This window comes from Lathyrus oleraceus, chromosome 5 (genome assembly GCF_024323335.1).
Source record: "Lathyrus oleraceus cultivar Zhongwan6 chromosome 5, CAAS_Psat_ZW6_1.0, whole genome shotgun sequence".
NCBI lineage: Eukaryota > Viridiplantae > Streptophyta > Magnoliopsida > Fabales > Fabaceae > Lathyrus > Lathyrus oleraceus.
Genome location: NC_066583.1, coordinates 374,977,177 through 375,049,265, shown reverse-complemented (window position 1 = coordinate 375,049,265; position 72,089 = coordinate 374,977,177). Strand labels below are relative to the sequence as shown.

The 72,089-nt window shown below is 35.3% G+C and overlaps 1 protein-coding gene and 1 non-coding gene across 2 annotated transcripts; both read right to left on the bottom strand.

Moving 5' to 3' along the window:
* Nucleotides 1-19,462: 19,462 nt before the first annotated feature.
* On the bottom strand, nucleotides 19,463-21,762 carry LOC127084868 (small ubiquitin-related modifier 1). Its single transcript, XM_051025382.1, has 3 exons — nucleotides 21,516-21,762; nucleotides 19,856-20,005; nucleotides 19,463-19,767 (listed from the first exon to the last, which is right to left on the bottom strand). The coding sequence occupies exons 1-3, from the start codon at nucleotides 21,600-21,602 to the stop codon at nucleotides 19,702-19,704; spliced, it is 303 nt and encodes a 100-aa protein (XP_050881339.1). The 5' UTR covers nucleotides 21,603-21,762; the 3' UTR covers nucleotides 19,463-19,701.
* On the bottom strand, nucleotides 20,661-20,805 carry LOC127090002 (small nucleolar RNA snoR135). Its single transcript, XR_007791546.1, has one exon. It is a non-coding gene; the product is annotated as a small nucleolar RNA snoR135 (small nucleolar RNA).
* Nucleotides 21,763-72,089: the final 50,327 nt, after the last annotated feature.

The following is a 72,089-nucleotide window of genomic DNA, read 5'->3' as shown; positions in this document are numbered from 1 at the left end:
AATCTACCACTCCTGGTGAATCGCCCGATTCCACCAACATTGCCCACTGCGGGACCTTCGACTTCAAGCTCAGGCTTCTGACCCTCTTCTACTTTCAGTGGCAGTTCCACCCTATGATCGTGGGTCTATACATTCCCCCCATAATGCCACGGAATTGCCCTTTCACTGGTGAAAGGTAGAGGACCAGGGGTTGTGATGGTCATAGTAGATCGTCGCACTGGTGGCACGGGTTGCGCTTCTGGCGCACGGATCTGATTAGTTGGGTAGAAAATAGTGATAGTAGCAACATCATAGTCATACTCAGAAATCTCATTCATTGAAATGCAAGCATCCGAAACATCGGAATCAAGTTCAATTACATCAGAATCATCCACATTGGAAAAAATAACCACATCATCACGGATTACAGAATCAGTAGGAACAACATCTGCGAATTCATCAGTAGCGTCTTCAAACCCTTCTTCCAATCTCCTAAACATGGGGTCCATGCCAAAGTCTTCCTGAAGCAAGGGGAACTGATCATCCTGACCATCCTGAATGGGTTGTTGACCGGAGGTGACATGTAGGATTGGGATAGGCCCCGGTCCATTGGGTCCATTAGCCTCTCCAGCTGGAGGATCAGCCAACGTCTCCGGTTGAGTAATAGGGGGATCCTTCTGCATCAATAATCTAAGCTCCTGCTGTCCTTGAGCCACCCCTTGAACCAAATCCATGAATTGATTCATGCGAATCTTCATCTCGGCGAGCTCTGCCTGTAGGCTTTCCATTACTCTCTGTTGGTTCCTCCGGGTACCGTATCGGTGAATGCCTGAGTCAGCTATCCTGCTAGTGGGACACCAAACAAACTGAGAACACTGTGGCGGTACCTGTTATGCAAGACATGCGGATGACTATGCAAATGCAATGACATGTTTATCAATTCCAAAAGTATTCTACCCCCTTGATTCCAGTCTCACATTTGATAAGCAGTGTAAAAAGAAAACCCCGACTAGAATCAAGAAGAAGATTTAAACCTCCTTGAAAAGGATAAACATGTGTTAAATGATATGAATGCAAATGATGTGATGATGTGAATGCAATGCAGTGGCATGTCAATCAGGATTGCTGTATCTGCTTGAACATCTGTCAGGTTGCACTGTCTGGAGAGAAATCAAGAGCACACCGAACAAAGGTCATGGGATGGATCATGTTATCCTTAATATCAACCACCCATTTTGGTGGATTATGGTTTACACCTTATCAATACCCGAGTTTCATTGATATTAAGGATACCTGATTGGATCAACCATGAATCAAGGGTTTGTCGCAAGTCACGAGCATGGAGTTTAGGTTAAGAACCACCCAAAAGGAGTGTACTAAGGTTTAAACCTGCCAAACATGTTCTACAAAAAGGTTCCCATAGTCATAATCCCATCTTTCGGATATTATTAGAGGAACGACTACTCGTATTCCAACAATATTCTCAAGAGAGACTCTTATGAGTGTAATATCGCGTAACAATCGTATCAAATCTTACATTTGAACGACTTTCGCACTACGTCCTACGAATAGGCCAAGATGGGTTAGGTAAACTAAGGTCCTTGGCTTCTTAGGTCTATATTGGAACAAGTAATGTCTAACCACAACTTACTTATGTGACATTATTGATCTCAACATGACCTCCACCAAGTGAATGGGCTTCCAAGTCAACTCGCTAAGGAATACTCCACACAAGTTGACAGGACTATGCCATTCTCCTATCTTAAGTGCACTCGAGTTCGGGTATAGAACTCATCTCACAAAGATCACCAAGCAGCCAGCCAACAGAAACAGATACAACAATGACATGTACACAATGTAATAAGGTAAAGCAGGTAAATAAATAACTGTACAAAAGCATGAACACCCAATAAACAAACAAACTACAAAAGCTAGGAGGGACTCGCTTAGGGAAGATGGACCAGCAAGAGGTCAACTTCTTAAAGTCCCCAGTGGAGTCGCCAGCTGTCGCAACCTGAAAAATACAGTGTGCGAAAAAAACAACTGGCGAAAGAGAATGACAGGAGAGTCGCCACCGTGCGTTATTCATCCCAAAGGAGGGAAAGGAAACGCTCGAAGTAAACCTGAAAAAAGGAAAGGACAAGACGGGGTCTCGCAACCAAATCTTGGGTTCGGGAGTCGGTTATGCGAAGGGAAGGTATTAGCACCCCTACGCATCCATAGTACTCTACGGGATCCACTTTTGTAGTTTTTGTCTAAAGGGTGTGGGTTTACCTAACGTGTTTATTTACTAAAAAGGTTAAGAGAAATGACTCGCGCGGATGTCGCATCCACTGCATACGTATCTCATCTGAATATGAGAATCAGAGTCTTCGTAGCTCGGCTGACCTATGAGTTGGGGGGATGTGTGCTCGCTAAGACATCGCGTCTTATGCCTACGTATCTCATCTGGAATGAGAATCAGAGCAAGCCGTAGTTCGGCTAACTACGGGGTTATGGATTGGGTTTTGGACGAACAACGTTACTACGCAATCTACCGGATGCTCGACCTTTGGAGACTTACTCGCCTGTAGTAGAAGGAGTAAACGTGTTGCTTTGGGTTTTAGGGTTTGGGATGCTCGAGGGCAAAAAGGCAGTCCTTGACGAAGGAACCGCGCTACCTGCAGGGATATGAATACAAAACACAAAACATGTATCTCAAAGTAAAATGCCACCAAGGGGCTCAAACATTGCCTCCTATCGAGGTCTTCCAGCTAAGAAAGCGATAAAGTATGAGAAAGGGAAAAAATTACCACACGGATAAAGATCCGAAGCTATAGCAGTTAAAGGGGCAAGAAACCCTGAAATGTCTCCAGCTGATTGGAGAGCTTGATTGAGTTGCGCCCGTGAGGTTTACAAGTTGAGTTCCTTTCAGGGTTTGGAGGTTGCTCTGAACTCTGTTGGCTTTTCTCTCACTATCTTTTCCTCAGGGTTTTGCTTCTCTTCCTTCTTTCTCCAGTGAATCTCCCAGTGTAACTCCAAGTGTGTTTTCCTCTACTGAAACTTCAGTATTTATAGACTGATTTTCGTGGGTAATGGGCTCAAATGAGGGAGACCCAAGTCCAAAATAATTTGTTATATTTTATTTATTTATTTTATTTATTTATTTAATTAATTAATTAATTAATTAAAATTTTTTTTTTTTTTTTTTTTTCTTTTTTTTCTTTTTTTTTTCGTTTTTTTTTTTTTTTTCGTTTTTTTTTTTTTTTTTTTTTTTTTAGGAAAGTTGAAGGGTAAATTTTGGGGTATTACACCGAGGAAGTAATTTAGCTCCCCCATCATGCTCATTTCGAATTCTCCCTGCATCAACTTAGAGAACTCCTTGACCAAATTAATGTTAGTAGATCCAAAGATAATGTCATATACATAGACTTGAACTAAGATGGAGTGTTTCCCTTAACGTTTAATAAAAAGGGTAGTATCAACCTTCCCTCTTGAGAATCCTTGCTCTAGTAGGAATTTGCTAAGAAGCTCATACCATGCCCTAGGGGCTTGTCTGAGGTCGTACAAAGCCCGCTTGAGCTTATAAACATAGTTTGGATGCTCATGGTTTTCAAATCTGGGAGGTTGAGATACATAGACCTCTTCATTTATGTGACCGTTAAGGAAACCACTCTTGGCATCCATTTGAAATAACTTGAAATTTTTAGAACAAGCATAGGCAAGAAAAAAGCGTATAGCCTCGAGTCGGGAAACCGGAGCATAAGTTTCCTCATAGTCTATGCCTTCCTCTTGGTTATACCCTTGAGCAACAAGGTGAGCCTTGTTGCGAGTTATGACTCCGTTTTCGTCTAACTTCTTCCTAAACACCCATTTAGTATCGATTACTCGATGGTCTCGCGGAGGGGGAACAAGATCTCATACCTCATTTCTTTTAAATTGATTAAGTTCCTATTGCATAGCTAGAAATCAATTTTCATCGAGTAATGGGTCTTTGGAGTTTTTAGGCTCATTTTGAGAGACGAAAGCAAAGTGATAACAAAAGTTACTTATCTTAGACCGTGTTGTAACTCCCTATGAGATATCTCCTAGAATATTATCAATGGGATGATCCTTGGAAGATTTCCATTCCAAAGGAAGGTCATTGTTATTGATGGAATGATCCTCCTCTTTCTTTTCGGAATTAAGATCCGGTTCCTCCTCAGCTTTTTTCGGATGGGTGTCAACACGGTGTTCATCTTGATCTTTTATTATGTCTTCCGAAGGAACACCTGCACCATTAACAAAACTACTTTCTCCGACAGTTTTCAGATAAGACTCATCAAAGGAAACATGCACGGATTTTTCAACAATAACTAACCTTTTGTTGTATACTCTATATGCTTTACTAGATTGAGAGTATCCTAGAAAGATACCTTCATCAGCTTTTGAGTCAAATTTACCAAGGTTTTATTTACCATTTTTTAACACAAAACACTTACACCCAAAGATATGAATATGTGAAAAATTTGGCTTCCTTCCATTTAGCAATTCATAAGGGGTTTTGTTTAGAATATGACGAATGAGTATCCTATTCAGTACATAACATGTTGTGTTTATGGCATCGACCCAAAAATATTTAGGAAGGTTGTTTTCATTGATCATTGTTCTTCCAAGTTCTTCTAAAATTTGGTTTTTACGTTCCACAACTCCATTTTATTGTGGAGTTCTTGGAGCAGAAAAATTATGATTAATGTCGTTTGTTTCACAAAATTGCTCAAAGAGGTGGTTTTCAAATTCACCTCCGTGATCACTTCGAATGGTAACTATGCTAGTGTTCAATTTGTTTTGAGACATCTTGGCAAATTTTTCAAACGCATAAAAAGTGTCGTTTTTACTTGCTAAGAAGATAGTCCAACAAAATCTAGAGTAGTCATCCATTATGACAAAACCATAGTAGTTTCCACCTAGACTTTTAATTCTAGATGGCCCAAAGAGGTCTATATGGAGAAGTTCAAGAGGTCTCGTTATGGAAACAACATTTTTAGATTTAAACGAGATCCTTGTTTGCTTTCCCATTTGGCACGCATCACATAGGTGATCTTTAGAAAATTTGATTTTGGGAAGACCAACTACTAGATCTTTTGAGACGACTTTGTTAAGCAAGTCAAAGTTGACATTCACTAATCGCCTATGCCAAAGCCACGAGTCTTCACTCATGGAGACGAGACATTTAGCGCTTCCCGAGGATACTTAATTCAAGTTGAGCATGTATACATTGTTTTCCCTCCAGCCCTTAAGCACATCGTTCTTATTTTCATTATGTTCAATCATGCAACAGTCTTTTGAAAATGAGACTTTATATCCTTTGTCACATAATTGGATAATGCTAATGAGATTATGCTTAAGGCCTTCAACTAATAGGACGTGTGAGATAGTAGTAGAGGAGGGATTACCTACACTACGTTTTCCGAGTATAGCTCCCTTGTTATTGTCACCGTAGGTCACAAACCCTTTCTTCTTAGCCACAAAGTCAAAGAATAAGGAAGAGTCACATGTCATGTGCCTTGAGCATCCACTATCGAGAATCCATGTTCTCTCAGTATCCTCAAGACATTCCACCTACAAATTTAAACAAGGAAAGGAGGCACCCAATTTTCATTGGGTCCTAGTGTGTGAGTGAAACTTTGGTTGCATTTGGGCAACCATTGAAAAATGCCTTTAGGAACTAGAAATCTCCTAAATCGACATTTAGCAATAGTATGTCCCTTTTTGCAACAATATAGACAATTTAAGTTCGGATGAAAGTTGTTTTTGCTAGCTTGATCCTTAACCACATAAGTGTATTTTTTATAAGGATTATTCATATTGCTTCTAAAGTGTGATTGATCAATAGCAAAGGTAACTTTGGGTTGTAAAGCCTTGTCTAATTTAGCTTGGAGAATTTTAAGCTCTCTTTGCCAAATATGACAGGTTTCACATCCACCCCATCTAAACCAAAATCCCTTATCGTCCTCTGTTTTTCCTTTAGTAGCCTCTATCATAGATTTCTTGAGGGTTTCTAATTCCTTTTCGGAATCAGAAATCTTCTTTTCTAAATGGTTGAAAATTTTCTTATTAGAGGCCAAGCGTTTAAAAGCTTCCTTGGCCTCATTGTGTAGAGTACTAAAGGCATTTTGCAAATCAGCATAAGACATTTTATCAGTATGATCATATTTGGAATGACTTACATTCTTTTTCTTCCTTTGATGAGTTGTGAGACAAAGATTGAAAATTTCTTCTTCATCACTTGAGTTGTCATTGCTTGAGGGCTCGCTATCGCTCTCCCATGCGATGTATGCTCTTCTAGGTTTGCTTGGTTTGTTATGGCATTTGTCTTTTCCTTTGTCTTTCTTCAATAAGGGACGCTCCGGCTTATAGTGACCGGTATATCCACAATTGAAGCGTGATCCTTTTGACTTGTTTGTCTTGCTTTCCTCTCGATTCAGAAATTTTGATTGCCTTCTATAATTTACAAGATTTTTGTCTGAATGTTGGACTTCATTTTTTCTAAGGTATCGATTGTACCTCCTAACGAACAGTCCCATGTCATCATTCGAATCTTTTTCGTCATCACTTAACTCACTTTCACACACATCATTGGTGGATGACTTGTATCTTGAAGCCTTTAACGCAATAGACTTCCTTTCGGTGTTCTTGTCTTTCTCCTTCTTCTCCTTCTTTTGATTCTTCTCATGTTTCTCAAGATTCATGAGCTCTTGCTCATGCTCTTGAAGCTTGCCAAACAATGTCGTCATGTCCAATGTTCTTAGATCATTGGCTTCCTTAATTGCGGTAACTTTTGGTAGCCAATCCCTATTAAGACATCTTAAGATTTTATTAGTAGCGACATCATTAGGGGTATTTCTAGCAAGAGCAATTAACCGATTGATTAGATGAGAAAATCTCTTTTGCATATCAGCAATGGTTTCACAATCTTCCATATGAAAAAGTTCAAATTCTTAAGTTAGGGTGTTGATTCTAGCTAGTTTGACATCATTGGTTCCCTCATGGGTAATTTGCAATGAGTCCCACATAGCTTTAGCACTAGTACAATGGGAAACCCTATAGTACTCATCAACACCTAAAGCGGCAATGAGCATATTTCTAGCTTTCCAATCGTAGTTGTACTTGTTCTCATCTTCTTTGTTCCATTGTGCTTCTAGTTTAGGTACAACAAAGCCATCCGCATTGGTCATGGTTATTTCCATAGGACCATCTTGGATGACTTTCCATACTTCCCTATCAATAGAGTTGATATGGATACGCATACAATCTTTCCAATAACTATAGTTTTCACCGGTAAAAATAGGCGCCCTATTGTACGCCCCTTTAGGATCGTTACTCATTTTCTAAAAAGTTATATGTGAAGCACTAGATAAATTGGCGCTCGTGATACCACTTGTTAGACGATAGTACCGATTTAGAAGGGAGGTTCAATAGATCAGTTTTGAAATTAAGCATTTTTTTAAATGTTTTCAACGGTTGCGGAAGCACCCTATATTGAAATCGTCTAAACGATCTCGTTAATGGAAAGATTAGATATACGTGAACCGAATGGAATTACTTAAGATAGAGAAAATCAACCCCTATCTAAAACAATCAATTAACTACTATGATCCTTGATATTGTCACCTCTAATGATGCTCAACACAATAAGAGATCAAGGAAAATATTACTAAGTTTGTGCGAAATTAATTTTGTCGAACACTTGGTGTGCACTTCACTCCAAGTATCAATTTCACTTAAGTTGAATGTGCAGAATTTTACTCAAATAATTTATCGAATAGTTGATATGCGCACCAATCAAGCGATATTGATTTCATGATCAATTTCATACACAAATTAATTAATGCAGAATTTAAAGAGTTAAGGGATAGAGAGAACAAGACCGGATTTGTTGAGGCAGTTCCCCTATCGTCCTCGCTTAGGGTACAACTGCCCTCAATTCTAAATCTAGAATTGAGATGTTTTTATTAACACGTTGCAAAGTCAATACAAGAGAACAAATGATCATTGGTGATCAACTTCTAGAGTTGTTGCAGATCCTATTTTATTCTCTCCCCTTGATTCGAGTTGAACCAAGTTCTTCAAGCACTTCGAACAAACCTCTGTTTACCGTTACCTTATTGGACGAACACCTCGTTCTCCAAAACTTCAGCCCGGCTGATTTCGAATGCAAGTTGCTTGAACCCTAAGCTTTCTTCACAATCCTCCATTTACCGCTATTTGTTTGACCAAACCTTCCGTTCTTCAAACTTTTCACTCGACTTGATCTGTGAAGCAAAGGTTAGTGCAAAAACCCCTAATTCTTGGAGGACAAAACCTCAAGGGTTTTATTCAAGAAAAACTCACACAAATTCTCAACCCAAACTAAGATAATCCAATCTTATTTGGACGTTATCACAGCTACAATGCACAATGCTCAACAAAGATTATTATGTGTGATTATTGAGAAATGCAATGAAGAATGAAGATGATGAGCACTTTGGTGTATATCTTTCACTTTTCTTGTTCAAATGTTGAAGAAGATACATTTGAATATTTATATGATGTATGGACAAATAACTAACATAACAGAAAAATTTCACAAAGTTACACAGCAGAAAATTAAGTGAAACATGCGACAAGTTGACTCAAACAGGGGATGAGTCGACTCAACCAGAGTTTATTACATGGTTGAGTCGACTTGTACGAACCCGTGGTAATATGATTGGGAAATGAGTCAACCTAAAGAGTGCATGAGTCGACTCATTCAGCTTTTCCAGGAATGAGTCGACCTGTTCGGACCCGAAGGTTTTGCTTCGAGTCATGAGTCGACTCGCAGAGGTTAAACTTCCAAAAATGAGTTTTCCAACATATTATGACCAATTTAAGCCTATCTCTTATAACCCTGGGATGTTTACTATGACTAAGTGCATGATTCACATATAAGATATGCTCCTATATGATTGAACACACGGAACCTATATTTTGAACATGTTAAAGGATGAATGCTTTCTATGCTATGATGATATTATTCAAAGACACGATGTGGGCGAATAGAGAGGTTTGACATCATTAAAATAAGGACTATGCATATTTTCCCTCACAGATTCATGCTTCTTAGGTCGAAGTTTTCCAGCTAACACGATCATTTGACTCAGAGCTTGAGTATTGGCCAATAGCCTACAGCATTTGAAAGATCGTGGGCTTGAACTCAAACTGAGTCGCAATGATCTCTGGTCTGATAATACCGTTAATCATGGAACTAGGGTTAAAAACAACAAATACCATGATAAAAGATAATAATTGCGCCAAAAACATTTTGTCTATTTTTTATGTGCAAGTATATACAGTCAAAATTAGTAGCAAGTGTTAAAAGTAAGAGTATCAATTCCATAAATATTTTATAACTTAAGTTGATTTTCAATCCAAGAAATTTTGAAAAGAACATGAGAAAAGATAATAATGAGAATAATAATAATAATTGATGGTTGTAACTAGATCAGAAATAAGAAGTTACAACTAGGAAGTAAAGGTTTTTAACAGAGAGTAACAACATGTTGGGCAATGATCGATTCAATGATTTCATCTAATGTTTGAATATGATATACTATGTCGTGACAGATAAGACAAGAATGTGACCTAGTGGTGTATATCTAAAATGTCAAATTATATGTGTTAATTCATCATGGAGCAGATTCATATGCCTCACAATATCATTTATGCATTCTTTTATAAGTTATGCTTTCCTCTGTGGCTATATCTTTTTATCTCTATAGTAACTAAAGTGGCAAATTAGTCCTACTTAATTTTTTAAACCATATTTGTTATGGTTTCCATTTATTAGAGGAATTTTCAACACTATAAATTGTTATCTATTTCTAATATAGCAGCAAAGCATATAACAAAATAAGTCATTGATTCTATATCATAACACATAAAAGATTATGTTCTCATTAAATTTCACATTAACCAACATAAGGAGTTTTAGCTCATAGTGAGCAAAGTAAATACAAGATAATAGGTTCCTAAGTTAAAATGTTTTTATACAGTAAATAAAAAATCAAACCTAAGAGTGATACTTCAACTACTTGTAGCTTTCAACGGGTAAGAGACGTCTTGTGTCACATCTAATTATGCAATATTCCTTCAAAAATGATGGTACTGATGGTGCGTCAGACTCTGGTTCTTCCTTTCGTCTTCATTACTAACTTTCTCTCTCTAAATTTCTAAACCTTTTTCTCATCCCAACGCATATTAATTTATAGACACTCCTCAACTTTGGTGTTATCTCCAAACTTGGATCTTGGGCCTCTGGATTATCTATTGGTTTCGGACAAATGAATATGACATGTTCCCTTGTCTGCTAGTACTCGTAATATTGTAGTACATATTGCATTAGGGAGACAACATGTTTTAGAGAAGGTCTGCAATATTGTCGGGTGGCTCGTGGTAGCGCATAAAAGCATCTTTTCAGAATATTTTCTTTCAGCGTTCATCCTTATCCTCTTAACTTTACAGCTCAACCTTCATTATTTTGCTCTCAATTTTTCCATGCCATCCCTAACATTGCCATTCAAACCTTCTACTATTATATTATGGCTCTAGGCATTACTGAGTCTTGGTCTTAGATCTTTGGCGTGACAAAAGTTGTCACCAAGATTACTAATGCACATTAATAAACACATAAAAACTATATTAAATATTTAGTATGCTCATCAAATATAAAAACACATGTAAATAATCCTAACTAAGCATAACTTTGCTAGATATTAAAGGGTTAAATATCTCACAATAAATGAGTTATCAAAAGCATTGCTTCATCTATGGTCAAGTAGAAACTTCGTGTCTCTAGTAGAATTTATAAAAAAATAAACTACAATGTCGATAAAAAAAACGGAGGCATTAGAACTTTCGAACGACTTGTGCATAAAGTTGTATGGAAAAATGGATGGATCCCAAAACGAAGTGAACATATTTTATCTTAAACAATATATCCTTGTGATTAAGGAATAAAAAGTTACCACTTTAAACTTGGGCAGACCATTCATCCAATAAGCAATGGTGGCAATGAACGTAGAAGACGATAACTGAACCATGAAAAAGTAACATGAAAAGGTTTGCTTCAACCTCTTTAAAAAGACCGTAAGGAAATCACAAGTCAAACATCATAAAGGTAAAATTGGTAGGCCACCAGATACGCCTAATTGATTTGAAAACAGATTTCAAGCTAATAACATTAAAAGAACTTTATTAAGAGGCAACCAAAAATTTATTTTCATTATATTTTATTTTATTTTTACTACTTTTCTTTGTTTTGGTATTCTATTTGAGTTTGCTAATTTTATGCATGTTTTTCTTTTGTTAAATTAGCAAGGTAGGCAAATCTGTGAATTTTTTTTAAAATAACCATTTAAAAAAATCTTAAATAACCATATTTTTAAAATATATATAAAACTAACCATTTTTTAAATAAAATAAATTCACCCTCTAAAGGATGTGCCATTGCCTATGGTGCGTGCACTCAAATTTTTGCCTTAGGCGCCATTGCATGTGGCGCATGCTTATGTGTAATGCCAATGAGAGTGGCGCATGCATACAAGCTTTATGAGTATGCGTCATTGCTTATAGCTCTTATGTTGTATTTTAGCGTGCCACAAACAATGGGCCATGCTCTTAAAATTTGCATGCATGCACCACTGTCATTGGCATTACACATAAGCATGTGCCACAAGCAATGATGCCTAAGGCAAAAACTTGAGTGTATGCGTCATAGGAAGTGGAACATCCTCTAGGAGATAAATTTATTTTTGTTTAAAAAGTGGTTAGTATGGTATATATTTTGAAAAGGTAGTTATTTGAGGAATTTTATAAAAAAAATGGTCACTTTAAAAAAAAATCCAAATTTGTTCACCGGAAAATATTTAAAAAATAGCTTGATTAAAATATATAAATATTTGTGGCAAGCAAAGATTAAGCAAAAAGTGAAGTAATTCATTTTACTCAAATTTTGAGAATCGTGAACAACTCTAATTGTTGGAAGAGAGGAAGACACATGGAAGAATTATCATAATCGCAAAGGAAGCAACCTAGTGGAGTTATTGTTATCAAAAAAATTCAAAAAAAAAATGATTTCTTTACATGGTCAATCATTTAAATTCTTAATAAACATGGTTTGAATAAATTTACATTAACTTTATAATTAGTTCGTTGGAAATTCTCCAATTCCCGTTCAAGAAATTCACCACAACTTGATGAATTCCAAACCAAATCTTAATGAACAAGAATCAATCTTTTGATTGAATACTCCTCTTGTTCTCCACTCTTCACTTGAGTGAATCAACACACTTTGGTTGCAATATTTTATTGCATAATTGATAATGAAATAAGAAAAGAAAATTGAATTTGGGAAGAGAGGAATTAGGGTTTATAGAAAGAATAAGCGAGAAGAAGAACTTGTTTCAATAGAGTTTCTCTATGCTCTCAAAATTTGCAATTTGCAACTACTTACTTACAAGTTACAATCAATAATAAGGTTGTTCTCTATTTATAGGTTGAGTTTTCTTGCACACCAAGCAAACCCTAAATAACTCAGTTAAACAAAATAAATAAAGTTAAGTGAACATTTCGAGAGCTAATCTAATTCGGCACACATAGGCATTTCGACAACTTCTTTGCCTCTGTCAAGCAACCTGCTTCGATACAAGGAATTACAAATCAACACACCACCTAATTCATTGTGCCTAAGCTATCTACACTCATCATAGATCTTAACTTCTTGAATACTTTGACATGTACTCCTTTCGTCATGATATTTGCAATATGATTCTCAATTTTGCAATGTTCCAAGTTTGGCCTCCCATCTGCCACTTGCTCTCGAAGATAATGGATTCTCATTTTGATGTGCTTTCTTCGTCCATACACTATTATATTATTCTCCAAATTGATAGTAGATATGTTGTCAATCTTCATGGTAATCGCTCCATGATTCTTCCCTATAATCTCTTTAATCAAGTTCACCATCCATGTTGCTTGACATGCACAAAGAGAAGCATCTATGTATTTTGCTTCACACGATGACAGTGTTACTATTGTTTCCTTTCTTGAACTCCAAGCAACTGGTGCACCACCTAGCATAAACACATAACCAACTGTAGATTTTCGATCCTTAGCATCACTACACTAACTTGAGTCAATGTATCCCATTAACTTTCATTATTTTCCATCATCAACTGTAGGAAAGAAAAGACCATAGTCGAGAGTTCCTTTAAAATACCTTAGTCATGATTCAACTCAGTTATTCGTGCTTTCTAGGATTTATGTCCCTGAATTTTTATCAGGAAATGTGTACCTAGACAATTGTGTATTACAAATTTGGTCCTCGTAAGTATAATGTTTATGTTGATCTCTATTTATATTCATGCGTTCTTCTACTTTAACATAAAGATTTGATCTTGAAAGTACATCAATGAGTTATGCGTTGAAAAAAAACTTCAAAATAAGTATTGCATCTTAGATTCGGCGCACATTGGTCTTACTTGCGGTTCGACATGAAACAATATCCTTTTTTACTTAAAAGATAAGTTGAAAGGGAACATCAAAGATTATTATTTGACCCCATTTTACCGCAAGTAAGTATATATTAATTTGTGTTTTCATTATAAATCAATTTTATACATATTAATTATTCTGAATGTTTATGTAATGAACATTGGTAACTAATTGTTATATGTCCCAAGAAAAAAACTATAGTTGTGTTTTGCTCATTGCACTCTGAACTGCCTGAAGTAGTGGTTAACACTTTGAATGGGTAAGTGTATTATTTTTAACTTTAAAGTTGAATAATTTTTATTCATGTTTAATTTTAATCGACATGTGTAGAGCGGTGGAGGAGTATAATTCATTCAAACATAATTTACTTGGTAAAAAGCCAATCTATGTTTCCCCAAAAGCAAGTATATTACTTGTGCTTTTTGACATTCGAATCATTTGTGTGTATCAGTGTGATATAAATATATGAAAATTATTTGGAGTGGTGAAAGCAACCCGACAGTCATTCATGTGGATACTATGTTATGAGATATATGCTCTATATTGTCTCCACAGGCATTACAACTGGATGGATGAAGCATGAGGTATTAACTTAATCCATATCTTTTAAAGTTCATGTTGTTGTTGTTAGCTTATCATAATTTAATTTTTATTCTAATTATAGGAGTTTAACAACAAAACACCATACTCAAAAGAAGATATGGATGATATCTGATCACATTGGACCAAAGTCTTTTTATCTTGTTATGATTATCTAAAACAATAATTTTTTCTTGGTTGTAAATGTGTAAATTTTATTAATTTGTTTTGTGCAAATATGTAAATGCGTGTATTTTGTCTTGATGATCAGAACAATGTAAATTTCTAACATTGGTTTAAATGATATGATATATTCTAATTTTAAAGCTCGTTGGCGTGGATCAATCAAATACCTTGGCTCAGACAAAAATTGTGGCATTGTAATCGGCCTAAACCATGTCATATAATGTTAAGTTGATCTAGTACCATGTGTGACTGGTTTGTTTAAGATGTGTTGTCGTCGATTCCTCCAATGACGAAACATCTCTTTTGTGAAATCTCTCCAATCAGAATAATCTCATTGGCCATCGACTCTTTGTTGATGTCAATCTCCCAAACACATCGGAGGTTCTGGAATTTGTTGTTGCATGCCAAACTGCAGTTTTACACGGTCACTCTAGTGCATCTCCATAGTAGTAAACCGAATGATTAGTGTTTTTGATGTCCAAACTGCAACATCATCATGGTTAACCTGATGATCAAAACCCAAATACGGCCTCCAGATAAATTGTATAATAATTTGACACGATTAAAGGATATGTAATTGGATAATTTTTTTAAATCGAAAGTAGAGTTGTTTAGTAGTAATACATCGTCTAGTCCAATGTGGTCTAAAAGATTGTGATAGACTACTACAGCGTGTTTGGGACACCTATTGTAGTCCATCCCCTTAACTGACCACCTAGATCGAAAAGATTGAAAATATATTAGTTACAGTTAGTTGTAGTATAAATTCTAATAAATTAGAAGATTTAATATAAACTTACTTTGTCGCATAGGGTAATGTGAATGGCTTCTCGTTGACCAGGGCGAGTGATGGCAGTCTTGACCAACCCCATGCTTGTAGCAAATAGGCGCAAGAATAAAACGTACAAGTATTTTTTGGCATTTTTACACAATGAACTATATAGATGGTACAAAACAGTTGAACCCCAACTATATGTGCCTACTCTATTTATGTTTCGTAACAACGGCAAATTCCAAATATTTACCGTATTACCAGTACTTTCAGGAAATAAAAAATTACCAAATAGAATCATAATATAACATCGAGCTTGAATTATATTTTCATACTCAGTAGACTCTTCGTTTAATGTTAAACTTGAATAATACTATTTAAGATATTTTAAATTAATACCTTGACTCCTAGGTTGACCTGAAGTCTGTCTTGTAGTTGTGTCTTCACACAAAGGGGCACCAACAATTCCTTGCATATAGAGTTATCTTGGTTAACTCTACCATTTACGACCTTACCATCGATTGGTAGACCTGACAACATATAGATGTCCTCAAGTATGACGGTACACTCACCGAAAAGAAGGTGAAACGTGTGGGTCTCTAGTCTCCATATTTCTAACAAAGCAAGAATAAATTTGTAGTCAACTGAGTATGAGACTATGTTGAGTAGATTACCAAAACCGCATCCTCGAAGATATGGTTCAATCAAAGGATCGTGTTGTACATATTCATGTACACGACACCGAAATCTCTTTGGATCCTAATAAAAGATAATTAAGAAATAAGTAAGAATAAGTACTAAATAATAGAGACATTTTGTTAGGAAATAAGAATAAGTAATAACATAAAAATGTCGCTATATTATTGATTATTCCTCGATGTTCATCACTCATGGTCAATAGAGAATGAGACAACATTATTGGGTACAGATGAACCTTCGTTAGATATATTTTACAATCCTTATGTGCAAATTCAAGGATCATTGAAAGAAGGATACAAATTTCACACAAAAGAAGATTATGTTAGAACCATTAAAAAGTATCACATGGAATTATCAGTTGATTATAGGGTTGATCGAACTAATGCAACGGGGTATAAGATTTATTGTCGAAATGAGCTCTGCCTGTTTCGGTTGTCAGCTACTTATCGGAAGAGGAGTGATTCTTAGGAGATAGGGTCTATGGGTCCAGTTCACAAATGCTTAATCACGAACCCAATGCAAGACCATCGCAAACTCATCTCTCAATTAATATACGATGTCTGTCATTAGTGATAATCCATTGTTAAAGGTGAGTACAATAATCTCCCATATTGTTACACAATACAACTATACTCTATCATATAGGAAGGCATGGATAACTAGGACTAAGGCAGTTGAAAAAGTGTTTGGCAATGGGGAGGAGTCATACAAAGAACTTCCAAAATACTTGGTGACTCTTAAACATTACGCTCCATGGACTATTGTCAATTTGGAAACGTTTTCGGCGTATACTCTAGACGAGACTTGTGCTAGTGGTAATGGCATATTCCACCGACTCTTCTAGGCGTATCAACCATGCATCAAAGGTTTTGCTTTTTGTAAACCTATTATACAAATTGATCGCACATGGTTGTACGGGAAATATAAAGGAACGATATTGATGGCAGTGGCACAAGATGGCAACAACAACATTTTTCTAATAGCCTTTGCACTAGTTGAAGGGAAGATTGTTGGGGGATGGAGTTTTTTCTTAAAAAATCTTTGATTGCACGTTGCTCATCAACCTAACTTATGTTTGATCTCAGACATACACCCATCACTAGTGAGTGCCAATAAAAACATTGATAATGGCTGGCAGGATCCTCCTTCAACGCATGTCTCCTGCATTAGACATATCGCTCAAAATTTCATGCGGGAGATCAAAGACAAAATGTTACGGAAGAAGGTTGTCAACGCAGAGTATGCATTAACAAAACCTTCTTTCAAAGACTACCGCGAAGACATCAGATTGTCAAACACAGATGCAGTAAGGTGGATCGACAATATTCCATTGGAGAAGTGGACTAGGGCATACGACAACGGTCAATGATGGGGGCCCATGACAACAAATCTTGTGGAATCAATGAACTGTGTCTTCAAAGGCATTTGAAACCTACCTATAACCGCTTTAGTGCAAGCAACCTATTTCAGGCTAGGGGCGTTGTTTGAGATCAGGCGTTCCAAATGGAGTTCAGTGTTACAATTTGGGTTGTTGTTCAGTGATGCTTCAATGAAATTCATTAAAGAGGAAGCTGTCAAAGTTAACACACATATGGTCACGGTGTTTGACCGTACTAAAGGTTGGTACAATGTTGCGGAGTCAATGGATCACAATGAAGGCATGTTAAGGGGACACTATCGAGTGGAACTAGATAGAGGTTGGTGCGACTGCAGAAAGTTCCAAGCCTTTCGTATGCCCTACTCCCATGGCATAGCGGCATGTTCAAAGGTTTGACGGGATCCTTCCAACTTACTATATGACGTTCACAAAGTCATAAGCCTTTGCAGTATTTACAAAATTAGCTTTTCAGTGGTAGCAAAAGAGGATTATTGGTCTGCATATCAAGGGGACATTCTCTGACACAATGAAATAATGCGAAGAAAGAAAAAGGGTCGCCCAAACAGCACCTGTATTCGAACCGAAATGTATACGGCGAACAAAATGGTTAGATTATGTAGTAAATATCGTCAACCCGGTCATAATCGTACTAATTGTCCCAGTGTTAGAACAAGCCCAATAAGATAATTTTAATTGTAACTCTTTTTCTTTATATTAAAAACAATATTTATTTCATATGATAAGTAAAACAAATACAATAATTAAACAAAAATACAAAAAACTACAAATAAAATACCATCACAAACATATACAACACATAAACAACATAATTATGCGATTACAACCATCACAATTTTGTGAGAAGTATACATCATCCTGTGAATGTCTCTGTCAGTTTTAATATCCACCCAGAAACGAACTTCTCCATTTTGGTTGAACGTCGTATCAATCCATTGAATTCTTCAGATCCTTTCATCATTTGCAATGTCCTCCATCTAACCAACGGTTCAACGTCCTGTAAGATGTTCGAACGTATCTACATTCCAAAGTCAGATATCATCGGAGGTTGCACTACTGAAAAGATTAAATCGATATTTCTCTTGTGAATATAAGGACACAAGTATGAATATGCAGACATTTTAGAGAAAATTAAAGGAGATTGAAGGAAAATGGAAGGAGAGGGTAAGAAGTTGTGTGAAAAATTATGGGAAGGAGATATTGTATTTAAAATAAATGAGTGGTGGAGCAGTAGCCACATGCATTGACGCTCACATAGAACCATTATGCATGTGTCATTGCATGGGACGCCCTCACATGGCCTACACATGTAGGTTCCATTGCATGTGGCACCTTCACATGCATGCGCCATTACATGTGGCGCCCATGAATACAAATTTCCAATGGATGCATCCAGGCCATTTGCGCCTATGTTCAGTGAAAAATAAATGTGTCAGTCCAACTGACACATGCTTCATAAAAGATGGTTATTCCGATAAATATTTTGAAAAATAAATTATTTTAAAATTTTAATTGAAAAAGTGATTATTTTAAATAAAAAAATCGAGAAAAAGAAAACTTGAAAAAGTAAAAGAAATATTAAATTCGTATTAAAGGTGATAGAAAAAAAATTAGACAATATCAATAAACAACCAAGAAAAAGAAAAAAAAAAGAAAAAAATTGTCAAGAAAGCCAAAATCACCAAAATAGAAGTTGTAGGATCGATAAAAGCGAGTTTTATTATTGCTAATCACATTGTTGTTCTTTTTCTAAAAAGGCGTTTTGAATCCAAAAGAAAAACAATGAACTCTTGTACTCAAACCACATTACAACCTATGAAAAGTCCTTATTGATTCATGACACTTCCATATTTCATGAAATTGTTAGATATATTTCAAAACTAGATTGTAATATAGACTTGCTTGATTTGAGTTGAACACCACCTACGTGAGTGTATACCCTTGCTAGATTTTTGATTTCATTTGGATTTCTTCGTTAAAGAAAGTTATAAAAGAAACTAAGACGACTAGTGATATATTAGAGGCAAAGTGTAAGCTTCCAACTTAGAGAAACAAACTTAGATGTTCTTTTGATATTCTAATTCTTGTAAAGCTACATCAACCATGATAGACACTAATTATAGATGTTTTGTAATAGTACATGAACAATTTGTCTTGTCTTTTTTCATAGCTAATGTTGTAGGGATCCTTTATTAGAATGTGATAAAAGAAATCATGATACAATAGATGCATATGATTTATTCCAATTCACATACATGATTATTATCAAGTGTTATCCCTTAAAGCCTGAAAACCCAATACATGCTTCAGAGTAGAGATATATCAACACACATAAATTTATTGAACAAGCTCAAGAGAAATGAGTATAGCTTTCACAGGTAGAAATGTTATAATCCCACTCATAATCATATTAACAAAGGAAGCATTGCACTTACAAAGTTCAGCCACAACAGCTGTATCATATGATAGTAGCTAATAGAAGACGCATAATATGCATAACCTAGCTCTAAGTTAAACTAATTCTAATCATAATATAGCAGAAACATCGATGTTTCTTTCAGACAACAGAACCTCCTGTCTGATGAAGCATGGCATCAATTTCATCCCCATCTTCCATTTCAAGCTGCAACAACATATATTTTAAGGTCATAAAAATCATTTTATTTTGGTATAATTGTAAGCGTTGAAGTAGTCATGTTGTAAACACAAACCTCGTCTGGAGTCTGCTCGGCACGGAGGCGACGCCCATCAAAGAGAAAGGCAATGGAGTTGAAGTCCACAGACTGACGATCGCAGTAAGCATTCATAAGCTTTTTAAGTTGTGTGCTTCTCTTGATCCTAAAGAACACTTCATTCCCATCCTACAGAATACATAACTTTAATGTTAATTTTGTGTCTCAATAACTAAACCATGTCAAAACTTTAATTTTTGAAAGTATCTCAATAACATTTATATTGGATCCCAAAGCCAAACAGAGTATGCAGTATCCACCTCGATAGAAAATTCAGTTAGCTATCAAAAAACACAACTTTTGAACAAAAAAATATGAAAGTCTGATCTATATGGAAAACAAACGCAGCCTATAAGATACAGAAAACAATAGGAAAAAATGAAATCAAACAAGGAATGATAACTTGACAAGTGAAGAATAAATGACAGGTTACATCGGCTGTGGGGTTCAGGGATTTTCCAATGTATAAAACATAATAACTTTTGCTGTGTAAGCCATACAGAAAGTCACCGATATGGCAATGGTAACAAAATTGCAAAAGCATATTGGTTTTCAATGCAGTTGATTAACTTATGCTGTGTAAGCCATCGGAAAGTCATCGATATGGCAATGGTAGCAAAATTGCAAAAGCATATTGGTTTTCATTGCGGTTGATTCAAATGTGCCATACCAGCTGTGTCTAAATTCGAGTTGCAGACATGAAGGGATGCACCAAACAATGAAGCATTCAATCATAAATGCAAATCCCAATTCATGTGTAGTTTAAAATGAGAGAAAAGAAGAGAGATGTAGAGAAAATGATTGTTGTGATTTTCAACCATAAAAGATGAAACACAACTGCCCATTCTCTCAAATTGATATTGCAAGGGAACACTTTCGGAAGAATGCATTGATCATAGCACAACACCGATACACACTATCCCTGCTCTCAAACGAAACATCATCTACTTGTTCCAAAAAAAAAAAAAAGAATATATAAATCACAATATAATAGTAATCAAGATAAGACAAATAAAATCTAACATAAATGCAACAAAAATAAAGAAAAAAGAACAAAACCCCATTGCATTGTTTCAAAGGCTTCTCAACAAAATCAATAAATTGTTCCCCGAACAAGTCCATGCTTAATGTTCTAAAAACTCGGTAGCACCAACACCTCTAAAATTCTGAAACCAATGCAGATACTTGTGATTACTTTTAGTATATTTGTTTATTCAAATTATTACAAGTGTCAACGAGTCGTTTGCTTCATATTTAAAGACAGTCCAATACACATAGCATCATGATTTCAACAAAATCTACACTTGAGATACAAAATTTCCCGGTGTAACATGCATAAGAAAGAAGAACTAGTGCAGTTCTGATTCTCCTCTTTTTCAAGATATATTGAAACAAGCTTAATAGCATAATTAAAAAATAATCATTAATTAAAACAAAATTAACAAAAAAAAATAGAAACAATTAATTAAAATCTCCAAACATTTAAAACCGATACAATCAAAACCAACTATCATCAAATTCATCATTCAATCAAACTAAGAACAGAGAAACACGCATGCATCAAAAAACAATCATAAACATCAGAAGAAAATTTTAAAAATTTACAAAACCCTAGAAATTGAAGGAAGCAACGACGAACCTGACCCTTGACTTTAAGGTTGATGTGTGCGCCGCCCTGATCAGTGGGCTTCTTGTCTTCCTCGTTGTTGGCCACACCTGACGACATCTTCAGAATCTCTGACTGAACAAAGGGGTTTTCCGTCACCGCCGACAATTGCTAAATGTGTGCTTGGGAACGCTGATGGGTTTCTTATAGAAAGGATAAATCGACGGTTTTGATTCTCGCGCTTTGGGTGGTTCAATTGTTTCTGGGCTTGAAAATTACAGAATTGCTTTGGGCCAGGCCCGATATTTTTTTTAAAATAAGGGAACTTATTAACGCACCAAGTTTCTACCGTAATAGTTGTATCCACTAAGACAATGTATGTAGTGTCAATGTGTGTGCAATCATTTTGCTTTAATCGTTTTAGCAGTTTAATAAAAGTTTGTTATTATCTCTTCTCTCTTATTTCATCTTCATCTTCTTCATCTTGCACCAACAATTTGCATCTAGAGTTTCGATTCAAATCCATAGGGAAACACATGGAAACACGAGTGAACGGTAAGGCGTTGTGTGATTGATTTCGTTTCTTGAGTTCGTGTTAAAATTTTGATTGGAATTGTAATAGAATCACATTTTTTTATTCTGCGCGATTAGGAAACACTAGTGTTTGGTGAGATCTTAGTCTATTGCATACGGTTGAAGATGAAACTAAACAGTAATCTGAGTACTAAGATTCCAGTGTTCGATGGAAAGAACTGGAATCGTTGGATGATTGAGATGTGTGTGTTGATCGGCGCTCAAGATGTTCTTGATCTCGTCAACAACGGTTACTTTCAGGTTGCACTTCCGGCAAATGCAACGAATGCGCATAGAAATGCTCAGTGTGATCCGGAGAAGAAGGATCATTAGACGTTGTTCTACATCCATCAGAGTGTCGATGTAAACGTGTTTGAGAAAATCGTTGATTCGAAGACGGCGAAGGCTGCATGGGACACACTGGTACGGTGTTATGACGGTGATGCATTAGTGAAGAAGGTAAACCTTTTCAGTCTTTACGTAAGCAGTATGAGAATCTCGGTATGAAGAACAATGAGAAGGTACCTAACTACATCTTTAGAGTGATTCTGGTCACAAATGAGATGAAGTCGTGTGGAGAAACTCTCTCTGAAGAAAGCATAATTGAGAAGGTACTTAGATCTCTTACTCCTCAATTTGATTACATTGTTGTAACAATTGAACATTCTAAGGATATGAGCACCATGAGAATATAAGAGTTGCAAAGAAGTCTAGAGGCACAAGAGTTACATTTGACTGAAAGAACCTCTGAGAGAGAGAGATAGTAGACTCTGAAAGCTTCTTTTGTCAAGAAGGAACAGAAACGGTCTTGGTCAGAGAACAAGAAAAGACATGGTTGGTCTCATAAGTCATAAGTCTCCAATTCCGATGAGAAGAAACATTAGAAGGGAAGGAAGAAGATTGACAAAAGAATGGTTCAATGCTACTATTGTAATAGGTTTGGACATTTTGCTAAGGACTATTGGTCAAACAAGGAAAGGAACTCAGAAGAAGCAAACATACCTAGAAGAGATTATGATGATCAACTTATGTTATTGATGGCTTATGAATCTGATGATGATAAACTTGTGTGATTGATTATCTCTGATTCTAAAGAAGACTCTGAATATGAGTTAGAGTCAAAAGATGACTCTAAATTTGAATTCAAGTTTGATTCTGAATATGAGTCAGAATCAGAAGATGAGTCAGAATATAAAGGTTCTGAAGAAGAGTCAGAATCTGAAGGTTCTGAAGATGAGTCAGAGTCAGAAGGTGACTCTGAAGATGAAGAAGACTCTGAAGGCGAGTCTGATTTTGAACGTGAATCTTATTCTGATCCAAATTCTGATAATGATCTAGAATTTGAAGGTAATCCAATTTTGGAGGATGGTCAAGCATCTAATATTATTCCAGAATCAGAAGGAGATTTTGAACAAGTTCATAGGCCACAAAGAATCAGACACATACCAATAAGATTTGCAGAGTTTGACATGTTGCAAGATATTGAAGTAAACTCTGAGGGAGAAGTAGTTCAATGTGCCATGTTAGTATGCTCTGAACCAGTGAGTATTGAAGAAGCTCTCAAGAAGAAAGTGTGGCTGAAGGCCATGAAAGAATAACGCGGGCTTCTGAAGAGATTCGAGTTGTTGAATTGTAAGGCTGTTGTCACACCTGCATAAACAAATCACAAATTAGATTCTGATTCTGAAGGTGATGATATAGATGCCACAACTTTTTAGCTGTTGATTGTTTTGGACAGAATGCTTCAAATATCTTGGATGTGTATTCGCCACCTCCATCTGTTCGCAACACCTTGATTTTATTTTCACTATGATTTTCGAAAAGCATCTTAAATCTCTTAAATATTTTGAATACTTTGCCCTTTTTCTTGATCACATAGATCCACAGATTTTGTCTAAACCCATCGACAAACGAAACAAAATACATGTTCGGCCTATGGTATGCTCCTCAAAAGGACGACATACGTCTGAATGTACAACTTCGAGTATGTAGAAGGATCTCATTGGCATAGTCGAAATGAAAGATTTCCTGGACTGCTTTCTGACTAGATAACCTTCATAGAGTTTGTCGGGTATCTCAAGAATTGGTTATACTAGTTACCATATCTTGAGCGATCAGTTGATTGAGCGACCTAAAATTCAGATGGCCAAACCTCAGATGTCACAACCAAATATTTTTGTGGTCGACATCTGTATTTAGACATTTTACCTCAGTCGAACTTATCATGGTCTTAAATGTTCTATTCATTGACAAAGGAGATTTCAAGACCAAGTTATTCCGGATGTCGAAAAAATCTAAGGCTCCATCACTTAGCAGATTGAACTTCATTCCAAGAACATAGAGTACATCTTTGATCAAGAATTTTGCTCCATTACTCCTTTGAATAACTATGTTGTTAGTACATTCAGCTTGTAACGAGCTATTATCAGCAAGTTTGACTTTCCTCTTCTTCGACTCGTCAAAATCTACTAACCATACTTTTCTAACAATCATGTGATTCGAGCAGCCTGGGTCGAGGAACCAGATCTTGGATTCGACATGATCATCTGCAACTGCAACCATAACCACCATATCATCAAAATCATATGAATCTTGACGTGCAAGGTTCGCTCTTTCGTCCTTGCCTTTTGTCGATCCCTTGTCTTTCCTGTACCAACAATTCTTGGCCAAGTGACCTCACTTTTCAAAGTTATATCACAACATACCTTTTTTCTCTTCTTTTTCTTTCTGATAGGAATTTCCTTCTCCTCTTTTCGAGGATTCAGAAGCTCTATCATCGACCTTATTCTTGAGAGGATTCGATAAAGACTTTTTGCCCCGAGTATTGTAAATTTTGCCTTTGAACTTGTTGGAACCACCATTCTTCTTCCATGACTGATCATGTAGTGCTTGTATCGAGTCTTGAACTCCTTTCCTTTCGACAATCCTAATCTCATGCACCTCCAGCGAACCAACCAAATCTTCCAATTTTAGGGTTTCAAGATTGTTGGATTCTTGAATAGTTATGATAATATGATCAAAGAGAGAGGTCAACGTACGCATTACCTTATCAATTATCATCTTATCAGTTAGTGTTTCACCACAATCCTTCATGATATGGACGAGTTTCTGCACTTTCGACACATAACTTGTAAATTTTCGTCTTCTCCCATCGATAATAATTCATATTATCGTTGCAAAGTTTGCAACTTGACAACCTTGACTTTATCGTCTCCTTCGTTGTACTTGACAAGAATATCCCATGCCTCCTTCCTCGATTCAGCATGAGCAATTCTGTCTAAATTAGCCACATCAACCGCCGATTGGATGTAAAACGCCGCCTTGCAATCCTTCTTTTTTGCATTCTTGTGAGTGATTCACTGTGTGAACACCATTAGCAACCACTTCTAGGGTTTCATGAAAGCCAAATATATATTGCATCTGTAGCCAATTCTTTTCGTCAAGAGTTGGAAGGGAGTTTGGTAAATTTCTGTTACCATTCATCTTTGCAGTGATTGATCAACAACAACCCACGATCCCGGAAACACAATCTCTGACGTGTAATTCTTAAAAACATGATCAAGAATCTAATCGGCTCTCTAGATACCAATGTGTTAGTGCTTGAGGCACTTTCAGTGAGGAGAGAAATAGAGAATAAGGAAATAAGGATTGTATTATTAAATTGAATTATGAAACTGAATTACAAAGTGTCTATTTATATACACATAAGTGACTTGACTACTAAGTAAAATAACAAATTAAGTAATAAACCATAAACCCTAATTATCTTTGGACTTGGGCCGCATAACTCAACTTGGTTTATATCTAATATCTCAACAGTAAGGTTAGCACTCCAACGCACAAGTTGGTAAAAGAATGAAGAGTAAATAAGAGTAATGGTTTAAAGGGTACCGCAGATTTCATGTGGGGTGCTTTATATTTTAGGGTCTTTATGGACATCCATTGCTTCCCAATGTTGAATGTGGGAGGCCGTTCAGTGATGTCTAGCACTAAGCATAAGTCCATAATATGGATCCAGGGTTGCATTGTTTTGTACCTATGGCCTTTGGTGGAATGACTTGACACTTATGATTGGGACTTCCTTTTTGTCTATGTGGCCAGCCCAGAATAAAAGTAATATTTGTATTTGAAAGTAGGTTCTTGGAAGAAGATAAATTTTCTTCACATAGTATGGTTTTGAGAGGGGGAAACAATGTTTGTCAGGGATCTATGTGTATCTTCTTAATAGTAGTATTGGTTCACTGAATTTTCCAAGTAATATTGGTTGGATATGGCAGTATATCAATGTTCATTTTATAGTTATTCAACATTCGTACTTTTTAAAGAGATATGAATTTTCTATTTAGTTTTTTACCATGTTTTTAGGAGGCCGTTGAAAGTGTTATTGATTGATCACAGTTAAAGTCTTGACATGGTTATAATGTATAACCTTATTAGCCTTTGTTACTGTCATAAGTCAATTTTTTGAAAGCTGGATTCAACATGGTATATTATATGCTTATTTTAGGAATTTTTATTTTATATGATGGGTATGAAGCTTCCTTCACAATTCTAATGAAATCTCAATTGGAGGCGCTTATGGGTTTTTACTGTTATCAATATTGTTTGGCCATTAGTGGTAAAGTTTTTATGTTCAATGGGTGTCTCATTCGGGCAGAGGATACTCCAAGTGAGGTTTGTGTTTGATGACATTTGTTCATTGTTTCACTTTGATGTTTTTTAATGGAAAAAGTTATGGATTTTACAGTTGTTTGGTTCAATTTGAAGAATAAGGTTGTGAAATTTTTTGACAAGCTAGACTTCATCGAGGTAAGAAACAAAACACATAATTCAATGAACAAGTTATATATCTAAACCACGTTAGTAGTGGGAAAAGCTAGATCTTGTGCTTCTGTTATAGATCAAGCAACAAGAGTTTCTTTTTTACCTGAATAGATTATTTTTGGGTCACAAGAAATGCATGATCATAACAGTATGATTATGATGGTGATGGGTTGGCTATTAGTAATAAAGTTTGGTGTAGTCAAAATTAGGTTGTGCGTGAAAATATTTTGCCACCAACTTGTTTTTTAGCTTAACATAATTGTAGTTGAATTAAACATGATTTCGAATAACTTCGTGTAGGCCTAAAAGAGGTCAGCTTGTCAATCATCCATCCCGTAGATGACATGAAAGGGACTTGGGCACACTAGAGAGGTATCAGGTGGCAAGCAAGTGATCTCGCCTGACCCAATACTTATCGGTCATGGGTCATTTGAAAATGTATCAAGACACGTATTGAGGAGTTACTGAAGTCATAACAAGTATTGGGGTTTAACTACACTCCCTATTATGGGGGATATATAGTCAATGTTAGGGGATGCATGGCCGAGTTGATAGGTACATGAACGGGTCCCTGTAGCAACCACCAAATCTATAAATACCCCATCCATACAATTGAGGCACTTTTTTTTACATATCGGAACTAAAAAGACCCTCTTACGCATCTTATCGCAGGGTATCCCCTATTGTATTTACCACAAGTCAAAACATAATTAACCTTAAATTTGAATTTTATAAGCCATCCAAATATTTGTCCCAATTTATTTCAAAATAACACATCTCTTTTTAGAATCACCAACATGCAATAAAATGTATTTCTATTTTGGTTCCCATCAACCCATTAACAACATATTACTGTTAGTAATAATTATATTGGTTTTGTATTTGTTTACATTATTTGTTTATGACTTGAAATGTGCATTTTATGTAGCTGCATATGCTGGATAACAATGAAATATATGTGGTTTCCTATGATCAGATTGCACACATGGAACTAAAAATAAAGTGTCAAGTTTGATCACTACTCTCATATCTAGACTTTTGCTCTTGTGTTTGTACTTTGATAACAATAACAAAGTCGAATTGTTCATGCTTATTTTATGATAGATGACTGTTAATGTTAATGATAATGACTCAAAGCTTTTGCCTGATTTAGAAACTAAGGCTTTCATAAACATTAAAATTAACGAAGTTACACGTGGATGTAAATGTGTGTTAAGTGAAGTGCAGACCTCAAGGACCGCTATGTTGAATTCTATTACAAATCGTTGCTATAAAAAAGAACAACTAAAGGTGGAAATGTATAGGCTATAAACCATGTATCATGAATTTCATTCACTCTTTTCAAAAACACCATTGGTTATGTCATTCTTTCGACTTAGTGCATAATTGTAAGTAATTTAAGGGATATGCTTGATGAAGAGAAAGTTGTTACATTTTCATTTCTATATTTGATCATAAAATGTGCAGTTGAATAAAGAATCATAGAAAATAGTTAACTGAGGTGTAGAGAATACATTATTAGATCTTCAAAAATGAACCATTTGTCCTGCTGGAAGATATGATGATTAATATTATCCTTGATTCTAAATATAGAATACTATTAATTAAAATAAACCACTAAATTGCAATGTTGATGTAGATTATACCACAACTATGATAATATGTGGTGGCTTATTTAGAGATAATCAGGAAGATTTTTTGGGTGGATTTGCTGAACCGATTGGTATCAACTCGCCTTCTTTGCAAATATTTTTGGAATGCTTAGAGAAATTGAATTCACTCTTCACCTTCGTTACCTTAACTTGTGGCTGAAAACTGATTCTTCTCCTGTGGTTTTCAGCATTAAAAAATCACTCATTAGTTCTTTGGAGTCTAAGAAACAGGTGGTCCAATTGTTTAGGTTATATAAGAACATGAATCTTATTGTAACACACATTTATAAAGAATGCAATGAATGTGTATACTCTCTTGCCAAAGTTGGTATTTTCTTAATTGATTTTATTATTGGGGATTTCTTAATTCATCCTATATATTATTATGGCCCCACATGAAAAATACAAAAATACCTCCAGTTTTCGGAGATAATCTTCGGGCGCATCTTATGCATAGACAACTCATTCGTTTTTTAGTTACGTCCTAATTTTATAACTAAATTTAATTCAAAAATATATTTTCAGAGTTTTTTCAAAAATGTATTTCCGAAAAAAAAATTGTTTCTTCCACATGCAGCATTGTAATACTGCAATACACTCTGCATTGATATTTGAACAATATATATTACATTCGCGAAAACACCTTATTATTACTATTACGCAACAAAATATAAATAAAAATAAGATGAAATATAAAAAGTTAATATATTTAACAAAAGGATTTAATTGATATACACTGACAGTGTAAAAGGATTTTACACCGTTAGTTAATCATATCTGTTGGATATTTAAATAAGTTTGACTTTCATTTTAAAAACCTATAAAGTAATACAAACGGGTGATGGTGATGAATCAACAGTATAAATCTTTTTACACTGACAGTATATAGTAATTAATCCCTTAACAAAATTGATGACATAAATAAACTCATTCTATTTTTGAAATTTTCTTGCCCCTGAAATCAAAATTTGTTGAGCAAAATCAACCGTCAACGAAAAGTCTTGTGAAAGTGATGATATTACGAGAGTAACTATATCTTCTGAGAATACATTTCCGATTTTTTTTGAAAATGCATTTCCATAATAAATTAAGTTATAAAAATGAGGCGTATTTCAAAAATGAATGATCTCTAAAATTTGAAAGACATTTTTAAATTTTTACATTATCTTAGTAATATATATGGTATATTAAAAAATCTCCTTATTATTGATCTATCATACCGAAATTTATCAGTTGCATTAAAAAATCTCCTTATTATTGATCCATCATACCGAAATTTATCGGTTGCACTGTAATCAAGAAAAAATTAAGATTGTTTAATTTTAAATTTAAATTCGGTTTGGTTTGATCTCCTCTTTTGTTTGTAACTTTTTATTTTCATTATAAATTTGGGTGGTACAGTTAGTTGCTTGTCCACTTTAGCTTGAAAAAATCACTCAATTAAAAAAATTGTTTGTAATATTAAATTTATTAACACTTAATTCATTTTTTAAAGATAAAATGCAGTTTATATTTTATCTTTATTATTTTATGCGTTTCATTATAAATTTTTAAAGAAATATTGTAAATGAAATGTTTATATTGAGATAACGAGAATACAAATTACTTAAAAATATGTCATCTTTTAAAAGTGATGTTACTAAAGTAGTAATCTATCCGCAAATTCTATCTCAATTAAAAAGTCAATATTATTATTATTATTATTATTATTATTATTATTATTATTATTATTGTTATTTTTATTTTTTTGAACGGTAACATCAAGGTTCAATCCCAGGACCTCATAGTTAAATGTGTGACTTTATAATGATTATTTTCACTTATTTTATGGATAAAAAAAATAAAAATCTTTAAAAACTATGAAATGATTTTTAAATATATATAAAAAATATTGTTTTAAAATTAATTTATTATAAATTTTCAAAAAATAATTTAAAAATAATTGTAATAATTAAATAAATAAACATTATCATTTTACTATAAAAATAACTTTATGGATTTTAAAAATTTGTATGCTTAAAATCAGATATCAAATCAAAAGTCAGTTATAAATAATGTTCCATCCAAGAACCAGAAATTGATGCGGTTGGAGAACTTATGATCTTGAACAATGACTCCAATATCCTTTACGCTGGCGCGAGGTGGACCTGCATGGTTAACATTCCAATGTCAAAGTCAGTTCAAATCCAAGACGAGTATAGTGAAAAATGGAGATTAGAGATTGTCCTTGCTTTCGTGTGAACTTATTTTATACTTTGGGTTAAGTGGGGTGCATTTGAGATGAATTAAGTCTTGGTCAATTGGACCTTTGGCTGATCCATAATAAATATATAGGATTTATAACTAGTTTGAAAATAAATCTGATTTTAGTATCTGGTTATGACAAATGGAGTATAAATGGTTATACGCATAAATTATCCATGAACAACCTTAAGGTTATATGACCTTGCATATAAGGTATTGGGCTTAGATCATCCAAAAGCACAGATCGGACCAATAGCCCCCTAAGCGTTTGGCTAACAGAGTCAAGTAACTGTCTGAGTCCAACATCTCATAGGGGCCACAAATTGTGATTCTATGTGGAAGCAACTCTTGATGGTATACTCAATAAGATAAAATTTTAAGAACATCATCAAAGAATGAACATGATTTAAAAAGTGTGATATGAAGTTTCTGATGATTTATCAAACAAAAGATCAAATACTATGAACAACATTAAAGAAATGAACTTAATCCTTGAAAAATGTATGTGACCCGAAACTTAAGTTTTTTTACTTTATTGAGGATGATATTGTAATATAGTGTGTAACTCTCTATGTGCTAGTTCTCCATCTGTTGTGACTTTATCATCACCAACCATTTCATAGTCTTGAAGTTTTACTGGATGAGCTCTATTTATTTGAGGTCTTTGACTTATGCTACCCATAACCTCTTCGACTTTGAATGTGTCGGGTATGTCAGTAACAACTTTAACTTTAACTGAAATATCGACAATATCTTCGACTTCGACATCATTACTTACTTCGTCGAAATCATAACTCATCAATGACTTGTCAATTACATTACTAGAATTCCAATCCCATGCAAAATTTTCATCAATCACAATATCTCGACTAATCATAATCTCCTGATTAATTGGATTGAATAACCTGTATGCTTCAGTCTTATGATATCCTACCAGAATTATATGTTCAATTTTGCCATCAAGCTTCCTTCTTCTTGAATAACATGCTTGTAACACATAGATCAAAACACCTTTGGATGACTCATTGATGATCGTTTGCCACTCCACACTTCTTCAGGAACCTTGTTCTTCATTTTCTTGGTAGGGAACATATCTCAAGATTTGGTATACCAGTTACCATATCTTGAGCGATCAGTTGATTGAGCGACCTAAAATTCAGATAGCCAAACCTCATATGCCATAACCAACTATTTTTATGGTCGACAAATGTTTTCAGACATTGTACCTCAGTCGAACTGATAATGGTATTAAATGTTCTATTCTTTGACAGAGGAGATTTCACGACCAAGTTATTCTGGATGTCAAAAGGTTCTAAGGCTTCATCTTTCATAACCACTGAGAACCTCTTTTCGACCAGTTGTCCAACACTTAACAGATTGCACTTTATTCTAAAGACATAGAGTACATCTTTGATCAAGACTTTCGCTTCATTACTCCTTTGAATGACTATGTTTCCAGTTGAAGCTAGTGGAAATATACCCGAACATATTGCACGTTCGAATATACAATAGAGTCGCCATCGAACTTTATTTATTCCCGAAGGAAAGGGAAAACATCGATAAAACCCAGGGGAAAGAAACAACTGGGTAAGGAATCTGGTTATGCAAGGGGAAGATATTAGCACCCCTAACATCTATTATACTTAACGGAAACCTTTTTTATTGTTTTATGCTCGAATGGGTGTTATATCTAAAGATTACCCGCGAAAGAAAAAAGGAAAGGAAAATAATAGATAGAGTGCTCAGAGAGGATTAGGGCCCTCGTGCCTACATATCCTTGTAATGCAATAAGGAATTCAGAGCTCCGTAGTTCATAAAACTAGTGGTGGTTGGTGAAAATAAGTTGTGATAAAGGTATGGTCTGGACCAAAGGATAGTATTGTTTTACTCCAAAAAGGGATGAAATCTGAATCGAAGAGTAAAAGTGGTATTAACCAATGTGTGGGTAGCCCACAACATTCACCACTATATGGTACGACCGGAAACAAAGAGAATCAAGTGTTTGGTTCCAAAGCAAACATGTTTCGGTTCACAAGTAGACACAAGATGGAGCTCAAAGAAATATTGTATTTGGCTCAAAGAGAGAGTATATCGCATGAAGTGAATGAAGGTAGTAGGTATTAAATGAAGGTAGTGAGTAATGGTCCATGGAGATGAATGAAGTGAATAGAGAAAAGTAACAAAAGTCAAAAGAATTGAAGGGTTTGGTAAAAATGACTGAATGGTATGGTTTGGAACCAAGGTAAGGGTATTATTGGAATCCATAAAGGAAGTGGTATTTGAAATCAAGAGTAAAGGTGATACAAACTAATATGTGGAGGAACATAGGCATCCCCACTGTATTGTCATGACCGAAAAACAAGGAATTAAGTGTTTGGTTCCATAGAAAATATCTCTTAGCACAAAGGTGGACAAGTGTCCTAAAAGGGTATATATGGAATTCCAAAGGAAAACGGTGTTTGGTTCCAAAGAAAGGCAATATGTCACTGATGTGAATGGTTGTGATTGAAGGTATATGATATGTATCATGAAAGATATGAATGGTTCCCTAAGGCAGGAGAAGGGGGAATAAATAGGAATGTGCTCACCAAGGATTCACATCCTCGTGCCTACGTATTCTCACCTTGCAATGAGAAAGTCAGAGCTCCGTAGTTCGTGGAACCACTAAAACAAAGAAAGAAAGAGATAAGTGATGAAAAGTATAACTTGCACCAAAAGGCAATGGTAGCATGGGAAACCATGAAGGTAACTAAACTTTGAACCAAAGAGTAAACAGGTACATACTAAGATTTGGAAGAACATAGGCATCCCCATTGTATTTTCATAACCAAAAAATAAGGAATTAGGTGTTTGGTTTCACAGAAAACAATCTCTTGGTTCACAAAGCATACAATTGTCCTAAAAGGATAGGTATGGAACCCAAAGGAGAATGATTATTGGTACAAGGAATAGTATATCACTGTAGAGAGAACAAACAATTTGAAACCAAAGAAAGGTATATTGACTCCATGAAGGAAGTAAACTCTGAACCAGAGACTAAAAGAGGTACAAACTAAGATGTGGAGGTACATATGAATTACCACTGTATTGTCATAACCACAAACAAAGAGAATTAAGTGTTTGGTTCCAAAGTAAACATCTCTTAGTTCAAAGGAATGCATTGGTTATTGGGCCAAAAGTATGCATGGAATTCAAAGGGATAAAGTATTTGGTTCCAAAAAGATGGTATTGATTGATGAAGAATTAATAAATAGTGTAGAAATAAATAAGTTAGCTCGCGGAGAATCTGAATCCCCGTGCCTACATATTCTCATTGTGCAATGAGAAAGTCAGAGATCTGTAGTTCGGCTCATTACAACCGGAACAAAGACAACAAGAGACTGATGAGGCATGAGGAATGATAGATTATAATGCAAGATGAAGAAGACTTGGCATTCATTGGATATGAACCATACTAAAGTCTATGAATAAAGGTGAATACAATGAGCAACTGGGTCATTCATCCCGTACCCAAAAATATTCAGAATGAGTTAATGACATTCTCCACTCTCATTCATTATTTACTACTTAAGTCTCATGACATGTGATTCTCATCATAACTTTCAAGTTGTCGAGGAAGAATCCCTGTTGCTCCTTATGATGATGAAGACTTTATCAATCACTTGATTCAAATTATACTAAAGTCTATTAACAAAGGCGAATACCTTGAGCAACTGGGTCATTCGTCCCGCACTCAAGGATACCCTAGACAAGGATAGGAATTCTCCACTCTCATCATTCTTTATTACTTAAGGCTCATGGCATATAACTTGAATCATGATTGATAAGTTGCTGATAGGAGACTTCTGATTGTTGCATTGTTGCTTTGAAGGGGAAACTTGATAATAATGTGATTTGAATTGTGCTAAAGTCTATGAATAGAGGTGAATACAATGAGAAACTAGGTCATTTGTCACGTACCCAAATATATTCAGAATGAGTTAATGGACTTCTCCACTCTCATTTTGTTCCCTATTTCTTAAGGCTCGTGTCACACAATTTTAAATCTTGATTGACAAGCTCTTGAAGAAACACCTTTGATATGATTTGTATAATCCACTACTTGATTTATCTGGGATACCTTGCATGAAAGTATAAACTTGAGGCCTTGAGATCCACAATATTACAAAAATAGTCTTATCAAGTGATCAAGGGACTTTTGATCACTTGAATAGACTGTGGGATTATACATAAATCAAAGGATTTAGTTAGTCAAAATTTATTTTGATCAACTTAAATCAAAGAGATTGAATTAGGGTTAATCATGTACAACCTAATCTAAAGTTCAGATAAAACGTACAAATCCTAACTAAGGGATCATGCAACATTTAGGATCAAATTAATCACCTATCAAGTATCACATAAAAATCATGATTAAAGAGATCAATTAAACCAAATCAAGTCATAATCTAAGGGAACATGAAAATCTATGACTAAACCCTAGGGTTAAAATGGTCAAATCACATAGGAAATCAATTAGGGAATTAAAACTAGAATTAAAATTAATTATTCTAATTATCTCTAATTAAAACAATTAATTCTAATTCCAAATCCTAACTTAATTTCTAATTAAATTCTAAAATGTTAAATCAAGTTAATCCTAACTACTAATTCCTAATTAATAACATTTAATCAAGGCAAAAAAAACAATTAATCAATGTAAAAAAAAACAATTAATAAAATGATAAAAAAAGGGCCTGGAAGGGGGGTGTAACCCCTGAAGCAAAGGTATCAAAGAGCAATGGACGCAGAGGCCCATTACTCCAAGCCCCAAAACTATACTCGGCTCCATGCATAGAGGGTGTGGATCCAACGGAATGTGTGAATAGCTAAATGTTTGGGCCCAAACTCAAACAGTCAGGAACCGGATCCAATGCCAAGCAAACCAGGGCAAGATTCAACCTTGAATGCGCGCCATTCATCCATTTGAATGCTTCAGCAACAAACATGAACAATTGTGTTTCTTGCATCCTCTCTCTCTCTCTCTCAAAATCCACATGTTCATAATGAACCGAAATCACAAACCAATCCAAGACTTGAAGCTCCATCAGTGTCACTGCAACCTTGTTTGTCTCGATTTCAGAATCTTCTTCAATGATTTGGAAAACACAATGTTCGATTCGCATTGCCATAGTGATTCGAGAAGGGCGCAAGTGAAGGAGAAGGGCAATCCAAAACGCATCGGAATTTAAAATCTCTCCTTTAATGATCCTTACGAATGGGCATGATCAGTGATAGAATCGTTACCTCTTGTGGCAATTGTAACCTTTGATGCAGATCTACGGAACGATCACGAACGTTGAATGATGACAACGCCTCTACTCAGTCCACACGAATGGATTCCTTCAATCTCAGTGCTAGCTGCTACGAATGAAGGCTTTGAGTGTGTGTGTGTGTGTGTGTGTGTGTGTGAGAGAGAGAGAGAGAAATGAAATTACAACTGCACTAATGCTTCTGCACAAGGGTTCTATTTATAGAACCACTTGTGTGGGATGCAAGCTAAAAAGCCCACTCAAGTGTATATGGCCCATATCTTATAATATGCCAAAATCACTTAAGCGCGTGGTACCTTACCATATTTCGTATTCTGTTTAAGTACACCGTACCTTACGATGTTCTATAATTCACTTAAGGGCACCGTACATTACGGTATTCCTTAGTTACTCTATTTCTCATCAATCTGTCCTTTGTGTGTGACCCTGTAGGTTTTCGCGGCATTGGCAATTATATTAAATCACGTGTTTAACATAATAAACAGTGAGCGGTATCTAGCAACACATCACTGCTACCCAAGACACGAAAATGTCATGTGATCTGACAAATCCTTCTGTGATAATAATTATGTGTATAATTACCCTTTTGCCCTTATGTCTATATTGAACACAAGGCATAGACCGTGTCATCCTGGTCCAGTTCAATATTGGGCCCATAGACATTTATCCTATTACGCAGGATGGGAAAATTCCATCTAGGTCACTCATGTCCCTTAGCATGCTTCGTGGAGTACCCATCATCTGTCTTTATGGTCATCCAGTTACGGACAACGTTTGATCAGCAATAAGGCACTCGACTCTACATCTAAGGTCCATAGTGGTTTCAGGTCGAAGGGTGGTATACACCATTATCACCATGAGAATAACTTATGACACTTTGCATAACATTCTATATAGTATTCTCATAGCGGGTCAATCCAGTATAAATATTACTCTTAATATTCATACCTATGTTTAAGACTTGATAACTCCTTATCCATGATCCATGAGATGTGATCATCAGTCTATATACATGATAGCCTTAATGCTTTAATGTTATCCCACTTCACAATAAAGCTCGAGTACGGATACTTTAAGAATAGTGTCCTTATGTTTAATGTGATCTCATGATTAAGTCACACTTGATACATTAAACGGACTATCTATTTTAGGGACTTTATTAAACAAACATAATAAAGAAAAAGCCTTTTATTATTAATAAATAATTCGATACAAGTACCAAAAGTATTGGCCTATAGGGCTTACACCAACAATCTCCCACTAGCACTATAGCCAATCAGGCATACCCCTAATGCGCATAGATCTAGTATGGCCATCATGCTTCTGCTGCGCAAGAGGCTTTGTAAGTGGGTCAACAATATTGTCAAGTGTAGGCACTCTGCATATTTTCACATCTCCTCTATCTATTATCTCTCGAATGAGGTGATAACGCCTAAGTATGTGTTTGGATCGTTGGTGAGATCTAGGCTCCTTAGCTTGTGCGATAGCACCATTGTTATCACAATAGAGACCAATGGGATCCACAATGCTAGGAACTATGCCAAGTTCACTAATGAATTTTTTGATCCAAACAGCTTCCTTTGCTGCACTTGAGGCAGCAATATACTCGGCCTCAGTTGTAGAATTAGCAATTGTATCTTGCTTTGAACTTTTCCAGCTCACAGTGTCACTGTTTAAGCAAAACACATAACCAGATTGCGATCTAAAGTCATCCTTATCTGTCTGGAAGCTAGCATCGGTGTATCCAATTACAGCCAACTCTTCCTGACCTCCATATATCAAGAATGGGTCCTTAGTCCTTCTCAAATACTTAAGGATATTCTTGACAGCTACCCAACGAGCATCACCAGGATCAGATTGGTACCTACTCGTTGCACTTAAAGCATATGAGACATCTGGTCGAGTACATAACATGGCATACATGATAGATCCAATTTCAGATGCATATGTAATCTTATTCATGCGATCCCTTTCTTCCTTAGTTGAAGGGGATTGTGTTTTTGGTAGACACAGGCCATATTGCATAGGTATGAATCCTCTCTTGGAATCATGCATATTAAAGCGTCTCAGCACTTTGTCTATGTACGTACTCTGACTTAGGCCAAGCAGTTTTTATGATCTATCTCTATAGATTCTGATTCCTAATATATAGGCTGCTTCACCTAGGTCCTTCATAGAAAAGCATTTCCCCAACCAAGACTTTACTTGTTGCAGGGTAGGGACATCGTTTCCAATGAGTAATATGTCATCTACATATAATACCAGGAAAACGATCATGCTCCTACTAACCTTCTTGTAGACACAAGGCTCATCTTCATTCTTGATGAATCCATATTGTTTTACTTTTTCATCAAAATGAAGATTCTAGCTTCTGGAAGCTTGCTTCAATCCGTAGATTGATCTTTGTAACTTACATATCTTTTGGGCTTCTTCTGGTATGTCAAATCCTTCAGGTTGTGTCATGTACACATCCTCAAGAAGATTCCCATTAAGGAAAGCAATTTTGACATCCATCTTCCATATTTCATAATCATGATATGCAGCGATAACAAGTAAAATCCGAACAGATTTAAGCATTGCAACTGGTGAAAAGGTTTCATCATAGTCAACCCCATGAATTTGTTTATATCCTTTTGCAACCAGTCTTGCCTTATAGGTATGTACCTTACCATCCATGCCAGTCTTCTTTTTGAAGACCCACTTGCATCCTATAGGGTTAACTCCTATAGGAGGCTCTACCAAGGTCCAAACTTGGTTTGTGTACATGGAATCCATTTCAGATTTCATGGCTTCTAGCCACTTCTCAGACTCGGGACCGGTTATAGCCTCTTGGTAGGTCACAAGCTCATCTTGATCCATGAGTAATACATCACCTTGATCAGTTATAAGATATCCATATCTCTCAGGTTGGTGATGTATCCTGCTTGACCTACACTGGTCTTGTTCTACTTGAGCAGGTTGCTCTTCCACAACTACTTGTGTTTCCTGCTCTAATTCCTCCATAGGTGTATCGATGCTTTGTGATTCTTGAATTTCTTCAAGCTCTACTTTCCTCCCACTGATTCCTTTGGAAATAAAATCCTTTTCTAGGAAACTCCAGTTCGAGTGACAAACACTTTGCCCTCAGAAGGATTGTAGAAGTAATACCCTCTTGTTTCTTCAAGATACCCCACAAATAAGCATTTGTCAGATTTGGGCTCAAGCTTTGTTGAAATTTCTCGTTTCACATAAACTTCGCAACCCCAAATCTTCATGTAAGACATATGTGGTTTCTTACCACTCCATATCTCATATGGTATCTTCTCAACCTTTTTGGATGGAACACGGTTAAGTGTGTGAGCTGCTGTCAATAGTGCATGTCCCCAAAAGGAGTTTGGAAGATCGGTGTGACTCATCATAGATCGAACCATGTCTAACAGGGTTTGATTTCTTCTCTCAGATACACCATTCCATTGGGGTGTTCCAGGAGGAGTAAGTTGGGATAGGATCCCACACTCTTTCAGATGGTCATCAAACTCTAGGCTTAAATACTCACCACCTCGATCTGATCGAAGAGTTTTAATATTCTTACCTAGTTGGTTTTGTACTTCATTCTTGAATTCCTTGAACTTTTCAAAGGACTCTGATTTGTGTTTCATTAAATACACAACCATATCTACTGAAATCATCAGTAAATGTGATGAAGTACTGAAAACCTCCTCTGGCTGATATGTTCAATGGTCCACATACATCAGTATGTATGAGGGCCAAAAGATCATTAGCTCTTTCACCTTTTCCCGTGAATGGAGACTTTGTCATCTTTTGCAAATAAACAAGATCTGCATGTCTCATATGATTCATAATCAAAAGAGTCCAAGAGTCCATCTTTATGGAGTTTGGAAATGTGTTTCTCATTTATGTGGCCTAATCGACAATGCCAAAGGTAAGTTGGATTTAACTCATTAGGTTTCCTCCTTTTAGTATTAATGTTATAAATAGGCATTTCAAGATCAAGGACATATAGTCCATTGTTCATTTGTGCAGGCATAGAATATATCATTCAAATAAATTGAGCAACAATTGTTCTTTATTATAAATGAAAAACCAAACGTGTCCAAACAAGAAACAGAAATAATATTCCTACTAATTGCAGGTACATAATAATAGTTCTCTAACTGAATTATTAAACCACTAGGTAAAGTCAATACATAAGTTCCTACGGCTAAAGCAACAACCTTTGCTCCATTGCCAACTCGTAGGTCAACTTCACCTTTTGCCAAATCTCTACTCCTTTTTAGTCTCTGTACATTGGTACAAATGTGAGAACCGCATCTAGTATCTAATACCCATGATGCAGAAGTAGATAAATTAATTTCAATAACAAAAATACCTGAAGTTGAAGTCTCTACTCCATTCTTCTTATCTTCCAGGTACTTTGGGCAGTTTCTCTTCCAGTGTCCGGTCTTACCGCAATGGAAGCAGGTGTCTTCTTTTGCTATGCCTCCACTAGGCTTCAAAGTAGCAACAGTGGGTTCGGATTTGGCAACTTCCCTGCCTCTCCCTTTATCACCCTGCTTGGTGGGCCTTTTGTTCTGTCTCTTTCCATTTCCGATCATCAGAATGGACTTCCCTTTGACTTCAGATTCTGCTCAGTAATTCTTAACATGGCTAGCAGTTCAGGAAGAGATTTGTCCATATCATTCATATTGAAATTTAGGACAAATTGACTGAATCTATCTGGCAACGATTGCAAGATTAAATCAGTCGCAAGTTCCTTTCCGAGGGGAAAACCCAACCTCTTAAGGTTTTCCACATACCCAATCATCTTGAGCACATGGGGACCTATAGGGGCTCCCTTAGCTAACTTGCCTTAAAAAAGGGCTTTTGAAACTTAGAACCTTTCATGCCTTGCTTGCTCTTGATAGAGCATCTTGAGGTGTTCGATCATATCGAACGCTGCCATGTTCTCATGTTGCTTTTACAACTCTGAGTTCATGGTAGCTAGCATGAGACAAGCAGTTTTATTGGCATCATCGACATGCTTCTTATAAGCATCTCTTTCTGCCTTAGGTGCAGAACTAGGAGGTTCCTCTTCAGGAACATGTTTCTCCAAGACATACAGCTTTCTATCATGCTTGAGGACAATCCTCAGATTTCGGTGCCAATCCAGAAAATTTGTCCCAGACAATTTTTCCTTGTCAAGGATTGATCGCAAAATGTTGTTAGAGGTGTTTGTTGTCATGGTAATCTACATGAAAATAATGAAAATATAAGTATCAATAACATATTTAATTAGGCCTTTAATTAAATATGCTCCCACTATTTTACTCAAAACAAATGACCCTCACAATTTGATTCGGAAAATCCCGTTGGAAGATTTTCTAGTGGGTCGAGATCCATATTTCACTTTGTTTTAAGTCCGCGTAGGCGGATTACACAAAACTAGGTTATTTAGGTAGGAACTCCTTCCAATTGTATCTAATACAACTCTCGAATATTTTAGTTGGGTGAATAACTCCTTATTCTAATCCATCACATGGATCATTTCCAACTCTTGCTTCTAAACATATATAATCTTATTATAATTTGTTTAGTTAAGTTTGACCCATTATTTTAACAATTGGATATTACAATTATCCCATCGCACCTTACTAATATAGAACATGCACCTCGCGTAGGCGAAACCTACATTATCCGATACTAGTCTTGATGAGTGTTAAAACTTGGAAAGAATAAACTTAATATTTAATTTGAGGGAATTTGCAACTATTCTGATCTCACCGGCTTATTTATCATATAAATCGTCTCTCACATGCATCAACATACATTCACATGCATCAACATACATTCACATGCATCAACATACATACATAATGAAATAGTTATGGCCCCTAGCGCAATTGTTCTCCCAAGCCAATGAGAGAACCTAAGCTAACCTAATAACGATCTAAGCTTCTCCAAGCAAGATCTTCAAGGTTGTCCTCCTTTGATATTGAATTCTTCTCTTTCTTCATAACATTACATTACATAAAATAAACTCATTTTACATACGAGGGAGTGAGATGAGAAAAGAAGTTACATTAAGAGATTAAAAGACAGGCACGACACGCAGGTCGTATTTTAAAACCCAAAACAAAATAAAGAAAAACTAAGGCCATAATCGAATACCACAAGACAATAATAATAAACACATTATTATTATTATTTTTAATTCTTTTAATTAATTAAAACCAAGTTAAATTTCAGCGACCGATCACACTACGTTGAGTTAGCCGGAGGTCCGCTGCCCAGTCAGCGGACGGTGGTTCCGCTGACTGATCAGCGGACGGTGGTTCCGCTGACTGATCAGCGGACGGGGGTCAAAGGGGCAGCGCCCCTAGCCGAAAATTTTAATGAACAATTCATTTGAAATCGACGTCGTTTTTCGCATCAACACTTGATACTTTAAAGCGCAACTCTTGCGCAGTCACAACCCTAATCGCATAACTCTTTGACAACACAACCCTTGTGTCGTCATTAACCCTAATGCATAACTCTTTGACAACACAACCCTTATGCCGTCATTAACCCTAATGCACCAATTTCATACCGTCAAACACATCTCGATTGTTGATTCAGTATAATTGATCAATACGTCATTGCTTCACCATACTAATGTCGGATCAAGAAGCAAACGACCATTGATCGCTCAAAGGAAAACAACCATTAAGTGTTTGAATGAATGAAACAGAAACAGTATATCATATATACCGTATTTTGCATCAGGATTACTTATATCATATATATAACTTGATCGATCTCAATTTAATTACTCGTTTATTTTTTGATTCATTCTGTCTTTTAATCGTATTAATACAGAAAATAAACAGCTATCAGATGCATGGTTTCGTAAGTGGCTCTGATACCACTGAAGGAGAAGGGCGATCCAAAATGCAGCGGAATTTAAAATTTCTCCTTTAATGATCCTTACGAATGTGCATGATCAGTGATAGAATCGTTACCTCTTGTGGCGATTGTAACCTTTGATGCAGATCTACGGAGTGATCACGAACGTTGAATGATGACAACGCCTCTACTCAGTCCACACGAACAGATTCCTTCAATCTTAGTGCTAGCTGCTACGAATGAAGGCTTTGAGAGAGAGAGAGAGAGAGAGAGAGAGAGAGAGAGAGAGAGAAACGAAATTGCAATTGCACTAATGCTTCTGCACAAGGGTTCTATTTATAGAACCACTTGTGTGGGTTGTAAACTAAAAAGCCCACTCAAGTGTATATGGCCCATATCTTATAATATGCCAAAATCACTTAAGCGCGTGGTACCTTACCATATTTCGTATTCTGTTTAAGTACACCGTACCTTACGATGTTCTACAATTCACTTAAGGGCACCGTACATTACGGTATTCCTTAGTTACTCTATCTCTCATCAATCCGTCCTTTGTGTGTGACCCTGTAGGTTTTCGCGACATTGGCAATTATATTAAATCACGTATTTAACATAATAAACAATGAGTGGTATCTAGCAACACATCACTACTACCCAAGACACGAAAATGTCATGTGATCTGACAAATCCTTCTGTGATAATAATTATGTGTATAATTACCCTTTTACTCTTAGGTCTATATTGAACACAAGGCATAGATTGTGTCATCCTTGTCCAGTTCAATATTGGGCCCATAGACATTTATCCTGTTACGCAGGATGGGCAAATTCCATCTAGGTCACTCATGTCCCTCAGCATGCTTCGTGGAGTACCCATCAACTGTCTTTATGGTTATCCAGTTACGGACAATGTTTGATCAACAATAAGGCACTCGACTCTACATCTAGGGTCCATAGTGGTTTCAGGTCGAAGGGTGGTATACACCATTATCACCATGAGAATAACTTATGACACTTTGCATAACATTCTATATAGTATTCTCATAGCGGGTCAATCCAGTATAAATATTACTCTTAATATTCATACCTATGTTTAAGACTTGATAACTCCTTATCCATGATCCATGAGATGTGATCATCAGTCTACAAACATAATAGTCTTAATGCTTTAATGTTATCCCACTTCACATTAAAGCTCGACTACGGATACTTTAAGAACAGTGCCCTTATGTTTAATGTGTTCTCATGATTAAGTCACACTTAATACATTAAACGGACTATCTATTCTAGGGACTTTATTAATCAACCATAATAAAGAAAAAGCCTTTTATTATTAATAAATAATTCGATACAAGTACCAAAAGTATTGGCCTTTAGGGCTTACACCAACATACTAGTCAAATGATTTTTAAGAAACTTTGCATTTCTTGACTCCACAATCCTAGTTGTAAGAGATGGACAATAAAATCTACAACCTTTAGACCTTTCGGCATATCCAATGAAATACCCACTAATGGTCCTCGAATCTAGTTTCTTTTCTTGTGGGTTATAAATACTCACCTCAGACGGACATCCCCAAACACGCATATATCGTAAACTCGGCTTCCATCCTTTAAATAACTCAAATGGTGTCTTTGGGACAACCTTGGATGGAACCCGATTTAGAATATACACAACCATCTTTAGTGCTTCATTCCATAATGATTTAGGAAGATTAGAGTTGCTAAGTATACTCCGCACAATGTTCAATAATGTTCGGTTTCTTCTTTCTACAACACCATTTTGGTTCGGAGAACCGGGCATGGTGTATTGGGCAACAATCCCATGTTCTTGAAGAAACTTAGCAAATGGACCAGGTGCTTGTCCACTCTCAGTGTATCTACCATTGTATTCACCACCCCAATCTGATCTCACTATCTTTATTTGTTTTCCACACTGGTTCTCAACTTCAGCCTTAAAGACTTTGAAGGCATCCAATGCTTCATATTTATTGTTAAGCAAATAAATATTCATATATCGTGAGTAATCATCTATGAAAGTGATGAAATATTTCTGACCATGTGCATCCATATCAGGACAGCATATGTCTGTATGAATTATTTCTAATATACTTGAACTTCTATTGGCACCTTTCTTAGACATGTTGGTCTGCTTTCCCTTAATGCAGTCAACACAAGTTTCAAAGTCAGCAAAATCTAGAGTATTAAGTACCCCATCTTTTACTAACCTTTTAATTCTCTCTATGGAGATATGTCCTAATCTCCGATGCCATAACATAGAAGAATTCTTATTAATATTACACCGCTTAGTGCCAGTTTGAACATGCATTGAACTATAAATGGATTCGATTTGTAAATTAATACGATAGAGACCATCAGACAATATACCATTCCAAACACATTCCGAATTATAAAATAATTCAAATAAGGTGTCTTTAAAATTAAAAGAATATCCAAAAGGTACAAGTCTAGAAACTGAAATCAAGTTTCGTGAGAAACTTGGTACATAAAAGGTCCTTTCTAATTTCAAAACAAAACCATTATTCAAAATTAAATTGTAAGTTCCAATAGCTTCCACATGTGAGCCCATCCTGCTTCCTGATAGGATAGTCTGCTCACTTCCCACTGGCTTCCTTAGGTTTTGCATACCCTGTAAGGAATTTGTTATATGGGTTGTTAATCCAGAATCAATCCACCAGGTGTTAATATTAACATCAGTCATATTAGATTCATAATAAATAAATGAGAATAAATTACCTTTCTTCTCAAGCCATTATTTGAATCCAGGGCATTCCTTCTTCATGTGTCCTCCCTTTTTACAGAAGTAACACTTTGCTTCTTTCTTGATATCACCTTGAGGTGGTATTTTGAATTTCCCTTTCTGATTGGCTTGTGACTTGTCAGTTTTGGAAGCTCTGTTTTTCCCGCGAGTGCTTGTCAGCAATGCACTCTCACTCTGTTCCATTACAAGCCTTTCTTCTTCCTGAATACACATGGTCATTAATTTATTGATTGACCATTTGCCTTTATGTGTATTATAGGAGATCTTGAAAGGCCCATACTCAGACGGAAGAGAGTTCAGAATATAGTGCACCAGGAAGGAGTCAGACATATCAACCTCAAGTTTCTTAAGTTGAGTTGAAATGTCACGCATATTCATTATGTGCTCACGCACACCTTTCACACTGGTGAGTCGGTAGGAGGAAAATTCCATAATTAATGTGCTTGCCAAAGCCTTTTCAGAAGTGACGAACTGATCGTCAATGGCTTTCAGGAAATCACAGACATTCTCATGCTGATCGATAGAACCACGTATTCCACCAGTGACCTTAGTCTTAATGAACATCACACTGAGCCGGTTGGATCTCTCCCACCGCTCATATAGTGCGATTGCAGCTGGAGTACTTTCATCTGTAATTGCAGGTGGTCCATCTTTCCTAATAGCATAATCTATGTCCATCCATCCTAGATGGAGGAGAATTCTTTCCTTCCACACCTTATAGTTATCTCCTCTGAGCTCGGGAATATCACATCGGATATCAGAAAAATTAGCAGGTTGAGAAGCTAAAAAGATAAACAAAATTGATGTCAAAATTTGAGGCATTAATATTATCCAAATTGTATGTATTATCAATATAAACATACCATAAAATAAATCTTGCAACATAAAAATTACCTGTGGGTTAAATTTTAATGTAATAAGATTTAAATAAAAAATTGCGATAAATTTTTTCAAACCTCACACTTTACATGCATGATATAATTTTGTTTTTCTATCCAAAATCAATATTTTATGATAAAACTATCAAATTATGTACCAATTCATAATTCCTGTGGGCAAGTTATGAAAATATTTTGACATTTTATCCTAATTAATCATACAAATATAATAAAAATTCCTGTAGGATAAAATTCATTATACCACGTATAATTAATTACAATTTTATGTCTAATAATTTATGTGATCTCAAAACTTTAAAAAAATAATCTCAATTAATTTAAGGATGATGTGAGTTGTTGATATAGGTTAGTCAATCAGTGAATTTATTATGTTAATGACTTGTCTGTGGAATTTCCTTTTTGTTATATCAATAACTTAGAAAAATCTGCTATTACTTATCCAACTTATGAAATGCATCCTGTTATGTGTTATGAGTTATGTGTTATGAATGTTTTGGTGAAAAATTAATCATGTTGTTAGTGACTTGTCTTCCCTGTTATTAGCTGAAATTGATCAATTGGAATCCTTTTGTTTTGTGGGTTTGAAAAGAATTCTAACTTGGTATAAAACTTGCAGGGTGTTTATGAGTGAATTTATTTTGTTAATGACTTGTCTGCGGAATTTCATTTTTGTTATATCAATAACTTAGAAAAATCTGCTATTACTTATCCAACTTATAAAATGCATCCTGTTATGTGTTATGAATGTTTTGGTTGAAAAATTAATCATGTTGTTAGTGACTTGTCTTCCCTGATATTAGCTGAAATTGATCAATTGGAATCCTTTTGTTTTGTGGGTGTTTATGCTATGAAATTCAAATGGGTGGAAATATAATGTGAAAAATGGTGGTGGTTGCCAAGAAAAAAAAAAGGGTCAAAGCTTCTTAATTCTCAAAGTCATCCAATGTGATGTAGTGTATCATGCTAATGTAAAAAATGATTCAATGTAATGTTAATTTTTTAAGTGATGTAATGCAATGTGAACCATATTTTGTGCTCAATTCAAATCATCATCTTATTTTACTTACTTCAAATAACTTATGTATGTATGAATGTTTTATTCAAAGGTTCTCTTTTAAATCCCAAATATTTGATCAATGCCAAAATGTAAAAAGTCATTTGAAGAACCAAAGTTAGCATAATGATGTCATGACATGGTTTAATCAAGCATAAGTGACAATTGACCTTAGGTGACATACAAAAATTAATCATGTTGTTAGTGACTTGTCTTCCCTGTTATTAGCTGAAATTAATCAATCCTTTTGTTTTGTGGGTTTGAAAAGAATTCTAACTTGGTATAAAACTTGCAGGGTGTTTATGAGTGAATTTATTTTGTTAATGACTTGTATGCGGAATTTCCTTTTTGTTATATCAATAACTTAGAAAAATCTGCTATTACTTATCCAACTTATGAAATACATCCTATTATGTGTTATGAATGTTTTGGTGAAAAATTAATCATGTTGTTAGTGACTTGTCTTCCCTGTTATTAGCTGAAATTGATCAATTGGAATCCTTTTGTTTTGTGGGTTTGAAAAGAATTCTAACTTGGTATAAAACTTGCAGGGTGTTTATGCTGTGAAATTCAAATGGGTGGAAATATAATGTGAAAAATGGTGGTGGTTGCCAAGAAAAAAAAAAGAGCCAAAGCTTCTTAATTCTCAAAGTCATCCAATATGATGTAGTGTATCATGCTAATGTAAAAAATGATTCAATGTAATGTTAATTTTTTAAGTGATGTAATGCAATGTGAACCATATTTTGTGCTCAATTCAAATCATCATCTTATTTTCCTTACTTCAAATAACTTATGTATGTATGAACGTTTTATTCAAAGGTTCTCTTTTAAATCCCAAATATTTGATCAATGCCAAAATGTAAAAAGTCATTTGAAGAACCAAAGTTAGCATAATGATGTCATGACATGGTTTAATCAAGCATAAGTGACAATTGACCTTAGGTGACATACAAAAATTAATCATGTTGTTAGTGACTTGTCTTCCCTGTTATTAGCTGAAATTAATCAATCCTTTTGTTTTGTGGGTTTGAAAAGAATTCTAACTTGGTATAAAACTTGCAGGGTGTTTATGAGTGAATTTATTTTGTTAATGACTTGTATGCGGAATTTCCTTTTTGTTATATCAATAACTTAGAAAAATCTGCTATTACTTATCCAACTTATGAAATACATCCTATTATGTGTTATGAATGTTTTGGTGAAAAATTAATCATGTTGTTAGTGACTTGTCTTCCCTGTTATTAGCTGAAATTGACCAATTGGAATCCTTTTGTTTTGTGGGTTTGAAAAGAATTCTAACTTGGTATAAAACTTGCAGGGTGTTTATGCTGTGAAATTCAAATGGGTGGAAATATAATGTGAAAAATGGTGGTGGTTGCCAAGAAAAAAAAAAGAGCCAAAGCTTCTTAATTCTCAAAGTCATCCAATATGATGTAGTGTATCATGCTAATGTAAAAAATGATTCAATGTAATGTTAATTTTTTAAGTGATGTAATGCAATGTGAACCATATTTTGTGCTCAATTCAAATCATCATCTTATTTTCCTTACTTCAAATAACTTATGTATGTATGAACGTTTTATTCAAAGGTTCTCTTTTAAATCCCAAATATTTGATCAATGCCAAAATGTAAAAAGTCATTTGAAGAACCAAAGTTAGCATAATGATGTCATGACATGGTTTAATCAAGCATAAGTGACAATTAACCTTAGGTGACATACAAAAATTAATCATGTTGTTAGTGACTTGTCTTCCCTGTTATTAGCTGAAATTAATCAATCCTTTTGTTTTGTGGGTTTGAAAAGAATTCTAACTTGGTATAAAACTTGCAGGGTGTTTATGAGTGAATTTATTTTGTTAATGACTTGTCTGCGGAATTTCCTTTTTGTTATATCAATAACTTAGAAAAATATGCTATTACTTATCCAACTTATGAAATGCATCCTGTTATGTGTTATGAGTTATGTGTTATGAATGTTTTGGTGAAAAATTAATCATGTTGTTAGTGACTTGTCTTCCCTGTTATTAGCTGAAATTGATCAATTGGAATCCTTTTGTTTTGTGGGTTTAAAAAGAATTCTAACTTGGTATAAAACTTGCAGGGTGTTTATGCTGTGAAATTCAAATGGGTGGAAATATAATGTGAAAAATGGTGGTGGTTGCCAAGAAAAACAAATGGGCCAAAGCTTCTTAATTCTCAAAGTCATCCAATGTGATGTAGTGTATCATGCTAATGTAAAAAATGATTCAATGTAATGTTAATTTTTTAAGTGATGTAATGCAATGTGAACCATATTTTGTGCTCAATTCTAATCATCATCTTATTTTCCTTACTTCAAATAACTTATGTATGTATGAATGTTTTATTCAAAGGTTCTCTTTTAAATCCCAAATATTTGATCAATGCCAAAATGTAAAAAGTCATTTGAAGAACCAAAGTTAGCATAATGATGTCATGACATGGTTTAATCAAGCATAAGTGACAATTGACCTTAGGTGACATACAAAAATTAAATGGATTAACATGGTGAGTTGTAAGTAGTCAAAGTTGGTCAGTTGACTTTGGTCAACTGGTTGACCAAAAGTCAACTTATGTGAAAATATGTAATTGAATGTATAAGTATTGATTCATGATGAATCCTAAAAAGCAATGTAACAGATGAATGTATCAAGTGATAGAAACAACTTGTAATCTAAGTAAGCAAAGGCTTGAATCTGAGCAATGCATCTTGCAACAAGTAAGACTTGCCATGCCATTAAATGAAATGAACCCATGTCATGCCCAAGGATACACTCTTGTAATGAACATGAACTATGTGCATTTAGGATGAATCATGCACTATGAATGCACCATTAACAAGAGGTTATTGGGTGAACCTTGATCAAGTAGGAGAATCAAACCCCAAAGGGGAAGAACCAAATGAAACTAGGGTTAAAAGGCCATCCAATGAAAAGGAGACAACATTAGGGTTTTGATGACCTGAGGCATACTATAATGAAGTCCCTTGAATCCAAGATCAAGAAATTAGGGTTTCTTATCACCAGATGAAAAGTGAAGTCACAAGGCATACTAGGGCCATACCATCCCTGATTATAGTTTAAATGAGGCATACTTCTCAATCAATTCCTTTGAATGAATCAAGATACTTCATAAGAAAATCTATAATGTCTGATCCCTCCATTATGGTTTAGACAACCAAGACAAGGCCCAATGAGTATTCAAAACATCCCATTACCATATCATCAAGAAACTAGGGTCTCAATGATCTGAGGAGTGCCATGATAAGGTTTCCTTGATCCACACATAAACCATAGCTTTGTAAGTCATAGAGATTTGAATATATGGTGATCATCTATCAAGTATCAATGAATGAATGATGCACATGAATGAAGCATGAGTGTGTGCAGATGATTCTCCAGTCAAGGGTTGAGTGAAAAGATGAAAAGGGGTTTGAAAAGAATTCTAACTTAGTATAAAACTTGCAGGGTGTTTATGCTGTGAAATTCAAATGGGTGGAAATATAATGTGAAAAATGGTGGTGGTTGCCAAGAAAAACAAATGGGCCAAAGCTTCTTAATTCTCAAAGTCATCCAATATGATGTAGTGTATCATGCTAATGTAAAAAATGATTCAATGTAATGTTAATTTTTTAAGTGATGCAATGCAATGTGAACCATATGTTATGCTCAATTCAAATCATCCTCTTAGTTTCCTTACTTCAAATAACTTATATATGTATGAATGTTTTATTCAAAGGTTCTCTTTTAAATCCCAAATATTTGATCAATGCCAAAATGGAAAAAAGTCATTTGAAGAACCAAAGTTAGCATAATGATGTCATGACATGGTTTAATCAAGCATAAGTGACAGTTGACCTTAGGTGACATAGAAAAATGAAATGGATTAACATGGTGAGTTGTAAGTAGTCAAAGTTGGTCAGTTGACTTTGGTCAACTGGTTGACCAAAAGTCAACTTATGTGAAAATATGTAATTGAATGTATAGGTATTGATTCATGATGAATCCTGAAAAGCAATGTAACAGATGAATATATAAAGTGATAGAAACAACTTGTAATCTAATTAAGCAAAGGCTTGAACCTGAGCAATGCATCTTGCAACAAGTAAGACTTGCCATGCCATTAAATGAAATGAACCCATGCCATGCTCAAGGATACACTCTTGTAATGAACATGAACTATGTGCATTTGGGATGAATCATGCACTATGAATGCACCATGAACAAGAGGTTATTGGGTGAACCTTGATCAAGTAGGAGAATCAAACTACAAAGGGGAAGAACCAAATGAAACTAGGGTTAAAAGGCCATCCAATGAAAAGGAGACAACATTAGGGTTTTGATGACCTGAGGCATACCATAATGAAGTCCCTTGAATCCAAGATCAAGAAATTAGGGTTTCCCTTATCACTAGATGAAAAGTGAAGTCACAAGGCATACTAGGGCCATACCATCCCTGATTATAGTTTAAATGAGGCATACTTCTCAATCAATTCCTTTGAATTAATCAAGATACTTCACAAGAAAATCTCTAATGTCTGAGCCCTCCATTAGGGTTTAGACAACCAAGACAAGGTCCAATGAGTATTCACAACATCCCATTACCATATCATCAAGAAACTAGGGTCTCAATGACCTGAGGAATGCCATGATAAGGTTTCCTTGATCCACACATAAACCATAGCTTTGTAAGTCACAGAGATTTGAATATATGGTGATCGTCTATCAAGTATCAATGAATGAATGATGCACATGAATGAAGCATGAGTGTCTGCAGATGATTCTCCAATCAAGGGTTGAGTGAAAAGATGAAAAGGAGAGGGCAAATTTGGGGGTATGACACAAGTACCTTCATCTTGCAATGAGCAATTATTAGCAAGTTTGACCTTACTCTTCTTTGACTCGTCGAAATCTACTAACCATACTTTTCGACCAGTCATCTGATTTGAGCAGCCTGAGTCGAGGAACCAGATCTTGGATTCGACATGGCCATCTATAACTACATCCATCTCCATCATATCATCTGAATCTTGACGTGCAAGGTTCACTCCTTCGTCCTTTCCTTTTATCGATCCCTTGTCTTTCCTGTACCAATAATGCTTGGCCAAGTGACCCCACTTTTCACAGTTATAGCACTGTACACATTTTTTCTCTTCTTTGTCTTTCTGATAGGAATTTCCTTCTCCTCTTTTCAAGGATTCAGAAGCTCTATCATCAACCTTATTCTTACGAGGATTCGACAAAGACTTCTTGACCCGAGTCTTATCGATTTTTCCTTTGAACTTATTGGAACCACCATTCTTCTTCCATGACTGATCTTGTAGTACTTGTATCAAGTCTTGAACTCCTTTCCTTTCAACAATCCTAATCTCATATGCCTTCAACGAACCAACCAAATCTTTCAGTTTTAGGGTTTCAAGATTGTTGGATTCTTGAATAGCTATGATAATATGATCAAATAGAGAGGTCAACATACGCATTACCTTCTCAACTATCATCTTATCAGTTGGGGTTTTACAATAACCCTTCATGAGACGGACAAGTTTATGCACTTTCGACACACAACCTGCAAAATTTTCGTCTTCTCCCATCGATAACATTTGTATTGTCATCGCAAAGTTTGCAACTTGACAACCTTGACTTTTTCGCCTCCTTCGTAGTACTTGACAAGAATATCCCATGCCTCTTTCACTGATTCAGCATGAGCGATTATGTCAAAATTAGCCGCATCCACCGCCGATTTGATATAAAATTCCGCCTTGCAATCCTTCTTTTTGGCATCTTCTTGAGCGGTTCTTTGTGTGTTGGTTGCATCTTCACCAACCACATGAACACCATTAGTAACCACTTCTAGGGTTTCATGAAATCTAAATAGAGATTGCATCTATTTTATCCATCGAAGCCAATTCTTATCGTCAAGAGTTGGAAGGGAGTTTGGTAAATTTCTGTTACCATTCATCTTTGCAGCGATTGATCAACAACAACCCACGATCCCGGAAACATGATCTCTGATGTTTAATTCTTAAAAACACGATCAAGAATTTAACCGGAGCTCTAGATACCAATTTGTTAGTGCTTGAGTCACTTGTTAGTGCTTGAGTCACTCTAGATACCGATTTCTTTTGCGGTGATGTGGGGTGCACCTGCATGGTTAAAAGTCCAACATGCAAGTCAGTTCAAGATTCAAGATGAGTATAGTGAAAAGTGGAGATTAGAAATTGTACCTTGTTTTTGTGTGAATGATTTCATGCTTTGTATCAAGTGGAATGGATTTGAGATGGATTGAGTCTTGGTTAATTAGGTCATTGGCCGGTCCAGAACATATATAATGGATTTATAACTAGTTTGAAAAATAAATCCGATTGTGAAAACTGGTTTTAATATTTGGTTATAACAAATGAATTATAAATGGTCATGCGCATAAATTATCCATGAACAACCCTAAGCTTATAGGACATTGAGGATATGGTATTGGGCTTACATCATCCAAAAGCACGGACTATACCAATAGCCCCCAAGCCTTTGGCTAACAGAGTCAAGTAACTGCCTGCATCCAACATCTCATCGGGGCCACATTTTATGATTTACTCAATAAGATCAAACATTAAAAACATCATCAAAGAACGAACATGATTCAAAAAGCGTGATATAAAGTTTTTAATGATTTATCAAACAAAAGATCAAATACTATGAACAACATTAAAGAAATGAACTTAATCCTTGAAACATGTATGTGATATGAAGCTTATGTTTTCTTACTTTATTGAGGATGATATAGTGATATAGTGTGTAACTCTCTATGTGCTAAAATACACACGCGCGCGTGCGCGTGTACGCACACACGCGCGTGTGCGTGTACACACACACTTTTTAAACTTCATTTTTTAAAACTCTTCTGAAAAAATATTAGGGCAATCCAAAAATCCTTTTAACATAAGCATAATCGATTATGGTACTTAGATAATCAATTATGAAGCGGTTTTCACCCTCTAACCAATTATAGTGGTGGTATAATTGATTTTACGGTGTGTCTCGTTTAGTAATCTATTATGGATTGAGCATAATTTTGATTATGGTTCATATATATGCAAATCTTTCTTGAAATGCCTTTGCATAATCAAATATGGACCGATTAAGGTCTTTTTCAAATTTGAAAACCTTCTCTCGCTTTGTCTGATTTTTCATACACTTCAATTATATATTTTTAGTGTTAAGAGAGAAACCTCAATACAAAATATTTTATAATTGTCGTCGTTATTTTGATATCATTGTAAAACCAATAGTGAATTATTTTCTTGAATATTGTAAGATATAAAAGTTGCAAGATGAACATGTCATAAAAACTTGATATAAAATGTTGCAAGTTGAACTCGTGATAAAAACTTAGTGTATAGGTTGCGAGCTAAACTTGTGTTAAAAGGTCTATTGATAGTAAAAAATATCAAGGAGTTATCTTATCTCTTACAATCGTTATGCATCCCTTATAATGTCCTAAAAAAATAAGATCGAAGACGTTTATACCACTCTTGGTAAATTTACAAAAAGGAGAAATAACTCGAACATTATCTTAGGTAATCAAAGTGGTACCTATAGTAAAGATGACTTAGCATATCAACCTAAAAATAATGCTAAGTCTTTGAGAAAATTCTATTGTACAAATAAGACCCCTAATTATAACATGCCTAAGTATTTTTACTATGGTAAATTCAACCACACTTATTCCATTTATATAAGAAAAGGCTATGAAACAAATGTCACTAAGAAATAGATTCTTTAAGGCAACATATTATACACCAACTCTAAATGACCCAACATAATTTAGCTATCAAAAGTCAAGACTTAATTTTTCGTAACAAGTGTTCTTTATAGTCTCGAACTTAAAATGGTATCGTAACAATGATTTTTTAAGTCACATGATCAAAGATCAACTTAAGGTGTTTCTTATATACAAAATATCATCACATGTACTACTTCAACCTAGGTAAAGAAGGTAAACTGTTAGATTAAGGAAGAATTAAGGTATCATCAAATTTTGTCCATGCCCTGATACTTTGCTAAATATATTTTCTCTTAAGATCCTTTTGAAATTTGATATTTACTCATCATTCAACTAAATTTTTATTTTTAGAAATGGATTACAAAACAACCTAGGTTGTTGATATATGTTACTGTTGGGGGTTCTCTATTGTTAAGAAGATGTAATTGCTATAATTGAAAGAATGATGCTCAATAATCATCAAGGTTAGTATAATAAGAACCTTTACTAAAAAGAAATAATGAGATTATCGAATTAAACACCAATGATGCATTTCTAGTACATAACAAGTTGTTGGCACAAACAACAGATGACTTGACAAAGCAGCTGCCAAAGCTCCTGCAATAATTGAAAGAGATGCATGAAACGCCAAAGAACATGCAAGTTTCATTTTGTGAGATATGTAGTGGCGATCACCCTACTGGAGTTAGCCTTACAACTAATGAAGTAATCAACTATGTTGGAAACCAACAAAGGCATGAGCAATATCAAAACAACAACTTCCAAAGGAACAACAATTTCAATTAAGGATGAAGATCGGAAGCTAGTCCACCAAACATGCAACCTTTTCAAAACTACACTTAAGCACCTCCTTAAGAAAAATCAACAAAGTTGGAGGATACATTTAACCGGTTTATGAAAATGTTGATTGTCATCCAGAAGAATACAGACGCTTCAATCAAAAACCTTGAAACACAAATAGGTCAACTAGCAAAGCAGTTGGTTGATCAATAAAAAGATGCTATAAATGCCAACACATAGACAAATCCAAAAGAGCGTTGTCATTTAGTCGCTATTGAAGAAAATAGAAAAAGTGTTGCTTCCAAAGATCAAGAAGAAGAAAAACCACAAGAAGATAAAAGCAGTAGGAAAGCTTCAAGGACACCCAACAAAGTCCACCATAAAAGGAAGAAGATTTTGTTGTAGTCATATTACCTATTTCCATAGGTGATATGAAGTTTGGAAGTGAAATCATAGACTTAGGTGCTAGTGTGAATTTAATTCCACTAACAGTAGTTCAAAATATCGATGACCTCAAAATAGAACCAATTATGACAAAATTTCAAATGGTTGACAAGACATCCAGGAAGCTAGTGGGAATAATCAAAGATTTTATGATAAAAATTGAAAATTTCTCATTTCCTATAAATTTCACGGTGTTGGATATTGAGGAAGATCTGAAGATATCTCTCAAACTAGGAAGACCATTCATGAAGACCACAAGGATGATAGTTGACAATAACAAAGGACAAGTGAAGGTAAGATTCAAAGATCATGAGGTGTGTTATAATTTTCTTTGTATAATCTGACATTATGGGCATCAAGCTAATGGAGTTAAACAAAGTGCTTGTTGAGAGGAAACCCAACTCATTTATGTTTTCAAATTTTTTTACTTTTAGGATAGATTTTTAGTAAAATATATCACAAATCACATTGTTAGAAACTCATTTTGGCAAAATATAAAGTTTCTCGCTAAGCACACTTTGGCATGGGCTGAGTCTCACTTAGCGAGTTTTGTTCAAACATCACAATTAAAAATCCTACAAACTCGCACAACGGGGTAGAAGCCCACTTATAGAGAGTCTTGTTACAGGACATTGGGAATTGGAGTTAGAATTCAATTAACACTCTATAAAACATTTTCCACTCTCTTTTCAATCTATCCACATGCGAAAAAACCTAAAGAGAAAAAATAAGTTCTCTCCCATTACTTGATTTCAAGAAAACATCACTAAATCCACTATTCCTTCTAAATTTTAGAGTAACTCGGGTATGTTAATTAATCCCAAATTCTCTACATTTATTTTCTTTGCATACAACATGAACATTGCTGCAAAATTTTAGTGTTTTCCTAGTTTAGAAATCTAATAGGGAAAGCATAATAAAATCAATTGCTTTATTGTTGTTATTTTCATGTGAAAAAAAATTATGCTTGTTTACTTGAACTTGTTACAACATGATCGTTTGAGCTTTAGCTAAGAAAATGATAGGAACACAATTAGTAATCTTGTTGGTTGATATGAAAGGAATAGATAGAAGATATCCATATAAGTTGACCATTGATTGAATGATTGTGTCCTATTATGAAATCTAGGACTTATGAAAATATAGTCAAAACCATGTTAAGATCTAGATTTTTATCATTCATGTTGAAACATCATGCATAGTGAAAGAAAAAATGTTGTAATTTTGTTTATTTGAGCTTATTACCTAACAAAATTTTGTTATATGTATGTTGTTAACTAAATATTGTAGATGTCTTCAACGAAATAAAATATTGGTAGGAAAAGACAAGTATCTGGAATAGGGTCATCTAATATACCCTATAATGGTTACAAATTTAGAAGTCATGTGTATGAGGAGTTTTACATTTAATTGGAAAACCGTAATATGGTACCTGCGCGGAAGGTTGAATTATAAAACCTTGGGGAGTACTCAAACATTGTGCAAGAAATCAACACTAGAGGTTGGGGTGTTTTGGCACACCCTCCCGAGCATATTAACATAAACATCATTTGGGAGTTCTATGCAAACGCCAAGCCTACTAAAGATGTATTGTTTGCAAGATTATCTTGGGTAAGAGGAAAAATGATGGTTTTGAAAGAGACTCCATTCACGTTTATCTTGAAAGTAGTTATGCGGTTGATCTTGAGATATTGGATCTTTTTGCTAGAAAATTAGCAAAATGTAACTCAGATCATTATTGTATAGATGTTGATATGCGTGATAATGAGAAAACTATGAGGTAGGACAAGATAGGAGACCCATCAGTTTTAAGAGATTCAATTTATCCATCCAGTCCCAAATATGGATGGAATTCACTCTCCCTAACAATACTCATAATAAACATAATTCCTCTATGACACTTCACACTACACAAATTATTTTCTACACCTTAAAAAGAGATCAAGTATACATAGCAAGAATTTGGGATATCCTTAATTCTCAACAAAATCATGCTCTTGCTTTTCCTGGTTTACTCATAGGATTATACAAGCAATACAATGTGGAAATACTAGATCATTACCATATATGTCCAAGCTTGAAAATTATTTTGTTTCCCTCCACTTCATGGGTCAAAGAATAAGAGAACAATAACCTCGACCAATTCTACGAGCATCAACATGGAATGGTAAACTTTGATGCCATGGATCCAAGTTTGAGAGCCTATTTCTCATACAACTGGACATCACTAAGCATATCATAGAGTTATGCTCTCTCTTAATTAAACAATGGATTTGTTATAATTAAGGATGCAAGACCCATAATTTCCATACGAGTCAATACCAACCCAAAAGGAATTTATTATCTATCTTTAGTGTCCTACGAGCAGGCTGTTCTACTCAGAAATTAGAGGTGATGATGCTAGTAGTAATGGAGAGGGTGGTGTTCAAGCTGAAGTTGTTGAGGAAGATGAAAAAGAGAATGAAGAATAAAGTGAATAAGAGGAAGATGGAAATGTAGAAAAGGTAAGAAATAGTGATGACTAGACTGGTGCCACATCTTGTTCTCTATCACTATAAAGTTTGAAATTCTGGCGTAGTCAGAATTCAGATGTTCTACTCCAAGTCATGACATCTGATCCAACATTGTAACTAACATAGCAAGACAGTTAACATATTAAACCCTATACTAAAGCACGCTTTCACAGATGTCACGACATCTCCTTTTATGTCACCCTAGAATGAAGGAACCCTAGTCCTGTGCTTCAGGTATCCAACCTCAGCAGAGATCAATCATCGTTCTCACTTCTGTTGTTTTCCTACACAGTTATCTGCACGATGTCTTAATATTGATCATCTGTTACATTATTCCAGTGTGCTTGCCTTTTACTTGTATTTCCTGAAACAAAGGTTGAATACATTAATCTAATTACCACTTATTAGATTGCTAACAAATAGGCTCTTTGTTAGGTTCATTAATTGTAGGGTAGTAGTTGGTTTCCTGGATTTTAGCTCAGCTGTTGGATTCCTAAAGAATAGCCTGAGAAAAATACTGAAACAGAAAAAACTAATCATCCTACACTTTAGCACATGCTGTCAGGAATGAATGTCACAACATTCAGTTTGACAGTCAGAACATATACATCATGCTGATTCTGTTATGTTCTTGAGAGACAGACTGTGCTAAATTTGCTGTACTGTAAAAGACCAACCAGTCTCTAGTTCAGTATCAGCCTACATGAACAACTGTCTAGACATCCAGTTTGACGGTTTCACAATGATCCTTTGGCCAAGTCTGTTTTCACTTGAAAACCAGACTTAAATATATACTGAACTGAAGCATAAAAACCAACCTGCCTATTATTCAGTATATGCAGTCAATGATGAATGTCACGACATTCTGATTGACATACAACCAGAAGGCTCTGTATCAGGTCTGTTATTATTTTGGTAGGCAGACTGAAATACAAGCTTAGTTATGGCATACAAGATTATAACATATGCAGAAGGAAAACAAACACAGGAAATTGTTAACCCAGTTCAGTCCAACATGACCTACGTCTGGGGGCTACCAAGCCAGGAAGAAGATCCACTATCAGCAGTATTAATTCAGAGTTAAACTCCCCCGTTTACAACTCTTCACTTAATCCCTACCCAATGCAATCTATACCTAGGAACTCCTAGATAGAAACCTCCAGTTTCCATTCCTATCACTACAAATACAATGTAATGTTAAACCAACTTGAACTTGCTTCACAGCTTCATTCAAGAACATAATCACTCTTGCCTACAGGCTTTGAGTTACAAATACTCTCAACTTTTACCACTGAGAAACACATGGTAACCTTCCCAAAGATTGGGAGGTTTACCTTACACACACCCCTAAATTTTCATTCTAAGAGGCTTACAAAGACTAGGTTACAATATGCTATTTATAACCTAACCACCCAACTGGATTTGGGCCTTCAGAAATCGTAGCAAACTTGTTCTTTGCTGTTACAAATTCAGCAGAAACTTTCTGCTACAATCAAGGTCTTCAATCCTAAAATCTCTCCATATATATCTCCTTATTTTGAGCCTATATATATATTCTGATTGAGTCTTTAAGACCTCCACATGGGAGTTAGGATATTCACCAAATATTCTTACTAATCCCAGAATATATACTGAATTAATTAATTCAGTTTTCTACACATGTACGATGTCACAGGCATGATATCGTGACATCGTACATGACATGTTGGTCCAGATGTTGAACTTCTTCAACCCAACATATTAAAACAACAGAGATGATTACATTATTTGTTTTACAAAATTAATGCCAATCCTAAGGTATTAACAAAGTTTATCTATTTTCTTATGCTTTTTTAGTTTAATTTTATTTCTTCTTGAACAATTTATGTGATATTTATATAGTTTACTTTTCTAACAATGCCATGAACAAGAGGTACTTAGACATGTTGGGCATTTTGTACTAAGTACATGAGCGTCTCCAAGTTTCTAAACATTTGAGTATCTTTTGGGACATCATGTTGTTGAATTCATTAACATTGAATGAATGTATGTTATTACATGAATATTAACAAGTACATCAGGTGATTATAGATGTTCCAAATAAATTTCTAGGAGAACACTGTTGTGCGCTAAATGAGTTTTGCTTCTACATGCTCTCTTTTTGAGAAATCCTTGGATTTATTGAGGATCTCTGCAAAAAAAAGTCCTTTTCTAGTGACCAAAGGACATGCCAAGATTTTTTGCAGGGGTGTAATGCAAGAAAGATGTTTTGAAGGATTCAAGAAAGAGAGATAATAAATCTCTTTTCCTAATCTACCAGATATTGGATGAAGACGAGTTTGAGAAAATATAAAATGCAACATCTACTAAGGAGGCATGAGAGAAGCTCCAAACATCTTGAAAAGGTTAAGAAAAATTATACGGGCGCGTCCCCAAACTCTACGACATGAGTTCGAATCCTTGCATATGAAAAAGTCAGAGTCTATTTACGAATATTTTTTAAGAGTTGTCACTATTTCAAATTAATTAAAAAGAAAAGGTGAAAATCTAGATGATGTGATAATTATAGAGAATATAATCCACTCAATAGACCTCAAATTTGAGTATATTGTTGTGACAATCAAGGAAATGTTTTTTTAGAGACTATGACAATATAGAAATTTCAAGGATCATTACTAGATTATAAGGATAAATAGGAGAAGAAGAAAGAGATCATCAAAAAATCATTTAGTATACAACTAAAGGAGAATGAAGAAACTCAAATAAATGAGAGATGCCAACAAAGTCAAGGTAGAAAATAAAGTCGAGGCCACGGTCGATGAGATTTTGCACGTGGCAACTGTGGAAGAGGTTAGAATTTCACTAGAGATATTTACGAGAGAGGAGAAACCTTAACAAAAGGACGTGGAAAATGATACCTAAACAAAAGGAATTATAAATCTCAAAGTCAATGCTACAACCGTCAGAAGTTTGGCAATTACACTTCAGAATGTAAATCTTTCAAGAATAGAGTCGAGGAGAAGAATAACTATGTGTAAGGAAATGATGAGAAGTTCAAAAAAAATGTTGTTAGCGCGTGGAAGTAATGAAGGAAGCCAAGAAAATTGATGGTACCTTGACAATGGTGAAAATAACCATATGTGTGGAAAAAGAGCATGTTCGTAGAATTTGATGATCCAGTCAATGGAAATGTCTCATTTGGCGATGATTTCAAGGTTCTGATGAAAGGAAAAGGTAATATCTTGATTTGTTTAAATAATGTTATAGTTGTAAAGGGGTTTGCCTGTGGCGATGCCTTTAGAACGTACCATAAGAAGAGACATTATAATGTTTCCCTAAGGAAGGTATCGCCTCACACTATGACTTTCCTATCACCCAGATGTGAGAAACGTGGGATAAGACATTTCTTGGGCAGAAATAAGTCAGGGTCAATATTGACCCATGACTTCCTGGGAAATAGGGATTCAATGGTCCATTGTACATGCTCAAGCCAACGGTCAAGCCGAGTCAACCAACAAAGTAATTATGAAGAGACTCAAGAAGAAGCTTGATGATGTCAAAGGGTTATGGACAGAACTACTCCCTGAGATATTATGGTCATACCACACCACTTCGAATTCCACCACAAAGAAACCTCGTTTTCCATGGTTTACTTGATCACAAGTCTTACCCGAGGGGTCGATGGAAGTCTCGCCCAGTTAGGTCAAACGCCTCGCCTGAGGGACTTATAGTCTCATCATTCAGGCTAGATACAATTCTACCTGAAAGACTTAGATTCTCCAGGCTAACTAAACTCTCGCCTGAGGGACTTAATGTCACCTCGGATGGGACCAAACTTAATAATCACACCCAAGAGATGTGATATATATCCAGCCCAAGATATATATGGATTCAACAGTCCATTGTACATCCTCAAGCCAACGGTTAAGCCGAGTCAGCCAACAAAGTAATTATGAAAAGACTTAAGAAGAAGTTTGACGATGTCAACCGGTTATGGGCAGAACTACTTCCTGAGATATTATGGTCATAACACACCACTTTGAATTCCACCATAAAGGAAACCTCGTTTTCCATGGTTTACTTGATCACAAGTCTTACCTGAGGGGTCGTGGAAGTCCCGCCTAGTTAGGTCAAACGCCTCGCCTGAGGGACTTATAGTCTCATCAGCCAGGCTATATACAATTATACCTTAAATACTTAGATTCTCCAAGCTAACTAAACTCTCGCCCGAGGGACTTAATGTCACCTCGGATGGGACCAAACTCAATAATCACACCCAAGAGATGTGATATATATCCAGCCTGAGATACTTGATCATGAGTCTTGCTTGAGGACTTGACGGAAGTCCCGCCCAAGTAGGTCGACTACCTCGCCTGAGGGACTTAGTCTCATCAGTCGCACTATATACAATTTTGCCTTAGGGACTTATATCCGGGCTAACAAACTTTTGCATGAGAGACTTAGTTTCTCTTCAGCAAAGTTACACATTACTGATACCAAAGAACTCGAATCTCCCAGGATAACTTAGGCCTCACTAAAGGAAATGCAGTCTCTTGGGATACTCCCATAAAATGCGATCTTAAAAGCTTTGTCTTCTCTCAAAGGCCTCATGCCTGATGGACTATGTAGTGTTATAATTGTAAAGGGCCTTGCCTAGGACGATGCCTTTAGACCACCCCACAAGAGACAATGTTAGAATGTTATCCAAAGGGAGTTATCGTCTCGCCTCATTGCTTTCCTATCACTCAATCGTGAGAAACATGGGATAAGATGTTTTTGGAACATATATATGTCATGGTCAATAGTTGACCCGCGACTTCCTGGGAAAAAGAGATTCAACGGTCCACCATTGACTGAGTGGGTGGTGACCTTTCCCAAGAGAATCCTAGATCCTAGAGACCTCTATAAACACTTCTCCCCTTAACGGGAGAGGGACATATCTTAAGTCATACAAATCACACCCCACATAAGCTTAAACCTAAGCACACCATTCATCTATAGATCGTCTCATGTCACATGAGCATGACTCCTAAAACCACCGTAAAACATCACCATACTTGGCATCTCTCCACCGCGGGAAAGTCTTAACCACCATACAATGTAATATACATATTAAGGCCTATGAGTCTCCTTGCCCTTGCAGGGGGAACATACACACATGTATTTTTTGACCAGTACAGTTTAAAAGATAGAAGACATCAGTTTTTATCTCAAAGCATGCTATAATGATACGTCGTGGCTTTGTCATCTTCGATATGGGCACTTAAATTTTGGATGCTTAAGTTTGATGTCAAAACAAAATATGATGAGAGGTTTACCATTAATAAATCATCCATATCAACCGAGCGAATGATGCTTACTCGAAAAACAACTTAGGGTGAGTTTCCAAAGGATTCAAGTTCAAGAGCCAAGAAATCCACTCGAGCTTATATATGCTAATGTGTGTCGGCCAATCAAGCCAAGATCATTGGAAAAAAATTATTTTTTTCATCGATGGTATTTCAAGAAAAACTTGAGTTTATTTCTTGAAGAAAAAACCATAATTTTTTACTACCTTCAAGAAGTTTAAAGCTATTATGGAGAAAGAAAATGGTTGATAGATAAAATATTTACAAACCGATTGAGAAAATGAATTTACTTCTAAAGAGTTCCAAGAATTCTATGAGGATAATTAAAATAGACGTCCACTTTGCAGAAACAAAAAATAGAACAATTCTTCACATAACTTGAAGCAAGATGAACAATAGGAAATTTTCAAAAGAACTTTGGGTAAAATGAGAGGCGTATGCACTTGATATGTCAAATTGATGTCCAACTAGAAGTGTATAAGGAAAGACACCACAAAAAGCGTGCAGTGGAAGAAAGTCTGATATCTCACACTTGAGGATTTTTAGAAGTATAACCCATGTTCACCTTTACTAAGAAATCAAACGCAACGACAAGAACAAGAAATTCATCTTTATCCGTTATGACAAAAACTCAAAGGACTACAAGTTGTACAACCTTAATAATAACAATATTATAATTAAGTGATATGTGGTATTTGATGAAGAAGGAGAATGTCAATTTGATACTCAAAAGGAGGAACATTGTTTCTTTCCCGAATTTGAAAAAGAAACATTTAAAGAAGTTCAACAAGAATCTCACTCACCAACATCATCCACTTCTGAAGATACTACATGTGAAAGGAGTGTGAAACATATACAAACTTTGTAAGGATAATCCCACACTATTATATCCTTTTGAAAATTTTGAATCATTAAACTTTAAAGAAACTCTGCAAGACGAGAGTTCGAGAAAAACAATGGGTAGAAAAATGAAATTCATAAAAAAGAAGGATATGCGGGTACTCGTTTCACTTCTGAAATAATAGGCTATGGGTGTGAAGAAAGTATGCAAGTCAAAGAAGATTCTCAATGAAAAAAATCAAAAGATACAAGACAAAACTAGTCCTAAATGACTACAGTGAAAATGATAAGATTGCGTAATTTCTCAATAGCCTTTTGCGTTATAATTGACTTGGCCAAAAACCTTGGGAAAAATTGAGTATTAAGATTCATGTGTAAATGTCTAACATCAAATCTTGTTGATAGAGGGTACCTTCTTTTAAATTTCCTCACTTACTTAAAGTGGGCTCTAATGAAATGCTAAGGAAATATTGTTTTCTACATAAGTGCAGCAGTGAGGTAAATCTAAATACTAGCGATGCTCAAAGACGGAATATAGAAAAATGAAGGAGGAAAATTAACATCAATTGTGCTTTATAGACATAAAAATCACAATGTTGTTGATTTAATATTACAAGGCCAATCATGACTCAATAGTGGCCCTGACTATGAAAAAGCTCTCTATAAAATTTGCACCATGCACTATCTATCTATCAGGCTACTACACAAGTTACCTTCATAGCTTCGGTGTGTGTTAGTTGAAAATGGCTTTATGATAATATCATGTAAAGGACAAATAGTGCTAGTATAACAATAAATATGCAGTGAATATGATATTGCCAGCTTCCCGTTGTTGTTTATGGTTATTTCCTGGTTGGATAAGCCCAAACCAAACACTTTTATGCTCTTGGAATTCTACTAGTATTAGGCATCAAAATACCATTTTTTAAAGCCTAAATTTATGATATACTACTTAACCATCGGGCTCACCAAATTGAGACACCCTTCCAATTAAATATGATATCTTTCAATCTTTTATATTGACTAAATATCTTTTTTATTCTTTTTAATTATTATGATGTTGAAATATTCTCTCAAAACACAATACGGTATGTCAATCAAAATATACTGACATGTATTTTTATCGGAACTTTTAAAAAATCAGAAAAATCCATATTAATTTTTGAATTAAAATAAAAATTGATAATTTATGTCGAATAGACCTATATAAAAACAAAGTTAAAATTATTGATTTTTTTGATAAATCCGAATTTTTAAAATTTTTCAGAGTTTTAAAAATCTGACCGTTCATATCTGATAGGTCTTTATAAAAAACAAAATTAACAAATATTATTTTTTTAAAAATATGTTTTCAGATATTTAAAAAAACTAGTGTAAAATTATAATTTGTGATAAAAAATCTATGGTTTTACACCTGATATAAAATCATAGATTTTTGAAAACAAATCACGATTTTATATTCATTTTAAAAAAATAACTGTAAAATGTATGTTTTTATATTAATTTTTAAAAAATCCTAAAAATATTATAAATAAACAAAAACCAAGAATTTTATAAAAAAATAAATTGGAATATTAATCCAAAAATTTGGAAAACCATAAAAAATCCTGATTTTTAAATTGTATGCTTTTACACAGATTTTTAAAAAATCCTGAAAACACTATAAATAAACAAAAATCAAGAATTTTATAAATAAAAAATTAGAATATTAATCCAAAAATTTGGAAAACCATAAAAAAATTAAAAATTCAATTTTTTATTAAAGGATATTTTGATAAAACTGTATATACGGGAGGGTGTCGGATAAAAAAAAAGGTATTCAGACAAAATCTCGAATAGTTGGAATATGTAACCCAATGGATTTCCTTCGTCTTTTGTGGTCTAATTTTGAACATTATATCATGAATTATGAAAATGACAAATAAAAACCAATATTTCCATTTGTTAAAATTATGAAGTTTCTTTAATACAAATATGAGAATTCTAATTATTCCTCCTCATCAATCAACATTATTTATTAATTCTACATGGTGTCGTGTCGTTTGCAATGATGATTGGAATTTACAAAACCATCGACCATGACAAGTTGAGAAGCACTGTTATTCTAAGAGATAGATGTTGATTTTTATGCGGTCAGAATAGTGCAGCTACATCGATAATTAAATTACTTAGCCTTAGTTTTGAGTTTGAGAGTTCGATTGACTTGGTGAGTTAGTTAGAGTTACGAGCTTTAGATTCTGAGATCTATATTCTAGGGAAACCTCTCGTCCCCTTTTTCTTTCTACGGAAGTGGGCGTTTCTTTGTTTATACGGTGATAGTGGGTGGTCAAAGACGGGGTAGACAGAGACTAGAAGCCGTATTTCATATTTAGGTTTTGTTGATGGTGGTATGAGTCGATGTGGCCATCTAGGCCCTATGGATTAGCCTAGTGGTGAATGCTTAGGTCCTATGAGTGTGCTCCTCTCAAGATTTCAGATTTGAATCTCGTTAGGTGCAAACAATTTCTATGTTGGACCAAGTCCACACAAAACTATTCCCTGACTATAAATGAGCCCCCTACAAGTGGACAATAGGATTGGTGTCATTGGATTAGTCGGTCGTAAGGTTGAATTCTAAGATTAAAAAAAAATCCAAGGTGGCCATCTGCCAGGGAAAAGAAAAATATATCTTTATATTAAATCAAAACAATATAAAATAAAATATTGTCAGGGTGAATGTATGTCTGTCATGGATATGAATGGTAAACTAGAACGAGATGTCGTTCCAATAGTCAACGCGAATGTTCTGATATGAAACCCTGATTCACGATCAAGGACAACAAACGCTCAGATGATAGCTTGATAGCATGTTGATTAGAATCTTGTGATGAAGTCTAATACGACTGGTGTTATGATCTGACGTCTGAATGTGGTACCTACAAACACTCTAACACTTAAGTCAGTAGATATTAGAGGTAGGTAGTTTTTTTAGGGTTAGAGAAGGTGTACCTAAATTTGAAGCCTTTATGAGGCTTTTATATTAAGGTCATATGGTTCTCAAGAACCTAACATCTTATATTTACTATAGTTGTCATAGGATAAAGTAGACCATTGTCGTATAAAGGTCTATAACGATATTAATAGGTCTTGATCATATATTTCTTTTGGGTTTATCTATCTGATGGACCACCTAACTTATTAAAATCAAGGCGACACGATTCTCCATATATCATGCCTTACTCCTGTCATGTTTATCCATAAGGCCTCATGTCTCGTAGGTTGCCAACATTTTAGGTTGTCTATCTTCTCAACCGAGATACTTATGGGTTACCCGCCTTCTAGGTTGTATGTCTCGTGCTTCAAAACACTTATAGGTTGCTTATCTTATGGGCTGATGAACTTCTAGGTTGCATGTCTTCTAGGCCGAGACACTCATAGATTGCATGTCTTCTAGGATGCATATCTTGTAACGCGAGACACTTATGGGGGTCATGTCTTTGAGGTCGAGACACTCCCGGGGATCCTTTCTTTTGTACTGGTGTCTTGTGGGTTGAGACGCTCCTAGGCTTCCTACCTTATAGGCCGAGACACGTATGTGTTATCTGTCTTATGGACCAGGACAAGTAGTGTTAAGTTTATATCACCTTGAAGTTATGGTATTGAAGTTGGATCACCAAATATCTTGTCAGGCCTCACAACATATGTATCTTGTTTGTGCCTTTTTATAAAGTAGGAACACATATATTAACGGTGTCACTACAATTAACAATATTAATTTTGTTTGAATATTTTTTTTTACTTGTTATGTATGATATATGGATATGGTCAATGTTGGTTTTTGAGAGTATACTTTTCCAAATAAACCTATTTGTGAGTGAATGATCATTTGTTAACCCTTTTAAATCATAGATTGAAAACATTGCTTATTTTTTTATTTAAAAAATCATAAACATAAAAAAAAACAATTGTTTATCCCTTTGTCAAAAAAAAATTTAAAAAATAATTATGCTTGATAGGTTTTTGTACACCGCGGTCTCTCACCTAAAGCATTACGCTCTTACAAAATTCATGTTTGAGGGATTGCATACAAGGCAATCTCTCACCTACAACATTTCTCTCTTACATACCTCATGCTTGAGGGACGGTGTACAATCCGATCACTCACCAAAACCATTTCGTCCTTACATGCCTCATGCTTGAAGGACTTTGTACAATCCATTAAAATTGAGCCGAGTTTGAATTCAGACTTATTAAAGCCCACCCCGGTTTAAACCATCCAAGGGTTAAGGCTGAATTAGTTCAATTTAATCGGCCAGGCCGGGTAAGCCAGCCGATGCCAACATATCTTACTCTGGACTGATACACTAAAACACGCAAACAAAGTAAGGCATATAAATATTTGCGAGTGGTCAATCTCTGAAAAAAGAGCAGGAGACTTGATTTCCATTAATTGGTCTCATGCCAACAAGGAAACATGAGTCTTAATGGCCAATCAATTGGTTGTATGGACATAAAGTATGCAAGATCATATAAATATTAACAACCCCTAAAGGGAGAAAGCATACACTTTTCAAATGACTCATATTTTCACAGTGACATGTTTCACGTTGGTAGAGTTATCAATTAGTGTACCTACATGTACATTTGGTTCCTAACATGGGGTCCGGTAAAACTATAACAGGCCACACAACCATATTTAGCATCATCCCTTTATCATCTCATGATGGTAAGTGCGACCACAGGCAACAACGATGGGGACTAAGTTGCCATAGCGATGATGTTATCCATTATGGAGTAATTGCTTCACCAAAACGAGACCTTATAAGACAATGTATATGATCTACAATAGCTACAACCATAACTAGTAGGTGATAAGCAGGAAGATCATATGGATCCTTAACCTTTTACGATTGAGATTTGTTATGCCTAGGTCGCTAATAATTTTAAGGCATCCCCTAACGATGTCGATGGCAAGAGTGACTCTCAAGAGTATATCATCGCTAACAACACACAAATGACTATTATACTAACTCCCCTAAAGGAAGTGACCCTCAAATGGTATATCAGTATCCCAAGATTTTCATTAAAAAGTTATTAGGACCTAATCAATAAGATGATTAACTAATTTTCATCTAGTAAACATATAAATGTCTTCATAACGAGCCTTTTTAATGTTCGCCTAGACCATTCTGAGTTATTAAGAGAGTACTTGATCCAATTTAACAAAGAAACCATCAAAGTCACCCATCCAAATCAAGATATGTTTGTAGGGCCCTTTTATAATGGCCTTAAATCTAGACATTTTAATGCGTCCCTAGTGCAAAAGTAGGCATCCTCAATGGAGGAGATCATGGCCAGAGTAGAGTGATATATCAAGAGAGAGGAAAGCAATGCCGAAAAAGGACCATATATGCGAAAGAACAAAGTAATGGAAATTTTGGGATAGTTGGACAGTAGAGGAATTCAAATGTGATATTGGTTCGGGAGAAAGCCAACTTCAAGCCCGTCCCAAAACCACTGGAGATCTTCAATTAAGTAATCACAATGAGGGAGAAAATACTTCAAGATATATACCATACCAAGAACATCTCTGAGCCCTATGCTCTTAAATAAGATTCCATGAAACGCGATCTTGAAAAATGGTGCAAATATCACAAGATACGGGGTCATCCTATCGATGACTATCACAATCTGAAGCAAGAAACTAAGAGGGTGATTTAAGAAGGTCGCCTGAAGAAATATGTGTAGGGTATTTCACAAGGTTCAGAAAGAAGAACCCTACCACAAAAAGAATCCCCCTAGATGAAAATCTTTCCAAGAAAGAGCTGGTGTATCAAGGAGGGCCACGGGCCCGACCAAACATATCACACATTAAATATGATAGTCGGAGCCTTCATACGATGTGGGAAGTTTAAGTCATCCAGGAAAAAATCATGCCCGACGAGTGAAGCACGTTGTTAGTGCCCCTTGCTAAAAATAAGTTTTTCTAGGAGAGATACGAAAGGGATTATGCCCCACGAGGATGATCCGATTGTAATCAACCTTCAAGTTCATGATTAGAATGTCAAATAGCACAAGGCTCATTGTAATCAATCTTCAAATTCCTCAAAATCAGATAAACATGATTCTTTGCTTTATTATAAAGCTTTATTTGGAGATTTAGAAATTGAAACAAAAGGGTTGTTCGGTTCCCTTGTACGTGTGTCTTTTCACCAAGTTGGAGATACGTCTGCCCTTATCTGATTTTGAGATAGCTGTGATGAACCATCTAAAAGTTTCCCCCTCGTAGCTTCATCCCGGGCTTGAAATTTCATGACGACATTCTAGCTTTGTGTTGGGTACAAGTCTTGGAAACCTTCATTAGGGATCTTCTTCAACCTTTTCTCTGTAGCTCGTACTTTGCTGGATGACGCTCGGGATAAATGATTAGTCTCCCTTCGTCCTTAAGTACCTTGGTTTAACTCTTTCTCCTCTAACTGGGGTGATTTTTTGGAGCATTTTGTATTGGTGATACCCGTCACTTCTGAGGCACATATGACCTTCTTTTCGTCTTTGGCTCCGGTTGGAAGCGCTCACTCTTATAGAGGTGGTTTTCAGAAATATTTGTCCAGAGTTCATTTCTTCCGGTCTATGTAACACCCTGACTTTAGTTTATTAATTTATTAAATTTATTAAATTTAATTGAGTATATATATATATATATATATATATATATATATATATA

Excerpts from the sequence above, each read along its gene's own strand:
- LOC127084868 (XM_051025382.1), bottom strand. The coding sequence starts at position 21,602 with ATGTCGTCAGGTGTGGCCAACAACGAGGAAGACAAGAAGCCCACTGAT. Across the intron at positions 20,006-21,515 it reads ACCTTAAAGTCAAGGGTCAG|GATGGGAATGAAGTGTTCTT; the intron begins GTTCGTCGTTGC and ends TGTATTCTGTAG. Across the intron at positions 19,768-19,855 it reads CCGAGCAGACTCCAGACGAG|CTTGAAATGGAAGATGGGGA; the intron begins GTTTGTGTTTAC and ends ATGTTGTTGCAG.